At 40.5% G+C, this 72,089-nt stretch overlaps 1 protein-coding gene and 2 pseudogenes across 1 annotated transcript; 1 reads left to right on the top strand and 2 right to left on the bottom strand.

Annotated features, from left to right (window-relative positions):
- Positions 1–801: 801 nt before the first annotated feature.
- Positions 802–938, bottom strand: LOC148352922 (U2 spliceosomal RNA; annotated as a pseudogene).
- A 36,877-nt stretch (positions 939–37,815) lies between these two features.
- Positions 37,816–37,958, bottom strand: LOC148352921 (U2 spliceosomal RNA; annotated as a pseudogene).
- An 11,277-nt stretch (positions 37,959–49,235) lies between these two features.
- On the top strand, positions 49,236–70,146 carry igfbp5b (insulin-like growth factor binding protein 5b). Its single transcript, XM_088352370.1, has 4 exons — positions 49,236–49,872; positions 63,129–63,337; positions 63,406–63,525; positions 64,830–70,146. Exons 1-4 carry the CDS (start codon positions 49,539–49,541, stop codon positions 64,965–64,967), a joined length of 801 nt encoding a protein of 266 aa, XP_088208496.1. The 5' UTR covers positions 49,236–49,538; the 3' UTR covers positions 64,968–70,146.
- Positions 70,147–72,089: the final 1,943 nt, after the last annotated feature.

Genomic DNA, 72,089 nt, shown 5'->3' with positions numbered 1-72,089 from the left:
GTGTTTACAGAGAAGGCAGTGGACTATGTGATAGTAGTTTGTTTCAACTGTATTTCCACGTGAAATTCGGAGACATTACTCATAATGCATGATGAAAACTAATGCATTCTGATCTCATATGAAAGAATCATATTGTAAATAAAACACGACACCCGAAATTGTGTGCAGTAAACAAGCGCTTATGTCCAGAACGGTATTCTGACTATGCTCCTTTAGCGACTGGCCATGTACAGTAGATGTAAAAGCACGACTAGTTTAAGATAAAAACAGGGATGGGCTGAACCGTGATTTTCTGCACAGTTATCCTACTTTACAGTTTGTAGCGTGAAGATTTTATTTTTGCCAGCTCCCTTGGTAGATTAGTGCACTTCGTAAAGTAGCGATTTTGCAATGTTCGTGTTTTAACGCGAAAATACGATTTTCTATTGCATTTACGTCTAACTAAGATATCTCAATACATTTTGTTGCAAATACATGCGTGGTTGTGGAAAACTACTTACATTTGTGCGGTTCCTTCTCGGGCATGTTTGTTGATATTGAGAATTCGTAAAGCCTTCTGGGTAGTCACTTCGCTGCCAAGTGAGGTCGAGAGCCCCCTCGGTCTTGAAGTGGTTACGACATGGTTTGAGGGCACTTCTGCCTCGGTCTTGAGAGTATCGGGACACACCCCATTTTCACGTGAACGCGCAAACCGAGTGACTAGGGCACATAGCGAGTGAAAGTGCGAAGAATGGGACGCAGCCTTACTCTCAGCCAAAAGGCCAAGCTAAGTTCCTAGCCCTAAAACCTTGCTGCGATCATTGCAAATGCACCGTTCCCGGAGGTACTGCAATACCGGGCCGATGCGTGGAGTGGACAGAGCAAGCTCTTATTCCATCTCCGGATTGCAAAAATCAAAGATCATGGCAAATGGCCAAACGGCCAAACGGCCAAGCTAAGGACCTAGCACAAGGCCAAGATAAGGACTTAATATCAAAGCCTTGCTGATCTATCTTCTTTATTCATTATCGATCAGATCACAATACGCTACAAAGCTTAGGAGCCGAAATTCTTACTCTCAGCCAAAAGGCAAAGTTAAGGTCCTAGCAATAAAGCGTTGCTGCGATCATTGCGAATGCACCGAAAGATTTATTCAAAATGAAGAGAAACTATGCTGACGGGGATCCATGTTCACCCCTTTGACGTCACCCTCGGCATTCGCGCTGTTTATACGCGGAGAAAGGCGTTTGAGTGTCACACGCTTAACACGCTAATTTCACGTAATAACACCGCGATACAGGCGCAGAACATGCTATTACCATGCTCCACCCACGATTACCCGCTGAAATTTCCCGTCCTACCCATGTGTAACCACGCCCTGGCCGCGGCCAGAGCACGTCGTTCCGCGTCATTTCCGCGTCATTTCCTCGTGTTGACCACGTGTGCGGCACGCGGTTTAAACACGTGCTCAAACTTTTGAGCTGCTCAAAAGTTTTGAACGCGGCCAACCACGTGAAAATTTGCGACCGCGAGTAAAGCACAGCTCTATCTCGTCTATATGGCGGTCTCTAAACGTCCAACAGCGCCCAACGGCATCTGCTTCACGGCCAGAAACTTCTGGCCGCGGATCAGCCTCAATACGCTCGTGAAAGGCTGTGTACCCGCGCTCTGAAGAATTGAGCAGGGCAAAATTTATTTGCGCTGCCACCCGCGCACGAATTTCCGAACTCGTGTCGAGCACCGCTGTATTTCGTCTGAATGGCGAACTCAATGCGTCCTATAGCGTCCGCCTCAATGGCAGAAATTTCTGGCCGTGAATCAGCCGCAAATGTCTGTGTGACCGGCCCCTAAGATTGGCTAGACAACCTCTTACAATGCCTTTCTTTTTCTTCATGTTCGAAATCTTGTGTGCTTCGTAAGATCCTAATGGGTTGATGACACAAAACTGTATTTTTGTACTGTATTTACTCGCTATGTGTCCCAAGACTTGCAGTGATGCTAACAGGAAAAGCAAAAACATGGTGAACAGCGACTGTGTCTATAATTAAAAATAATGAGGTAATTCGAGAAAGAATCTTTTTGGGACATGACATTTGTAGCAAGTTGAAAGTTCAAAATTGAGTTTTGTTTTTTATCTCCCATCCTCATCTTCCGCTTCTGCATCCACCCACTTACTCCACTGTACCAGCTTAAGTCACGTCACACAAAAGGTAAATAAAATGTCCCTTTTATTTGTTTATATTCAAAATCATTATACACAAAAATGTAAGAATATTACTAAAAAGTAGAGTCGGACTTGAGAGTGTCATGATTAGCATCACCTGTGCCCGCTCATTAGGCGCCAGCCGCTGCGGGCTACCTGATTGGTTCCCTGTACCTTTTTAAGCTCAGTCCTTTCACTTTCCGGTTGTCAGGCTTTCAGCGAACCTCTGTTGTTAGAAGGCAAGCATTTTGACCCTGACTCCCGCCTGTCCTGTTTTTGCACCCGTTTTTCCACCCGTCCGTTCCTGATCTTCCCGTTTGTCTCCGGCGCCGACCTGTTTTTGATCCTGACCACGTTTGCTCTCCCGTCCCGGCTTACGACTCGTTTTTCATCCCGACCATGTTTTTGCTCTCCTGTCCCGGCTATCGACTTGTTTTTCGGTCCTTGACACCGCCATCTCCCGCTCCGGAAGATCCACTTCCGTATTCAGATCACGATCCGATTGCGTGAGCAGCTTGCTTCCCGCGTCCAGCGAGCACAGAATCGCAGGCGCTACCCTTCCTCTTTCTATCAATAAACTTGTGGTTAACGCTACGCATTTGGGTCCTGATTCAGTTCTGGTCGTGACAGAGGGGGTGATTGAATATTTTAATATGGCAGTAGGTGACTAAATATCAGGTATATTTTTCCTATCAGGCTGAAAATGTGATGTCATGTTAGGCTGTTATCAGTCTGCATCTTATACCCCAACACCGAAGAGGACATTTTCTTTGGATTTAGTGATTTTGAGTTAAACTAGTAGTTTGATAAGCATTTTCTTTATCTGAATAATTAATTGAGTAAAAGTAATTGAATGCTGTGTAGATCTTACACAAAGGAGAAAAAAAACGGCGAGAGAGAGAGAAGCCCGACCGATTCTACAGGTACCTGAATTTTAATTAATACACTAGAAATGAAATGGTCTGCATTTTCAAGTCAATGACTTCCCAAAGCGCTTTACAGTGTGCTTCACATTTCCCAATAGCGGCCATTAAGCCATGTAAGGCGCTAACCAGCTTATTGGGGGCATTAAGGGTTCAGTGTCTTACCCAAGGACACTTCGGCAAGTAACGCGGAGGAGCCGGGATTCGAACCTGCGATCTCATGATCTCAGACGAGCGCTCTACCTCCTGAGCTACTGCCCTAGATAAATAAATTAGTTCCCTTTTTTGGCTGTTTAAGCCTGCAGCTTGAAATCTGTTGCTACTTGTAAAAGTTTCGTCCTTAAACTTGTGCATGCGGCTTTTAATCAGGTGTGCTTTGTCGTCCAGAATTTACGGTTTTCTAATTCAAATTCTGCAGCACGGCGGCGCGGTGGTTATCGCGTGTGCGGCACAGTTCTGAGGTCTTGGGTTCAAATCAAGCTACCAACCTTCATGTGCGGAGTTTGCATGTTCTCCCTGTGTTTGCGTGGGTTTCCTACCACATTCCAAAAACATGCATGTCGGGTTAATTGGCCGGTCAAAATTGTCCCTAGGTGTGAATGAGCGAGCGAATTGTCTGTCATGTGTGCCCTGTGACTGGCTGGCAACCAGTTCAGGGTATCCCCTGCCCACTGCCCAGAGATGGCTGGAACTGGCTCCAGCACCCCCGCGACCATACTGAGGATAAGCGGTGCAGATGATGGATGGATGGGTGGATAATTCAAATTCTAACCACGCAAATGAGTGTAGGACAAGTCAACCGCGTTAGAGCGAGGTTTGACGTAACCCCATCACAAAATATTTTGCCCGCTGCGTTTGGACAACACGCCACGTGCTTCACCTTGATCTAATTATACACATTCGCACCTGGAAGTAAAAATGCCATAAAAACACCGAGCACAGCAGTTTTTCTTCAGCATCTGGAGGTTAATGACGTCCCAACAAAACTTCCCAGCAGGTTCTTATAAAATAGTTATGGTGCACTTACTTCAGCATGCCTATGCAAGGAGATCTTGTTTCTTTAGTGCCATGCCAGGATGCATCAACATCGTCGTCATCGTGAACGGAATCGAGGACAAAAACTCATCGAGACACTTTTTTCAATGTCAACACTGAACACCAAGGTTGACATATATAACCTTGATAGACTCTGGGCCGTAGTCCCAGATATACCTCAAATAAAAGGAGGTTTTATTGTTGGGCCAATTTAAGGTTATCTTTCAATCATGCAAACCTGGTGCGGTTTTGTGCCAAAAACAGGTGTTGAAAAAAATAACCACAGAGACTCTAAATCAAGGGTGGCGAACACGCATGCGGCTCTTGGCCAATAGGAATGCGGCTCTTTGCCTCATCATATTTTCTATATACTGTGGCTGGTTACCTTGGTTCATGTTTAGTTTTTTCTGTTTGTATTGAGGGTGGACACTTTCTTTGAAATCAACACAAGAACAATACTGTATTGTAAGGAGAGGAGTGTGTTATGGGAATTAATATGTTTTTAATTGTGTGTGTTTGTGTGTGTCTGTCTGTCACGGCAGGTCAGTGCGTGGTGTGGCTCTTTGACTCTCACAGTTAAACATTTCGGCTCTTTGTGTCAAACTTGTTCGCCACCCCTGCTCTAAATGACCAAACCGTACAGTTTTTCTTATCATGTTTTTACTGATTATGTCGTGCATACCAAGCAAGCTACAAAAATATATTTTCTTGGTTTTATAACCAAAAACCTTTGCCTTGGTAAATCCTCGAAACAGACTTAAAATCTGGAATGGCATCCCAAATGTGAGTATTCAAAAGATTTTTGACTTCTCTGGGCACCTCTTACCCCCAGCATTCCCCCCTGGCATCCACACGCTACCCCACTGCACCAGTTCAAGTTGCGTCAAACCTAGGGTAAATCATAACTCATTTTGTTCTTTACTTATATTTTTATTTAGAATACTATTCCATCATAGACACATGCATTACACATGTAGTTCGTATTTTCATGTTTATATCTGGGGTAACTGGGGTTCAGAGCTTCCTAGCATAGGTTTATACACCCCTCTATTCTGTACAGCTATTTCACATTGTGATTCTCATCTCAGAACGGTTTCATGTCATATCCCGGGGCTCAACTGTAAAGAGAGCCTTTCGTTGTATGTTGCACATAGAACTGGATTTCACCCCAACAAAGCAGAGAGAAGTATCAAGGGTTAACAGATACACTGAATACGTTGCGGTCCATTTGCTTTTTCGACAGCTTTACAAGATAAGACAACGCTAAATCTATCAGGGTGAGGAGTCGTTCTTGGAAGCGACGTGTTAAAACACGCCGGAATGCAATCTTTTCTCCTGGTTATAATAGCGAACCTAGATTGGGAGGGGAATTCAAGGCCAGGGTTTTCTACCTAACTGCTTTTTACGGGACTTGAAGACCGGGAAAGAAAGTTGAAAAAAGAGGAGGTGACTGAAAAGGTGACATCATGTTCATGTTCAGTTTAACTGAGCAGTGAGCGGAAGGGGGCAGTTACAAGTCTCACCAAATAGCTCTGTGGGAAGGATAGTGATTCAGATTCATTTAGAATGTAAACGTTCATCTCCAGTTCTGGGCTGGTGTAGTCATCTTAGGGGCAATGAAGCAGAATGGCAATACTTTCCGGGTAGAAATCGATCGACCTGCTAAAAGCTATTTTATTATCATAGAAAAACGACCCCGGACTCTCAAAATGCTAATATAATATAATATAATATAATATACATGTGAATGAGCGAGTTGTATGTCTCTGTGTGCCCTGCAACTGGATTCCAACTGGTTGAGGGTGTCCCCTGCCCACTGCCTCGAGGTCAACTGGGATGGGCACCAGCACCCCCGCAATTGCATTGACTATACCTAACCACATAGGTGTTTAGATCATCTCTATTGTGTTTGTCACGTAAGGTTTGGTTTGGTTCTTGTTTGGGCACTTTGTTAGCTGATTTTATATCACTTGGTTTTTTTTTTGTTTTGTTTGTATGTTGTAAGTTTTGGCCCCAAAGCACCCTCTGTGGCTTCTGTCCCGTTTATTCTGTGAAAAACACTCTCTCGGTTGGTTCTGTTTCTAGTTTTGGCAGTGAAGGACCCTTATTAGCTTCTGTCCCTGTTCCAGCGGAGAAAGCTCCTCAGCAGCTTCTGTACCAGGTTCAATTGGCGAAGGACCCTTGGCCAATTTGTCCCTGGCATTAACAGCAAAAGCTTATATTTTGTTTCGGTGTTGAAGGACCCTCCGCCGCCTCCGTCATTGGTTTTGGCGGCAAAAGACCCGTGGCTGTTTCTATCCCTGGTTTCGGTGGAAATGACACTTGGTCGCTTCTGTCCGCAGTTTTCACCGTAAATAACGCTCAGCAAATTATGACCCTAGATTTGGTGGTGAAGGACCCTTTGAACCTTTTTCCCTGACCCTCGACTGCTTCTGCTCTCAGTTTCAGCGGAAAAAGATCCTCGGCCAACCACACCTTCATTTTTGGATTGTCTAGTATCTTGCTCTTTGATGTCTGGATAATGCACACAATTTCCCAACTGTAGGGCGCTAACCCGCAGGTGAGTGGCTGGAGGGCACTCACCTCTGCCTAGTCTATCTCCTTGCCTGATATTCCAGCTCTTTTTTTATTGAATATATTGAATAGCAGAGGCTATTTTGTCACTGTCATTGTGACGACAGTGATTTTTCTTGTTTGAACATGTTGTTAGTTGATTTAAGACAACTCGTTTGTGACTTGGTCCTGGGTTTTGTTAGAAAACAGCATATCTTTTTAAGGAAACCTGCCTTTGTTCCTGCTTTCTAGCATATTGCTCCACCCTTAAACTGTGACACTGAGTTTTTGTAGCCTTGTTGCACTGTTGGCATCATCAAATCCCAAAGCAATTGTATTTTTGCAAGTCATAGCGTTAACATTGTAAGCAAAGAAGTCAATCCAGGTGAACAGAGGACAACATGGCTGGCTTAACATTCATTGTCAGTGTCCATGAAAGGCACTCACAATATGGACGGGAAGATGTTTTGATGGCTTGGAGGTGTGACATTCTTTGACGAGGATTAGTCTTGACAGTATCTCGCTGCACAAACAGAAAGCTCTGCTCGGTTGCCCAGGTGGAGGGATTGACATTTTCATGCAGTGTTTTGCCTTTGTCCATCTAGTAGAGGGCAAAAGCTCCTAAAATCAGAAGCTAAAGAATAGAATATTTCACCTCACCAAACAAGCACAGAGGACTGTTAAAAATTATGTTGACAATGTATGTTTTTATTCTTATTTTTGTACAATGTTTCTGCTAACGTCATTGCACCTCACAAGACACGACAGGCAGAGGAACCTGATTGGTTGACATAATTGAAATGAACTCAGGTGGACACAAAACCTGATGAAACTGATCTGAGGAAACTATGTAATGCATCAAAGATGCGTAAAGAATTGCCCTTCCCCCTATCCGGAGCTATCCAGACAGAAGAGCAGCTTCAGCAACAGACTGCTGTCACTGTCTTGTACCACGGACAGACTGAAGAGATCTTTTCTTCCTCATGCCATGAGGCTCTTTAACTCCACCCGGCAGAGTAAAGGTCCACATTAAACCACACCCCCTACATTGCATATTACCGAATTTTATTGCAATATGTATTCTGTGTAGCACTATCTAGATACTCTATATAACACGCTACAGTGGGTATTAGCACGTCACATTGGGTATTTGTATATTGTATTCTTTTTGCTTTATTATTGCATTGTTCTCAGTGCAGGGATGCTGCTGGAAATGTGAATTTCCCTGCGGAGATGAATAAAGTATCTATCTATCTATCTATCTATCTATCCGGTCACCTCTGCATTTCTCTACTACGGTTTCGCTATTAAGCCTAAGACGCGAACAAGTCGAAGAATCATTGACAATATGTATTGCACTGTTAAAGAGGTGTATGGGGCTCCCCTTATAACCCACCTGGATGGATCCAATCAACTCCGTTTTTCTCTGACCCCCAAATATACCCCTCTTCGGAGAAAAACAAAGCCTGTCACGCGAGCAAGTCTAAGAATCATTGACAATATGTATAGCACTCTCAGAGAGGTGTATAAAGCTGCACGCTTCCCCCAACCTGGATGGATCCAATCACTTCTATCTTGCTCTGACCACAAAAAAATACACCACTCTGGAGAAAAATAAAGTCTTTAACAAGAACAGTTCTAAGAATGGATGACTACTGTAAATTCCGGACTATAAGCCGCTACTTTTTTCCCAAACTTTCAACCCTGCGGCTTATTCAGTGATGCGGCCAATTTATGTAATTTTTCTAACGGCCGCCAGCGGCGCTCGAGTACAAAAGGTAAGATTTAGACTGCAACTTCTTACCTTGTGCACAAATTAAATTAGCGTAGACATGTCCTCATCATACAAATTGCAAAAAGAAAGGCACATGACGTTACTTTCAAGCTAAACACAATCGAACAGTCCGATAAAGAAGGAAACAGAGCTACCGCACGTAAACTTTACTTTGGGAGCGTGCTGCTAGCGTGTATTAGAATAAGGGAGCGTGGGACGAGGTCTACATGACAAAGTTTCTTTCCCATACTGAAGAAGGATGACGTCAGTACTAAGGAGTCCAGTGAGGACGGTTTACCGTGCTTAGTGCAAGTTCGATTTGTTTTTTTTAACAGCGCTGTTGACTGTGTTGCGAGTGTGTTTCTAGTAGCGTTTTGCTACCCTTCACACACACGGTTTGGGATGAAAGTTATAATATTATTATTAAAGCTTTGAAAACTCTCTCGGTGTACCGTCTTTCTTTGTAAATATGTGTAACCATGTATAATATGTATTTGCAACTGTATATTTTTGTAATGTATTTATTTTAGAAACTTATTCTGATGTTTTGCACAAGCAAATGAGAAAGAAGGGGCGGGGCAAACGCGGGCTGACGGGAAGTGGAGTAAAGGTGAGACCTGTTTGTGGACACGGCCGACAATAGTGGATATATATTTTTCCCATCCTTACCTTTGGAAATATACACTTTTTTCCTTGGATCACTTTCAACGGGTACCTGGACTCTGCAGGTCTGCATTAAATGTTAAGTACCGGTATCGTTTTCCGTTCATTTTGCCGGCTGTGTTTTTTGGACTGTATTGGGTATGGGTTGTGATTTTTGGACTGTGGACTTTAATGAAGGCAGTGGCAGTATCGTAGCCCATGAGGTTTAGGTTAGCACTGCTCGTTCTATGCGTTTATACTGTCATTGGCGTCGGTTTTAAGAGTATTGTTAATTATTAATTTTACAATTCTAACCATTTTAACATAGTTAGAAGTAAAGCAGCCGAGTCCTGCCATGGCCGGGCATTATACCGGCGGGCGGAGACGTAACTGCGTGAGATTCTTGCTCAAAGATGTTGTGGCAATTTCGGAGGGAATGTCAAGGATGGATTTTATTAAGAAGTTTGTTGAAAAGATTCTGAAGTTTAAAAAGGAGGAGGTACATGCTGTCATAAAAATGACTTCTGGCAAAGGCTTTGATGTGAGTTTTGAAACGGCAGCTCTTTATCAAGAGTTTTGGAATCGCTTTGAGGGAGTGAGGTCCCAGTTTTCTGGATTTACAGTGGAGAAGCTGACTGATAATGCTAACAAGATTGTCATTGTTAGAATGTTTAGTGAAATAATCAGTGCTGATGACGTCTGTTATTGGTTGAGTAGATACTGCTCAGTAAAAGGCCAGGCTATGAAGGTGAGGTGTGAGAAAGGCTATTGGACTGGTGCCTGGAGGGTACCAGTCCAACTACGGCAAGATCCTCAGGGCTTTCAGGGACTGAAACAAATCCCGTCGACTATATTCGTGGGGGAAAACCGTGGCTTTATCCACTATCAAGGGCAACCGAAACTCTGTCGCAAATGTGGTGAGCATGGGCATCTGGCTGAGGTATGTGATCGAATTTTTTTGTGGAAAGTGCAGAACAATTGGACATTCCTTTGAGGAATGTATCAATAGCAGAAAATGCAATCTCTGTGGAGAAACGAATCACCTCTTTAGAAACTGCCCGAATTCGTTTGCTAACAAATTGAAAGCTAGGAAGGCAGTTAACAAAGACAACAAAGACAATGAAATGATGTCAGACAACATAGATAATGAAATGAATAAATGTCACAAAGACAATGAAATGAATAAAGATAACAAAGACAATGAAATTAATAAAGTCATGGAAATACAAAATGAAAATGAACAAGAAATTAATGAAGTTATAGAAATACCCAATGAAGATGAACAGGAAATGAATAAAGTTATGGAAATACCCAATGAAATTGATCAAGAAATGCACAAAGAAATTGGACAAGACAAACAAATTGAAAAAACAGATGTACCTACCAAAACCCCTGGAGGAGAGACCAGAGAATCAAAATTGAAACAGGAAGAACCTGGAATTTCTAATTCGATTTCTCATAAAATACCTGAATTTGGACATGACAAACGAATAGAAAAAGCAACTGTCACTCCGAAAACACATATTAATCAGGAAGGGCCTGGAAGAGAGTCCAAATTAGCAAATTTGTTTGCTACGCCATTGCCGGGATTTGGAGAAGACAAACAAATCGAAAAGGCGAATGACTCTCCAAAAACCCATACGGGCACTGGAAAGAGGGGTAAAAGTAAGACAAAATTGGGAGTGGTGAAAAAACCAGAAACAAAGATAAGAGATTTAGAAGAAAGCCGATTGCCGGTGAATAAGCCCACAAGGGAACTGTATGAAGTTGAGACGGAGGAAGTCGGGGAGGGAAAAAATCTGACCCTTTGTGGGCAGGGAAGTAAGAGACCCCTTGATAGGTCCTCTGGCTCACCCCCTAACCCAGAAAAAAGGGGAAGACCTGGAATCACAGACAGAGAGTCAGAGGGTCCCAGAGTTTTCCCCGGTGAGTCTCAAAATGAGGTACTACTCTTAAGTGATGTGTCTGACACAGGTGACACTCTCGATGATCTCGATGATCACCAAAGAATGGACTCAGATCCCCCGGAACTAGTTTAAATACTTTAACAACAATTATGAACATTACATTCTCTACTATCAATGTGAGAAGTGTGAGATCAAAGGTTAAGGCTCACAGTGTTTTATCATTCTTAAAAACTATCAGAACAGATGTGTTTTTACTACAGGAATGCTGCATCCCCTTTCTAAAAAATTATAAACAGTGGGAAGAGATTTGGCCATATCCGTCATTATGGAGTGGCTCGAATGAAAACCGTAACGATGGGGTAGCCATTTTAATAAACAACCCTCAACTCATCATAAAGGGGAGTACTGTGATGAGAGACGGACGCGCAATCTTAGCAAGACTTTCTTATATAGGGAATGATTTTAACCTCATTAACATATACGGCCATGCCGACAGACAACTCAGGTACGAACTTTTAGAGGACACCCAGTCGCATATGCTAGGCCATCAACCACTAATCGTGGGAGGAGATTTTAATTGCATCCTAAGTAGGAAGGATAGAAAGAGGAACGATGAGGAGTTTAAAGTAGATAAAACATCAACTTTATTACAAGACATGTGCCGGACATTTAAACTGGTGGACTGTTTCAAATCCATACATCCAGGAGAGGAGGGCTTCACCTGGTTCAGTAGTGACAATGCCAGAGCCTCTCGAATAGACTACATATTTACGAGGGGTTTAGCACAGAGTGATGCAAGATTAATTCCAGTTTTTTTTTCGGATCACTTGCTACTGTCCTGCTCTTTCTCATTTCCTTCAGGTATGACTGTTGGGAAGGGTTTGTGGAAGTTAAACTGCTCCCTGCTGGAGGATGAGGCTCTAGCCGCACAATACAGGGAGCTGTATAAAGACTGGCAGACCCTTCAAGACTCGTATGATTCACGAGCACAATGGTGGGAAATGACAAAGAAACGAACACAGACCTTTTTTAAAAATGCAGGGAAAAACAAGAAACTTGTCGGGACTACAAAGAAGACTCCAACGCTATTTCATCCTAACAGAAAAGGGGATGGACTTTAATGATGAAATCAAAGAGACCAAACAAGAACTAAACGCTTTGGCGGAAATAAAGAGCAAAGGCATCATAATAAGAAGCAGAGAAAGAGAAAAAGAAGAAGGGGAAAAATGTACACGCTATTTTTAAAAAAAAATTATGGGCAAAAATGAGGGGCTTTTTAAACTTCAAAACGAAAACGGGCAAATAACAAAGGAAAGTAGTGAAATAACCAGATTGGTCGAAGACTACTACAAAAAATTATTTGAAAAGAAAGAAACATATGAGAATAAAATGGGGCATGTATTAGATCATATTTCAAGATCAGTGCGTCAAGACCCCTTTTTAACATCGGACTTTACGCAAGACCAACTGAATGATTGCATAAAGACTATGAAAAAAGGCAAATCACCCGGGGAGGACGGACTCAACCTCGAATTTTACCGGACTTTTTGGGATATTTTAGCACCAGATCTGTTAACTGTTTTTAACGAATTTTCCAGTCGAGACCATATGCCAGACAGTTTCAGAATAGGGATAGTTACTCTATTGCACAAAAAAGGAGACAAAATTGACTTAAAAAACTGGCGACCCATAACGCTTTTAAACGTGGACTGTAAAATTTTCAGCAAGCTTCTAGCAACACGAATGTCTGTTGTCTTGGGAGACTTGGTTGATCCAGACCAAACCTGTGCCATTGTGGGAAGGAAGATCAGCGACAGTCTCATGCTGATCCGTGACACCATTTGTTATGCAAGAGACAGAAACATGCGACTAGCGGTCCTAAACCTAGACTTTGAAAAAGCCTTTGATCGAGTCTCGCACCAATACCTCTTCAGGGTATTGCAAAAATGTGGTTTTCCCCAAAAATACATCAAGTGTGTAGGACTGCTATACCGAGACATCTACAGCAAATTCATGATTAACGGGAATTTATCGGAAGCAATCGAGATCAACTGCGGTGTACGTCAAGGTTGCCCTATGTCTCCCCTTCTCTATGTTCTTTGCATTGAACCTTTGGCACAAATGTTAAGAAAAGATAGATTTGTCGAAGGCATCAATATCCCAGGAAGTGGGGGACAAATTACCAAGTGTGTTTTGTACATGGATGATTTTAATATTTTATGTACTGACCGCGCATCTGTTGGAAGAGCCCTTGACTTGACTGACCTGTTTGGGAGGGCGTCTGGGTCAAGGCTAAATAGAGAAAAATCACAAGTGAAGTTTTATGGAATGTGGAAAGAGACAGAAAAGGCAGGACTCCCGCTGACGGTGTTAAAGACAGACCAGAAAATCCTAGAGATAAAATTCAATTCGGATGGAGGAGGCGAGACCAACTGGGATGACGTGACAAGGAAAGTTAAGCAAAAACTTGTTTTTTGGTCGCTAAGAAAACTGACAATAGAGGGGAAGGTCCCAATCATCAAAGCGATCATCCTCCCAATGCTTTTGTCAATCAGTTTAATTTTTATGCCTAAAAGAAACGTGCTGTTACAACTGGACCGAGCCATCTTTCGCTTTGTCTGGGGCTCAAAGTGGGAAAGGATAAAAAGAGATACAATGAAAAAGAAAAAGGAAAAAGGGGGGAAAGGAGTGCCTGACCTCCAGCTTTTCCTGGGAAGCAAATATGTCTCTCTCCACTTCCAAAACGCTGTGGGCCCACCCAACAACCCGAAAAGTCAAGCAATGACCCGATTTGGATGGGCTCATATTTACGGAAGCTAAAGCTTGTACCAAACAATCGTTTGATTCCAGTTTCATTTAACTTGCCACCAACACATCTCTTTATTCGGGATTTTTTGAAGAAGTTTGATTTGGAAACACAAGAATGTCACACTTTACAAAACCACAGGGCCCTTATTGCTATTGTGCAAGAGCGAGCAACAGTAAGCCCTGTGCGGGGGCTTGCGTTTGGCGAATCCACAACGGTTTGGAGCAACGTCAATCATCCCGCCCTCCTAAACAGACTACGAGACTTGTCATGGATGGTGGCTCATGAAGTTCTCCCAGTCAGAGCCGTAATGCACCACCGAGGAATGTCAGCGACTTCGACGTGCCCTCGACCTGGCTGTGGCGCCCAGGAGTTGGTGAGGCACCTTTTTTGTGAGTGCAGCGCTGCCCAGGTCTTGTGGACAATGGCCGAACAACTAGGAAAGTTCCCGGACTTGCCAGCAGGAGAGGTCCCTGATGCACAGTACGTGCTTTACGGGGTGAGTCGGTCGAGGAGGCCTCGGAACGACTTTGCCAGGGACTGGCTCACTCTCGCCGCCATCAAGGACGCCATCTGGACCTCCAGAAACCTGCTGGTATGGAGGTGCAGGCAGATCCCCCCCGTGGCTGTGCTCCAAATGGCTGCAGATACCATACAATCTGCGAGCGGCGGGCCTAGGACGCAGCCATAAAGAAGACTCGTCTGCACCCACCCGGAGGGGGGAGCCGGAGCTACACTGTGGGAGTCCCGGCAGCAACGGCCTGGGTTGTGGAACCCAGAAGGGAGAGGACCCACGCAGAAGGGAGAGGACCCACACAGAGGACTGGAAGAATGCTGCTTGGGAGGGTGGGATGGCAGAGCTATGCCCTTGCACAATAGTATTGCCTTTTACACGCTGGTTAACTACTGTTAAAAGAAAATAACTCTGAAATTGTTTAATTGATGTTGGAAATGTCAGGAAAAAATGTTAAAACGTCATATCGTCACGTCATATTGTCAGATATAAAAAAATTGTGAATATGCTTGATGGCTGTGTTTTGCTGCTGTTGGTGTCGGTGGATTTGTTCAGACCGAGGACAATCGACTTTGGCCTGGACGGATCTATTGACACTAACAAAGATGTTATATAATGAAATTGTGAGTATGTTTGATTGCTAATAAGATTTTCGAGAAGGTTTGTTCAAACCTCACTTTGTGTTTGCTGTTAAAACGTAATATTGGAATATAATATTGTGAATGTGCTTTATTGCTGTTGAGATTGTCATGATTGTTTTCTGTTTTTAGTGTCAATAAATTTGTTCAAACCAAAAAAAAAAAAAAAAAATTCGTGTTTGTGTTGCGTTTTTTCAATGTGGGCGCATGCGGCTAATATACAGGTGCGGCTTGTGTATGTACAAAATCGGTTATCCACCCAAAATGTGGTGGGTGCGGCTTGTAATCAGGTGCGCTCTATAGTCTGGAATTTACGGTATATGTTTAGCAGCATCAAAGTGGCATACAGAGCTGCTTTCTTCCCCCACCTAGATGGATCTGATCACCTCCATCTTTCTCTGACCACCAAGTATACCCCTTCTAGTAGAAAACTGAAACGTTGATTCAGTTTCAACATTGTATTGGACACCTTTAACGGATATTGCATCATATGCAAGTTTGTTATTTTGACAATTATAACTCACTGTTTTTCGTTGTGTTGACTTTAATGCACTGTTTACATCATTGTCGCTAAAGGCTAATCATGTTGCTGTTCTTTCATTTCCACAACCTCTAGTTAGATCTGCTTTTGTAACAGAGATTTTATAAAAAGAAAGGGCTCGGGAGAAGGCTTTTAGAACAGGTTGGAATTTCTTATCTGTCTGTCTCTCTCCTGTTTTCTTTGCAAGATCAAAATCCATTGATATCTATCTCCTTATTTTGAGTGTCTACCCAACAATAAACTTATCCAAAGAAAGACTGCGACAAGTACAAATCAAAAAAATATGACAATGTGCACAGTAACATCAAAGATTCATAAAGAGTTTCCTCTCTTTCCCACCTGGATGGATTTGTTCACTGACCAACAATCATATCACCCCTCCCTGCAGCGGAAAACAACGCCTATAACGAGAAAAAATTAAACATGGCCTGGGGGCGACCTCTAAAACCTGCAGGACTGCTTTCAACACAATTGCTGGGATGTGGTTAGAAATTATTCTTCATAAATATTTTTACGACATGTCTATTCTGGAGTCCAATGTCTAATCTTGTTGTGAACAATGTACGCTATGTTGTAATCGATGGTAATAAAGAGAATATTAAGCCGTGCAATCGGAGAGTGTAATACATAGAAAATGTATGTCATTCTTACATTCATGCATGAGGAAGCACCACAGTGACGCGGGCGGGTAAAATAAGCAAGTCCGGGGTTAATCTGAGTCGGCGTAACATGATACAAAGGGTTTACCAGCCTGACACGGACGCCTCCGGTTACATCGGACTGTCAAGCTCTCAGGAGAGGACGGTGTACAAGAATCCTCACGCTTTGAAAACTACTGAGCCGCCAACATTTCTGGACACAAAAGAGCACTTTAGTCCCTCAATCCTACAGCTTCTCCGTATTGTTTTAGCGCTTGACAAATAGGCAGCAAAGAAATTGTGTTTTTATTTCCTTGACGTCATGTAGACTTCTCTTGAGGAAAGTGCAAATAGTTTCCCTTCTGCTATTTAGCCGCGCTACATATACAAGTTTGTGCTGGAGCTGTAAAATTCCTTGCTAAATTTAGCTTGTGGTAAATGCATATTCAAACAAAAATGGTTGTCCTGAGGGTTGCTGGCTGTGCATTTAGTGACAGATTGTACAGTAAAGTAGCTTACAATCTTTCTGGTGACTGGAACTCTTCCAGTAGACCTGGCTGATATAGGGACACTAATACCAAAGTTCAGTATCAACTCAATTATCTGCACTGGTTTGAAATTGGATCAAAAATATGTGTTACTCATTCATTCTCCTGCACATTTAGCTGTTGGGATTGGCTCATTGGCTTGCCTTTGCAGTTTTCCTGGCCCTGGTTTTTACTTTCCGACTGCTTTACACCTGCCGGAGGCTGGCCTTAAACTTTTTGTATAGCCTAGCTTGAGGCGGAAAGCTACAGACTACATTTTACACAGGTTTCTGTAGCGCAACACTACCGCAAATCGTGTCCATCCTCACGTCTATGAGATAAGTGAAAACGTTATCGACTAAGACTTTCTGTCCAAAATGTTTGTCTCGAATAACTCAAGGTTCATGTTGAGTTCTCTCATGAATCAGTTTGTGAAATGGAGGTCACAAACTTGAATTGCTATATAGCGAGAGAAACTCATGGTAATTAGCTTCGATCCCCCAGGACCCCAGACAAAAACATTAAAATAACAAAATATGTAGTGTGTACTACTTGGACAGCCTGACAACTGTACCTGAGAGACGGGCACTGAAAAAGCTGCGGTCAATCATGGACAATTCATCACATCCACTACACAGCATCATCTCCAAACGGAAGAGCAGCTTCAGTGACAGACTGCTGTCACAGTCTTGTTCCATGAACATACTGAGGAGATCATTTCTTCCTCATGCCACGAGGCTCTTTAACTCTACCCGGGGGAGTAAAAGCCCACATCAAACCACAATGCAATGTGGGGACATTGCATATTACCCTATTTTTATTACGTGTGTATTTGATGTAGCACTATTTAAATACTCTTTATCAACATGTTACATTGGGTATTTATGTATTGTATTCATTTTACTTTATTATTGTTTTATTTTCAACACAAGCACAAGGATACTGCTGGAAGTGTGAATTTCCCTACGGGGATGAATAAAGTATCTATCTATCTATCTATCTATCTATCCATCCATCCATCTATCTATCTATGTATCTATTTATATGACCAATTAAAATTTTAAATAAGTATAAAGGCAAGGGAGCAGCGCAGCGACTGAGTGGTTTGCGCATCCGCGGCAAGGTTCTGAGGTCATGGGATTAAATCTAGCTACCAGCCTTCCAGTGCAGATTTTGCATGTTCTCCCCGTGCGTGCGTGGGTTTCCCACATTCCTAAAACATGCATGGCAGGTTAATTGGCCGGTCCAAATTGTCCCTAGATATAAATGAGCTAGTGAGTTGTCTGTCTTATGTGCCCTGCAACTGGCTAGCAACCAGTTCAGGGTGTCCCCTGCCTACTGCCCGAAGATAGCTGGAATGGACTCCAGCACCGGCGCTACCCTACTGAGGATAAGCGGTGCAGATAATTGATGCCTGGATAAATGCAAAGGTAAAATTTGAATTACCTTTGATATGACGTGATTTGAGCTGATCCAGTGGTTTGTGTGGGGATGCAGAGGGGAAGAGGTGGCGGTTTTCAATAAAAACTGATTTTAAATCTTTCACTTGCAAGGATTGTCATGCCTTCATTTCCTTCATCTCTCATCTCATCTCATCAGCTACACCGCTTATCCTCAGTAGGGTCGCGGGGGTGCTGGAGCCCATCCCAGCTATCATCGGGCAGTGGGCAGGGGACACCCTGAACTGGTTGCCAGCCAATCGCAGATGAGAGATGAGATGAGAAGATTTCCTTATAGAAACTAATTTATTGTGAATGTAACATCTCAAATGGACAACAAAATTAAAAAGTTCCATCCCGATGGTGCAAGATAATTTACAATAAGATAAAATTCCCCTGTGCAAAATAATTTTAAGTTAAGGGTAATGGTATAAACAAATAATATTAAAATAATATAGTAATAATTATAATAATGACATTATTTAACAATTGTCGAATGGTTCAGTCGCACAATCTAATCAGAGTAGTGATTTGTTTGCCCTCTTTGGATTTAGGTTTGTTTCCATGGTTATCATCTTTTTGCTTCTTCCTTGGGACATATAGCAAAAAATACAGTTTTTTTAAATTAAACACACTAAATTTTGAACTAAGTGAAGAGAGAGAAAGGCATGAAGGGAGGGAGTTCAGGTAAAAGCATATCAGCATTTTCATGACGCCGTGACACAAACCTATAGCAAACTTTGACAAATACCAAACAGGCATTTTAGCGACATAACTCTACAAAAGCATGAAGAACACAAAGTTTTTGGGCACGCAAAAAAAGTTGTTGTTGAAGTCATATAGTAGGGAATATCTTGTTACACACTGTAAAATAAAACTGTCATAAGGTGGGGTCCCCGTATCCTGAAGGTCTACGATATCATATCTGGCTTGAAATCGGACCAGAAATATGTAAGCACACTTGTGCCGATCCATGCTAATTCACCTTTAGCTCAGTCACCAAATTCTTCTCTTCAAATTTTAAACTCAGTTCGAGCCAACATTTTGGGGGAATTGTGCCAAGATCAAGTCAGGATGTGAATTTTGTAAACAGCATGACGTCCTTGCTGTAGCAAAAAAAAAGACGGGCCCTGAGTTCAGCGTCAGCTTTTATTGAAACGCAAACTGAATTCTTTGCACCCAAACAACACGTTTAAGGGCAAGAAAAAGTCACGTTGATTTAAATGCTTTACAGTGCCGAGTCGTGCGTCAAAAAGGCCCGCTTGACATTTATGTACACCGCACGACAAACGACATTCGGGTCATTAAAGCGTCTCTCTCCCTGCTCTCTTTTCAAACACTCCTACAAAAGATTCACGGGCCCAAATAGCAAAAACCCGACCGCAAGCCACACTGACAATCGCAAATGCCAGAACAATGGAGTCAGGTTTTTGTGTGGGGCTGCCGGTGTGGCAATGTGGAACCAAGCCGCAGGAATGAATAAGACCTGAAGGTCAGAAAAGATTCTTCCCAGTGGGGGGGTGCAAAATAGTCAGTCCCTTAAAAAGTAAAGGACTGCGTTGAACTAGAGCGTTACTGTTCAACTTGCTTGACAGGTTCTTACTTGTTCTACGTTGGACAAAATGTCTGTTTAAGTGGAATGATAGTAGACAATAGGAACGTTTTTTCCAATCGGAGTAGAGCAAATTATTAGTCTAATTTCTGAGATTACGATCTGGTAGTGGGTTGATTCTCAGTTTCAGTTGCTTTGTTGTTAATAACACAGACGCTTCCCTACATACGATTGTTCGTAAGTTGAATTTGTTCGTAAGTTGCTCCAGTGCTATATTTTGTATGAAATGTATGTTTAAGGTTTATATACAGTAAGTATATTTAAGGCTGCTCGGTGGCCTTGGGGGTATGGCGCCTGCCCCGAGACTTGGAGGTTGTGGTTCAAGCCTCGGCCGAGTCATACCTAAGACTTAAACATTGGTACCCGTTGCCTCCCTGCTTGGCGTTTAGCATTAGGGGTTGGAATTGGGGGGTTTGGTCGCCTATTGACTCCCGACAACTCAGTTGGGTTGAGCGAGGGGGCTAGGAATCCCCTTCTCTGAATCAATCTCCCAAAAAGAGTCAGAAATGACTCTAGCCACCTCCCACTAGGGGGATATGGCTGTGGTATATTATATATATATACAGTGGAACCTCGGTTCTCGACCATAATCCGTTCCATTTCTTTGTACGAAAACCGATTTGTACGATCACCGAAGTCGTTTTTTTCCCATTAAAAGTAATGTAAAATTGTTTTCATCCGTTCCAACACCCTAAATGTTTACCACGAAAGTAAACATGAAGCTAACCCAGGCTAATCGTACGTTCGCGTTAGCGTAATCTTCTGTACGAAAGATTACGCTAACATGAACGTGTAAAAATTAAAAAATCAGGTCGTTTACACGTCATTTAGCACCCGGGTCTCCACAACAAGTGGTGAGCGGTTAAAGGATAAAGAAAAGAATTATGAGTAGGATTTCTTACCTTGGCGGTTGTCTGCAGAAGCCATGCTGTATTCCTGAAAGAAGGGAAACTCACACACCTTCTTCATATTTTGCTATTATTTCTTTCTTAAATGCAATAGTTGTACGCACTTCTCCTCTTTTTTCACCTGTAGCAACTTTGCTGCTTGCACCGACCTTCTTCCGAGGCATAATTAGGAGTTAAAACACTCCATTCACCGCTTTTGAAAAACGAAAGCAGAGAAAGAGTGCGCGTTGCCGTGACAACAGTTCTTCACGAGGGGGGGGCAATCTACACTCGTACGCCGCTCAGCATCGCCCCTAGCGTACCGCCGTTCGAACTCTAATTTTTTTGACAAAAAAAGCGAAGCAAGAATTTCTCGAAATTTTGGGTCGAGAACCGATTTGTTCGAACTGAGAGGCGTTCGAAAACCGAGGTTCCACTGTGTATATATATATATATATATATATATATATATATATATATATATATATATATATATATATATATATATATAAATATAAGTAACCCCCATTGTTTTGGACTATTAAACATTTAATAAGATAATATGCTCTATAACGTTACAAAGCAGGCTGAATGATAAAGCATAGTACTGAAAATCTGTCTTATTCCACTTTCATTTCAAAAAGAAACGGCTCTTCTCTACTTTACCCTTTACACCAACCATATTGAATGGATGCACGAGATATTAAACAGTAAAAATGTCAACGTTCTTAGTGTGCTAGAGATACAGTACAGTGTGTAGACACACGAACGAGGAAGTAGAAGTCGGATTTCTTCTTCGGGGTGGATGCTAGGTGACCTCTCACAGCGCCAAGCGGCTGAAAAAAACACTACAGTAATGTCTTCTACTCGGAAAAAGGTGCACACATTACAAAATCTAACTTACAGCAATCTCTGGATATATTTGAACATCCCGAAAAAATTCGTATCTACCGTTTTGCGTAAGTTGAATGTTCGTAAGTAGGGGAGCGTCTGTATCAAAAAAAAGGTGTACGTGACCTCCAAACAGGAAAGAGTTTTCAAGGTTGAGGCTACTGATTGGCTCCTTTTTTCCCAACTTTCTGCAACTGCCGTTTTTCATTTAGTCAAGATCAACATCCCTGTTCATAGAAACTGCTCAAATTGTCTTTTGGATGTCTTTTTAAAGATGCATTTTGATGATTCACTTTCCAAGTAATTTTTCAGTCTTTTTGGACAGTATTAGATTTCTTGGATGAGTCATTAAAGACGCCTTTTCATTATTCACTATTTAACCACTTTTGAATGGGTTTTAGACGACTTTTGGACGCATTTTAGATATTTCTCTTTATTTTTGACCTTGCAACCAATTAATATGTCTTTCTGATGTTTTATTTCATTATTTTTTACTTTTCAATCAATGAATGCATTTGTTGGAGGACAACCTGTCGTCTCTTAAATGTATTTTGGACATCTTTTTAAAGATTTCTTAAGATTTTTCACTTTTTATGTGAAAGTAAAGGACTACCTGGGAACTAGAACGACAACTGAAACTAAATTGGATTAAACATCTGTTTTAGTAGAGAAATTGAAGACATTTTAATCATAGTGCAGTATTCCCCTCCATTTTTTGCAGTTTATCAGTTCCACAAGAACCTGTATTAAGTGAATTTTCACAAACTGAGAATATGTACAATAGCTTAACATAAGGAATCTGTCTCCTTGTATACATTATATCCGAGATATTATGATTCCGAAAAGCACTGGGACTTGTACAGAGTCGAACTATTCGGGCAAACTCCGGCTTTCTCACTAAAAATAAAATGCCTCATGTGCAAAAGTTGATTTTCTGCTACAGTCCATTATAGTGGACAACAGAGTTGTATCCATAGATATGTAGTTTAAGTCTACACAATTGGGTAGCAATGTACGAAAACAACCTGCAAACAGACAGAACGCAGTAATAGGAAAAGATGTTCAACCAATTAAAACATCTTTTGGATGGCAAACCTGCCGTCTTTTAGATGTATATTCGATGTCCTTTAATTTTCAATTATTTTACCAATTAATATGTCTTTTGGATGGATAACTGCAGACTTTTAGACATCTTAGGACATATTTTTATAGACATATTTTCATTATTCACTATTCAACTAACTAGAAAGTATTTTGGCGGTATTAGACATCGTTAAACTTATTTTAAAAGGTGTCTGTTTTTTTTTCACTTTATAAAAATGTAAAATAACTTTTGGACAGCAACCCTGGTGTATTTTAAACAATGTTCTTTCATTGTTCAACCAACTAATGCATACTTTGGTTGGTTGTAGACTCCTATTAGACATGTTTTCATTATTCCCTTTTTTTATATGAGTATGGTTCGAAACTGATCAATGACAAGAAATATGGTTAAAATGTTTTTATACATAAACAAGCAAGTTGATTTGTATAAAGAGCCTCTTGTAAAGGCTTTAATGTTTAATATTCTTTCAATATGAAATGCTTTTAAAAATTGTAAATGATCATGTTTATTGTGATTTCTTTCATCGTGTCTCGTTGTCGCAATATTTTTTGGGCTGAGAAAATCGCATCAGAAGATCAAGTATGCGCAAGCTTGACTAGCCACTCGGGAATTCCACGTCCGCACTCGTTTATTGCGAAAGTCCAATGTGAATTTATCGGCAATATCGAACGTCCTTCTTCTCACGCCGTGATTTGCAGTCTTCTCGTCAACCAGTTTTTCTGCTGTGTATTAAGTACAAGGGCTAAAGTACGTTACTCCTCCAAACCTCCTACAAACGTTTATTATTGGACATATATCGTAAAGATGTTGCTAAAATATTTTCCGGGGAACAGGCCAAGGTCTGCGCTCAGATAGCACCTGCAACCTGCACTTATTTTTTGGAACATACGAATCACTTTACAAGTTCGGAGTAGGAATGTTAAAAAAAGGCCTTGAAAGTTCAGATCCATCAATTCCTCGCATGAACATTCTATCGAATGTGTCAGGCAAAATAAATTGATACGGGGCAGGGGAGATCGTGAAATTTTAGTGCAAACACATGAGCAGGGAACTCCTCGTTTCTTTCCTACCGAGAAGTCTTGGGGAAAATAATTTGTTTAACGGGTCTCGACGGGTGTCGTTTATGGAGACGACCTCCTCGTAGTTTTGGAGCAAGACAATTTGACCAATCATTGTGAAAGAACTCTTCAATTTTCCATTTGAATCTAGTTGCCAACAATATGTGTCAACAATTAAGGTCCTATCAATTGTGCTGCAACAACGAATCGACAAAATTGATTAAAAACGATTATTAAAAGGGTTGGCAACCAATTAGATCATCGATTTGTTGTATCACATGATTTATGAGCCACCTAGAATGTTAAATCAATGCAAATTAAAGTGCACACCATTTCATTGTGACGCTGGGAATTGTAGTACCGCTTTGGTCCGGCAGCGGGCGCCAAGACAGTTTTTATAAAAAGCTAGGGTAATTTTTTTATATATATTGCATTTTGCATCATTTACAAACAAAATTGTCATGGAAGTAGTCGTAGTGTTTGACTGTTTCATCACGATAAAAAGTTAACAATTTTCAAGGGAACAGACAGAAATACAGAGAAAAACCATCAGAAAATACTATGAGTATGAAAAAATAAAAGTAGAAAGACAAAAAATATTGACATGTTTAACTTTACCCAAGGGGCAAATTCTTGGGCATAAAGTACATAATTTTCATAATGGCAATGTTAATCATATTCCGAAATATCACCCCCACAATCGTCTATCTTTCCAAAATTTAAATATTTGAATAAATAGGAGGGGAACTGGAAATCCGATTCATCGATTATGAAATAAATTGTTTGTTGCAGCCCTAATTTAAATACAATAGAAACCCTCAGGATATGGCAGTCCCACATAACGACATTTTCACTTAACTGGAATAAAATGGGTTTTTTTAAAGTTCAAAATCCAGTGTTAAAAACTTGAATTTGTTTCACTGCAGAGATCAAGACTTCGTGATGCTAAATGAAGAAGCAAAAACATGATAACGATAGAAATGAATTTAGAGGTCATAAAGAAGGCAGAGCTACCATAACCTGCGCAAGAATAATCCCAAAATGAATCAAAACGATTCAGAAAAATGTAATGATTGTTTTTAAACTGTTTTCAAAAAACTCGTCAAAAAATGTTAGGTAAAACTGAAAAATACATTCCATAAAATAAAGCAAAATAAATCATAAAAACATTACAATGATTGTGAAAAAGAAAGACAAAAAATACATTCCAAAAAAGGGTATTCTCAAAAATCCTGAAAAATGAAAAAATAATTCTCAAAAAAAATTAACATTTTTTTTTTCTTTTTACAAATTAAAATTTTGGGGGAGATAAATGCCAAAAAGCATATGAGAGAAAAAAACAAAACAAAAAAAAAAAACCTTATAGTTATTCTCGAAAAACTCAAATACAAAATAACAACATGTAAAATTATTCTGAAAAACTGGCCCAAAAGTATTCTCAAAAAACAGAAAACAAAATCTTCCCCCCAAAAAATGTTTTGGATGACTAACACATAAAAAAGGATTTTAAAAAAAACGGTCCAAAAATATTTTCAGAAAAACTGAAAAATAAATATTTTGAATGACAAAAAATATTTTTTTTAAATCTCATTCAAATTCTTATGAAAAACACGGCAAAAAAATATGTAAAACACAAAAACAAAAACAAAAAAATCTTGAATACTTTTAAAACACGTAAAAATGATTCAAAAATAGTTTAATAAATACTAGAAAAAAAACTAGTTTCAATTTTAATCTGCCGCGTCTACCGGCGACCCTACTCAGCCAGATGCAGTTGTGTTGCACCAAAGGTAAATCAACTGTATAGATTTATTCATATGCACATATACATATTGCACGTAAGTGGTACTTACTATATACTTTTTCAGTTATTATCTGTTAAACAATTCTATCTGACATACTGTGGGTCCTAAAGGCATTAGCATTGGTTTGTTTCCCCGCTATAAGGCAATTTCACCTTACAATCCCCACCTTTAGAACCGATTCATGTCATAACCCGGGCTTTACTGTTAGACTTTGGAATAAGTCATCAGGTTTATGTTGCCACAACTCGGCATCACCAAGCTAATACGGGCCCCAACAACCGTTTCTTTTTCAGTGTTTGAATAATCGGAGCGCTGTTCCCTGGGATGTAATCCTCCAGCAAACATTTGAGGAGTACGGCCGACTTGATTCCAACAACCGTGACACCGAACAAAGAATCAGATAAGACCGAGACGATTAGCCTGTCGCGTTCCCGCACGTTTCACCATTATCTCACATTGCATCTCTAACGCTGCACATTAGTTTGTCTACAAAAAACTAGCCATTTTGTTTTTATAGGATTTGGATACGACAACACCTTCGATGATGTTTTCACATTAGGGTGTGGAATAAGATGTTTTGTCGGCCTCGAAATGATGGCGTTTTCCTCATTATACCACATCAACAACAGTTGATTTAATTTGACAAGCCTTAATTAGTCTTTCGAGCCAGAATACTTATTAATAGCGTCCCCAGCTTGAGATATTTCCATGTTAGAAAGTGAAATATAATTATTTAGTCCCGTCGTTATGGCAATTCCACCACCACATCAACAATAAATTATTATGCATGGACAAAAACCTGCAAAATTCAAACTTTGCGGTGTTGGTGCCTGTTTAAAACTGGTTGATGTTGGTAAAATGCTAGTCTGCTATCGGTTTGTGCCCTGGTGTCATGAAGATGCTGACATTCTACTGGCTGAACTACCTCCTTCATTCAGTTCAGAAACGAATGTAAAAAACTTCAATTTGTTCAGCTAGGATCACAAGACTTGCAGTTGTGCTAAAGGGAAAAGAAAGATGATAACAATAGAGACGAAGCTTGCAATTACTAAGAAATAAAAAGAAGGGTGCATTGTTACCCTCGCTAAGCAATACAGCGATAACCCATCAATGATCATAACCATTATTATGAAAAACGTGGAATCTTCTAAGGACAGAAAAACGTTTTGAAAAGCAGTTTAAATTTGAATTCCCCCCTGCAGCCATACACTAACTCAGCTGTACCAGCTCAAGACACCCCAAAAAAAAAATCTAAATGACATTAAATATTTCTTTTCAATTTTTTTAAAGGTATCAAATACACTTATATTACATATAAGTAGAACTTCGGTTTAAGGACGTAGTAATTAGACATTAAGATGGCGGCGCCCTGTTCGGCTGCGGCTACATCGGCTCGCTACAGTTTTTTACACTTCGGTCATAAAACCCAGTCTTCGACTCAGTTTTGACGGCGAACAAAGTCAACTCAAACCGCAGATTAATATACGATCGCAGTTTTTTTGCTGGATATGCGATCATCCAGAAATCAAGCACTTGGTGCCACGGCCACTCGGGAGTGTTTACTTAGCCTCGGACTGCTACGTCAACAAGACCCAGCGGCCTACAAAGCAGCGAAGCAGAGTGGCAAGAGAGCGGTGTGACCGGAGGAGGAAGCGAGGTTGTCGGGCCGGGCTAACCGCTAGGTTAAAGGCTAAACCCTTCAAAACGCCTCTCCCATCCATTTTCCTCTCCAACGTTCGCTCTCTGGACAATAAACTGGACCATTTACAACTGGAACTAACATCAAACCGCGAGATGACGAACTGCTGCGCTATAATTCTGACGAAGACATGGTTAAACTTATCTATCCCGGCTGACGCTCAAGGAAACTGTGCGGGTCAGATGTATCGACATTTCGTTCTGTATACAGGTGTACACGAATGACAATAAAGTATATCTTAATCTGAATCTGAATCTGAATTATCCCTTGTCCTACGTGTGTTCATTGAATTTCAGAGGCTGGAAACAAACTTTTTTTTAATGGCAGAATATTCCATCATTGTGATATAAACAAAGGCTACATTATGGCAATAATGTGTAAATGACATTTGAACCAAGATTTTCATACTTTTTCTGAGGCGTTGCAAAATTGATGTTGAAATTCTGGGTTGTATTCCATTGTTCAATCAATTTCCATATCAGCCATTTAAACAGCTAGCTGTTGTTGCGTAGTGGGCGTTTGACTTAATGACATGAGGCGCTGTTGTGATTAGCACTACAATATCAAGATACGGGTAAAGTTAATAAACTTCTTTGTATAGTTCAGTCTTCACTTCCTATTTTTGTCATTTTTAATCTTTTTATCTGAGGTACTGGGGGTTCTGATGCATTTTGGTTTGGTTTGTTTTCCTCGCCGTATGACAATATCACTTTGCGATACCAATGTCTGAAATGATTCATATCTTATCCAGAGACTCTGCTGTAATAAATACATTTTCCAAACAGTCATTCGTTACTGGTCCGTCCTCGTCCATTTCTTTTTATTTAAATCCAGCCGCCAGTTTGTCGTCATCTGCGGACCGGAACAACATTAGTTATGCGTGCTACTATTGTTTCCCATACGTTAAGTAACCGAAGTGGAGACATGGCAAGATTGAATAAGCTGCAGTTACTGACAGCGTCTTCTTGCGCTAGTTTCCAGTTTCCTACTTAAAGTAGCGAGGACTTGAAAGGGGACACCTCCACAAAAGTCCTTGGTCAAGAAAAGACAAAAAACAAAATGTTCCCAGTCTGGAAGGTTGATTTCCTGATATCGTATAGCAATTTATATAATCATATATTTGGCTGAGTCCGATGTATACTTTTCTCTTCAAACCTGACACTCGGTCTTCCCTTCCCCCACGTTGCAGCGCTCCACTTTTTGACTGTTCTCCACATCAGACTAAGGGTTGGGTCTGGACACCATTTGATGGATTTAGCAAATGGAAATAACTTCTAGTCCGGGGTTGAGAGATCTTGGGAAAAACTGTGATTCTGTTTACATGGTTTAATTATAAATCAATTTTCTGGCACTAAAGAATCATGCTTCAACGGAAACAACTAACATAAGTAGTGCAAGAAGACACCAACACTAGCTTCTGTGTATCGATGTCTTCACTTCAGTTACTTTAAGTATGAAAGACAATTATAGTTTGTGAAGTTAACATTGTTCTGGTCAGGAGATGATGGCAGACTAGTACGTGGCTTAAAATACTGACGAATGAACAAGGACGGACCATTGACTCGTGAAAGACCATTAAGGAAACGTATTGATGAAAGTAGAGCCCCAGGATACAACATCAATTTATTCTGAGGTGGTGTTTGTAACTTGAATTTGATGTATATAAGGGACCAGAAGCCTATCTAACCACTTTTTCTAAAAATAGCCCTGATTGTTGACAGGTAAAGTGCCTTTGTCTTTCTTGATAATAGCAAGATTCAATTCAATAGTTATCTGTTTTTTTCTTCTTCCCTTAAGCATCACTAAAAATCTTACAAATCATAGCTAAATTCAATCGTGTTCCTTGAGATTCTGTTGTAAAAATAAATAAAATTATAAAAATATAAAAAAACAGTATCTGACGATGTAATTATGTATGCTGATTTAATTTTAATATCGACTTAAGCATTAATGCTACCAAACAAAGCATATTTTTCTATTATATTTTCAATTCTTGTTTATTTGCTACGTATTTATTTATGAAGCAGGCGAATGACATGGGAGAAAGGCATTGTGGGAGGTTATATAGCCAATAGCATAATGGCATCTTCATTAATCAAAAGTACAGGTAACTTGTCATACACCCTAACACCAAACGATTTTGGGCACAAGAAATAACTTCTTCATGTCGTAAAGTAAGGAAAATGGCATAAATAGGGACTGAAAAAACCTTTATTCCACACCATAGAGTGAAGACGTTGTCAGGTGGGGTCGCCTTATCACGGAGTACTCATTTTAAATGTTGCTAATTTATTTTCTCTTTTGACAGGAACTTGCTTGATTTGTCACTTTTCTTGCAACATATTAATTCATAAAGCAATCAAACAATGTGGGAGAAAGGCATTGTCGGAGGTCATTCAGCTAATAGCATAGTAGCATTTTCATGATGCCTTGACGCAAAGCAATAGCAGACCAACATTTCATATAACGTGGACCAAAAGCAGACAAGCATCTTAGAGATGTAAGTCGTCATACGTTTTAATTTGTCGTTGATACCGTATAGTGGGAAAAATGCCGTAATGAGAGGCTGAAGAAACATTCCGCGGTGTAAAGTGACGATGTCGTAACGCGGGGTCACCTTATTTCGGGGTCTACTTTTCTTTAATCTAAAAGTTTTCTCGTTTGCCAAGAACTTAATTAAAAACTTTTTGTAATTTGAAATCGTATCAAGGCATTCGATCCTTATCGACGAGTGTTAATCTTTCATTGACAACAAAGCCAAAACAGAAAACCATCCTCATTAAAACGGCGTGCATCCATATTAGCAAGAAGCGATACACTGTAGATTGTATCAAGAATGTTCTTTATCTAAATCCTAAATTAATCTGCAGGAGATGCCTGTCCAATGGAAAATGTGAGAAGTGGCACACTGTGTTCCAGACTGTTTGTAGACGGCGAGTATCCCTGGCACGATGCTGAATACGGCACAATACCGCATCCATCATCGACCGCCTCCGGCGCCAGAAAACCCCCAGTACCCAAATGTGATGTCATCCGCTAAATAATCCGTGACTGGGGTGTCAAAAGCTTCCTTAGCCCTGTTCTTTTGTGCTGTACTCTAACTCCGCCACAAGAACCACATGAGAAACTGAAGATTGATTATGAAGACATGATGGAATTCACTGAACGAACACAAGACAATACACCATGTCTCAGGATCTTGCACTCCTTTTCCAGACAGGGACAATCTGAAGGGAGTGGCTGAAGAGCTCCGACCTATGCCTGTTAAGGGTTCACACCTGCACCTTATTTTTGAATATGCCTGCATCAATTTCTGCTTTCCCACATACTTGGTACACACCCTAATCTTGACAGAATGACTGGACTATCTAAGGACCCAGTAGGACGTTTCAAAATCTCTGTTTCAGATACCTTCCTCTGCTGTCCCAGGTTTTGACGGAAAAAGACCTTCGGTAACTTGTGTAATTTGAAATTGTATCACAGCATTCGATCCCCCTGACCTGCCCCCTTTTTGATGTCTGGAAGCGAAGGACCCTCAGCTGCCCCATGTCCCTTTTAGAAAGCAAAGGACCTGGGGATATTTCTATGCCCGAAAAGGATCTTTAGCTGTTTCTGTCCCCAGTTTTGGTTGTGAAGCACTCTCGGTTGCCAAAGTCCCTGTTCCAGTAGAAAAAGACTATCAGCTACAAGCCTTCATGCTTCCTTCTGCCCTTTACTTGGGAATTTTGATTTTAGACCATCCAGCATCTGGCCCATTAACTTCAGGATCTGGCACAGCAATCTAAGGAGAGTGGCTTAGAGAGCACCCACCTGCGCCTTGTCAGTGTCCACACCTACATCTCATTATTCCAGATCCTTATGAATGGTTTTATAATTGACTGCACATTTAGTTGTTTTGATCCAACCTTTTTGTTTTTAGTTATCGTTTCATACTTTGTTCTTATTTTAAACATTGACCCTTTTTACCAACATGCCTGATTCGGTTTTTGTTTCCCTAAATATTGGTTCAATCCACTCTGGCCGATAAGTGCAAATAGGACCCCAGGTGCAGGAACAGGAGACATAAGATGGCCTACAAAGCAGTTTAATGAATTAAATCAAAGAACAAAATAACAAAACAAAAACCAAACCTGGACAATGAAATAGAGGGAAGCTGCTGGTGACAGATTCCAACCAAGACTGAGGGAAAATTGAAGATGTAAACATACACAAACTGACAAGACATCAAGGAGGACCTGATTGGTTGACATGAGGATGGACACAAAATTTGACAAATCAGCAAACACAGAATCAAATCCATCAAAGATGCGTAAAGAGGTGACCCATCCCACACCTGGATGTCTCCAACCACCTCTGTCTTTCTCTGACTATCAAATATACCCCACTCGGGAGGAAAAAAAAGCCTATGACAATAACAATTCTATAAATCGATGACAATGTGTATCGCTATATTAAAAATGTGTACAGAGCTAGCCCTCCACCCCCACCTGGATGGGTCAGATCACCTCAGTATTTCTTTGACACCGAAGTCTGTGACAAGAACAATTGAAACATGGCCTGGCGGCGCTCTCCACAGCTGCAAGACTGCTTTCTACCAAGTTGTCGTTTGAGGTACTCCAGCTGACTTCCTGGTCCAGGTGATTTGCTAGCGCTGTTGGTAACATGAGCCGAGTTGGCTCCTTGACGCGAAATAACAAAGGATTGAGTGTACGGGTCAGTGTGAAATTTCAGCACAGGTAAAAAGGAGCTAACGAATATGTTACGATCGCCTCGTGCCCACACCCAGTCCAATATTCAGAAGGGAAGTACTTGATGACCTTTTGGAATTATATAAAGGAAACCATTTTGATTTTCTGGGTAGATGCTTGTTGGGCAGTGAGGCCAGAATCCGTGAAGAGCTAAGCCCAACCAGCACCAGTAGTTTTTGGATGTTTGATTTCAGAAGAGATTTAGTCCAAAAATACATCTACATTTGATGAAATATTAATTCTTGTGTTTACCTCTGTCAATTGAGCCTAGATTTAGTCCTTACTAAAATGTATTGTACTCTTTCACTTTAACATCACAGACAAATTTTGTAAGGTTGTTTTTTTGGTGGCAGCACGGCGGCTGAGTGGGATCAAATCCAGCTACTAGCCCTCTTCTGGGGAGTTTGTATGTTCTCCCCGTGCTTGCGGGGGTTTCCTCCGGGTACTCAAGTTTCCTCCCACATTCCAAAAACAAACATGTCATGTTGATTAGCCTGTCCAAGATTGGCCCTAGGCGTGACAGAGTGAGTTGTCCCTGTGTGCCCTGCGACCGGCTGGCAAGTGGTTCAGGGTGTCCCCTGCCCACTGCCCGAAGATAGCTGTGATGGGCTCTAGCACCCCTGCAACCGTACTGAGGATAAGCAGTGTAGATAATGGATGGATAGATGTTTTTTTTTTGTTTATCTATAATTGTGGGATTACATTTTCTTTTCAGTCTAATTTGAATGCCAGAGCGGCCCATGAATTTCTGGGCTGTGTTAATGATTGTTTTTTACTTAATCTTACGATTATTACCGAATCTTACTGCAATATGTATTCTGTGTAGCACTATTTAGTTACTCTATATAACACGCTACAGTGGGCATTTGCACGTCACACTGGGTATTTGTATATTGTATTTTTTTGGCTTTATTATTGTACTGTTCTCAGCTCAGGGATGCTGCTGGAAATGTGAATTTCCCTTCGGGGATAAATAAAGTATCTATCTATCTATCTATCTATCTATCTATCTATCTATCTATCTATCTATCTATCTATCTATCTATCTATCTATCTATCTATCTATCTATCTATCTATCTATCTATCTATCTATCTATCTATCTATCTATCTAATCTATAACATTGGAATTGAGTTTATTTTCTCTGTACAATGGTTTTTGGACAGAGCACAGCCTATGGTTTTCTGGACTATGTTGATCACTCTCTGTAAAGTGTAGTTTTTGGTCAATCTAAAACTAATCTGACTAATCTCTAGTCTTGGAATTGAGTTTTGATTTTGTCCTCATAGGGTTGATGGACAGAAAGCAGACAATGGTTTTCTGAGCTGTGTTGATGACTTTTTTAGATTTGGCTTTCGGTTAATCTATAGTCTTGGAATTGAGTTTCGATTTAGTTCCAATTGGGCTGTTTGGGAGAGAGCAGACAAATATTTTCTGGGCTTTGTTGATGACTGTAAGGTTATCTTGTTTGGGACTGTATTTTTTGTTCATAATAGAGTTTTTTGTACCCACTTAAATATATTACACATTTTGAGGCATTTTATAACCCAACGTCCAGGGAAAAAAAACAAGGAATTTTTCTAAGAACTGTCGAGGGACTTTCTAAACATGTGCCGCTGATTTTTTAAATTCATTTTATTGTTTAGATCTGGCATCTACTTATAGAATCCCTGCATCAAAACTGTAAAGCCGTCCACACGCCACATAAATGAAAGATTATGCAAAAAAAGCACTGAGAGTTTAACTTATGATTAATTGCCCAACTTGACGTTGCGGTTTGAGGCCGTGGCGAAGGCAAGCCGCTTTCATTTTGCAGCTGCTTGCTTTCGGCCAATCATGCGAGCCGCTTTCATTTTGCAGCTGCTTGCTTTCAGCCAATCATGCGAGCTGTCAAACTGACCACATACCCCTTTGCCCAAAATAGAATTTGCACTAAGTAAACTGATTTTTCATAGACTATTCCTAGATTGTTTTTGATTTTCCTTTTCCTGCAAATATTTTAGTAACCCTACTCCTAAAATACTTTTCCAGTTTTGGTAAGCAATATTTTTTGAGTGATCAATCTTTGCACGAACACAGTAATAAACTACCAAAAAACCTTGAGTATAATGCAGACCCAAAATTATTTTTTAGTAAAAACAAAAAAAATAGTGCCCTGCACGGGAATAAATGCGCTAGCATAGGTTTAAATCCCCCGCTAAATGGCAAGATCACTTTAGGACCCCCATCTAAGAACCGATTAATGTCATATCCCGGGGGTCTGGATGACATTTCTGTCCGGAACAACATAAACACATCGGAGCGTGAACTTTCGACCAAGCTGTGTTAGAATTTGTCGTCTTTACATCTGCGATACACAAACACTCGTTGCCCACACAAATTGCGGCATGCATAACAACATACGGCGAGGTGTTGTTTTGCAAGCTTCATCTGCCGACACGCTCTGCAAATAATCTTGGAAGCCGACAGTGACACGGCAAATGAGGACGCCAGCAAAGTTTTGCCTCGTTGGATGTAAATTTCCAATACAGATTCTTCAGTCTTTCATTATATTGTGCTTGAAAATATTTAAAAAAACTCTGTCTTTAACACTTCTCTCAACTAATTCTCCCTTCTCTCTATGCCTCATAGGTTCCAGTCAAATGGCTAACATGAGTTGCTATGGATAAACAGTGGGAAAAGTATAATACTGTATGCCTGAATTACAAAACTCAGTGACGTTTGCTTGCATGAGCAGCCGTGGGAGGCAAGTGACACTGAATAACAAAGCAGGGGCAGCTTACAACAAAAAGAGTGGTGAGCAGCGAGCCATAGCCTGCTGCCAAGTGGCTAACACGATTAGCTGGAGAAGGAAACAGTGGAGAAAAAAAAGAGAAAGATGCCTAAATGATGGAACCCGGACTCACCTGTGTCTGGTAACTGTCCTAAAAGTCCTAAAAGTCCTAAAAGCTTCACCTGGACCAGCTAGCCTCTGTCGTAGCAAGATGGCCACCAAATATGTTAGCTTCTTAAAGTTGTGTAGCATCATTAAACATTTCTAAACCTTGAGTCCTGTTTATCAGATAGTAAGGGTGGTCTTGGTTAATATTTGAATTGATAGTGTCTTATTTCAAGAAACCAAACGAGTTTACACTAAGGAGGGGTCACTAAATCATACACACTGGGGCCCTAAATTCCTACCAAGATCACATTTGTGACAACACAATGACATTTTCACCAAAAAAAGAAACTTGCGAAATCATTTTCGACTGACACTCTGTTCTAAAACTCATTTTGAAATTGACTTTGCGGGTTCAACAGGGTGACTCACTAAATGCCTTTCCAAGATCACAAAAAACTGAAGAAAGAGTGAATAAATCTGCCTTATTTTACTTTCTTTGATGACAGTGTTTCCATGACGACACGGTCATCAACAGCTAAAATCTCAGCGGGTTTGGATTATGGCGATGACTGTAACGCGAGACTCAAATAGTCCGTATTTTGACTTTGAAGGTATGCAGCCCGTTACAGCTGGCATAAAAACAGAATTTGACAAAAAGAACATGATGCCAACAGTGGTGGTGGCAGAGTGATGGTCAGGGGCTGCGTTGCTGCCTCAGGACCAGGACAACTTGCTTTGGTTGATGGAATAATGAATTCTGGTGTTTACCAAAAGATCCTGAAGTAAAACGTCCGGCCATCAGTGTGTGCCCTCAGACTCAAGCGATCTTGGCTAATGCAGCAGGACAACGATCAGAAACACACCAGCAAGTCTATGTCTGAATGGCTAAAAAAAAAAAATTGGGTTCTGGAGTGGCCAAGTCAAAGTAGATTTAAATCCAATTGAGATGCTGTGGTGTGACCTTGAATGGGCAGTTTATGCTCGAAAACCCTCAAATATGGCAGATTTTAACCAAATTTGCAAAGAAGAGTGGGTGGTGAAGGACGCATTACCAATTACTGTCAATGTTTTAATTCTGTTATCGCTGCCAAAGGTGGCCCAACTCACTACTAGGTCCAGGAGGCAATTCTTTTTTTACATAAGGCCAGAGTTTTTTTTATGGGCAAATAAATCAAATCCACATTTCAAAAGTGCATTTTCTATTTCCTTGGGTTGTCTCCGAGTGATATTACAATTGGTTTAATGATCTGAAACCTTTGTGAGTTATAAATATGCAAAAAAAAACACTGAAATCAGGTAGGGGGCAAATCTTTTTTCATGGCACGGTATAGCCCGGTCACGTATTCCTAAACAACAGCAGTCCAAACACGTGCAACAAATCCCGCTGAATCGTGGGAGGAAGAAGCGTTGGCCCCGGTTTCGTTTTTGCGGCTAAACATTTATGCGCTTTCTAGCATTTGCCAACCCTGGCTTTTGTTGTACACAGTTGGAGGTTTTTTATTTGTATTTATTACAACATCAAGTTTGCAAATCACTTGGACCCCGACCGATTTTTGATGATTTTCTGACTTTCTGTCTGAATGATGTAGAATGGAGGTTCAAATTTGTAAAAAAACAATACAATGTAGTACAGTAGAAGCCCCAGGATAAAACATGAATATGTTTTGAGGCGGGAATTGCAAGTTGAATTGTCGTCTGGCGCAGAACCCTAAAACTTAACCCTGCCCTGTAACGCTTAACCTTACTCTGACCCCTAACCTAATCTCACATGTGTCAAACTCATAACTTGTAGGACAAATTTTTATTTTTCATTTCGTGTGGCATGTGAGATAATGCTGAGTGAAGCAAGTGAGAAAACTAAGGCACAATGACTTTTAACGTTTAAATATGTCCACTGAAAGTATCCACTGTAGCTGTATTTGCTGACTACCATTGTTCAACCATAGAACATTGAGAAAACCCAGCCTGATGTTATTTTATTGAAAATAAAAGTCACGGACACGCTGTTTAGGGCCAACCACAAAATACAAAATTTTTAAAATTGCAACTTAGTGTCTTTGCAGGAGTTTAAAAGAAGGTTTAGTTTCCTTCTATAATAGATATGAAATCCATGAGAAAGGTTCCCATTTTCATCCAGAATATTTCAAAACAAGTAAAAACATTTACATAATTAAAACAATCATTTAAATGAGTGCCTGCGATTGGCTGGCAACCAGTTCAGGGTGTCCCCTGCCCACTGTCTGATGATTGCTGGGATGGGCTCCAGCACCCCCGTGACCCTACTGAGGATAAGCGGTGAAGCTAATGAGATGAGATGAGTGTTTGGTGGTTATTTCGTCATTTTTTCAGTCTGCAGGCAAATTAAATAAACTGTAGTGGAAATTTGTTATTTTTTCATTCAAATGCACAAGAGAATAATAAATCTTACTGAAAGAAAAAAAAGGGGTTTTTTTAAGGGTTATTGATCTATCTTCGTTATTCATTATCCATTAGATAGATAGATAGATAGATAGATAGATAGATACTTTATTCATCCCCGAAGGGAAATTCACTTTTCCAGCAGCATCCCTAAGCTGAGAACAATCGAAAATAACTGAGAACAATCGAAAATAACACGGGAGCTGCTGGAGTGGCTGCCATTCGTGACGGCGCCGTAGAAACGATTCAATTTGAATCATGTACAAACAAACAAACAATTGAATCATGTACAAGAAACGATTCAATCTGAATCATGTACAAACAAACAAACAATTGAATCATGTACAACAAACAAACAAAATATTCATGTTTCAATAAGTGGAGTGTTAATAAAATGGGGGGAAAATAATTTCTGATACTGATATAACCAGGTAAAACTAATTTTAAGTTACCTGTCCAAATGAATGTTGTGCCATCTCACCTATCCGTTATCGGTCAGTTCATAATACGCTACAAAGCCTAGGAGCCGGGACACTTACTCTCAGCCAAAAGGCCAAGCTAAGGTCCTAGCCTAAAGCTTTGCTGCAATCATTGCGAATGCACCGTTCCCGGAGGTACTGCAATACCGGGCCGATGCGTGGAGTGGACAGAACAAGCTCTTATTCCATCTCCGGAATGCAAAAATCAAAGGCCAAGCTAAGGACCTAGCATCAAAGCAAAAGGCCAAGGCTCAATTATGATGAACTATACGGCCAAGCTAAGGACCTAGCATCAAGACTAAGGTCCTAGCGTTAAATGAGAAAAATAAATAAAATAATTATTTATCATCAATTGTGAGCCTGACAAAAAAAATCTCCAAGAACTAAGTAAGAGGTGCCAAATTAAAGTAAAGTAAAGAGAAAACTACTTTTGCCGTTCCCTTCCTTTTGGCGGGCATTGTTTTGGAATTTATGTTTTGTATGAATTGTCTGAAAGTTATGAGCTGTTACTTTGCAGGTATATCTTAGTCGACAGGCCTTGTGGGTATTATCGTTTTTGGTTCAAGTACTCTTTTGACCCATTTATATTTAGACGCTCAGAGATTTTAAGTTCTCGTTGGCCACATAAAATGAGTGGCGAGCCACATATACCATAAAGTAATTTTGTGAATTTGTGTATAATGTGCACCTCTATTTTTTTTTTTATCTCTACTGGCCAATCAGTTTTACTTTTTCTCAGCTCAAACTAAGCATTTTAAGTGAAAAACATAGAATACGTACAGCCGTGATTATAATTATTTATTGACTACTATGAACACAATACCCACATAAAATCACAATGTATTCCTTTATTGTCCTTCAAAGTCAATTTAGTCATCAGACACCAAAGCGTGGTTTCATTTGTCGTGCTTTTTGGACTTTTAAAAAAGACTTTTTGTTTCTCCATCTTCTAAGATTTTTCGACCTGAAATAGTGTGATAACGATAAGTCACTCCAGCATTGGTGCTCAGCAATATTTTAAAACTGATCTATCTTTGCAAAATATACCAAAAACCTTGTGTAAAACACGCACCCAAACTTGACTTCTTTTGCCAGAAGAAATAGCCATACTGGAAACACAAACCCATACCTGCGATCCAGTTTTTAACGACGGATTTCTGGCGGTGTCCGGCTCGGAATCCAAGCCAAGCATTGCTGGGTTGTATCAAGCCTCTGGCGCTGGAAACGTCCACTTTAGGAGTTGTCTGAATCTGGAAAATTGCAGGGTCACTGGTTGCGTCCGCAAGCTTCTTGGTTTGACGTGCTGGAAATAGAATGCGTAAAATTGTTCCCCTGGGGACGCCGGCGTAATCTGCAATTGAACGTTTCGGACTCCCCCAAAGTCCAATAAACGCGTGGAGCAGATCTTTGGAAAGCGGCCATGCGCTGAGCAAACAATGAGAGAGCACGTTTATGTGAGGCCCATGCCAAGATTGTTATCTTCTGGAAGAGGATTGGCTTGCCTTGGGCCTTATTCTACTCATCAGGGCAAATCTGAAATCCGTGGGACAAGACTATGGTCTTGCACAGTTCGAGGTGTCTCCCTATGATAAGACCCGAATCAAATGATCTGGACTGTTATCAGGTTTTTGTTTCCTTTGAAACAGGTGTGGCTCAAGGCCAGAAACCAGCACGTGATGGTCTTTAATGATTTTTCGATTATTTTGCCCACTATTGAGTTCTCTAGCCACTCATATTAGCCACCTGGCTGCAGTCAATGGCTTGCCGCAAGCTATTTATATTGCTAGCTGCTACTACTTTGCTAAGTTCTAAGATACAGGCATCTTTCACCTTTGTTCCACTGTTTTCTTGTCTAGCCACTCATATTAGACATCTGCTGCAGGCTATGGCTCGCTGCTAGCTGCTATTGTTATTGTTAGCAGCTTCTGCTTTATCCATCAGTTTCACTTGCCTTCCACTGCTGAGTTCTGCGATCCAGGCATCGATAGACAGATGACACAAGAAACATTCCCACATATGGACCCGTGTTGAGAACAACGCCGTTAGGTAACAGCGTTATTTTTTTGGTAACTGGGTAATCTAACTATTTTTCCAGTCGAATGTGGTGCGTCACTTGGCTGCAGTTTTCCGCTCTCCCCCAAGTTGTTTATGTCAAGTCTTTTCAGATCCTCACCATTTAAAACGGCAACGACCATATAGTTAGAAAGTGATAACCAATATAGTCTAATGCAAAGAGAGAAAAGGTGAATGAGGTCTAATATCCAAAAAATGTGAGCGTTCTCCCCGTGCTTGCGTGGGTTTCCTCCGGGCACTCCGGTTTCCTCCCACGTTCCAAAAACATGCCTGTCAGGTAAATTGGCCGGTCAAAATTGTCCCTAGGTGTGAATGAGCGAGCGAGTTGTCTGTCCCTGTGTGCCCTGCGATTGGCTGGCAACCAGTTCAGGGTGTCCCCTGCCCACTGCCCGATGATTGCTGGGATGGGCTCCAGCACCCTCGCGACCCTACTGAGGATAAGCGGTGTAGCTAATGAGATGAGATGAGGTGAGCCCTGTATATGTCAGCACCCTGACTCGTGTATTTTTCGTTAACGAAACGTCTCCATGAGCCGGCTCTTTAAAATGAACGAAGACAGCCGGCTCCCCACCAATCAACAGCTCTTAGACGCCGTTTTCCCTCGTGTGTTAGGTCAATATACATTTTGGGGGGATTCCATGCTGTTGACTTTAAATTTGTTGAGCATAAAAAAATTAAAATTGTTTTTGTATTTTATTGTTTTGTAGATTTATAAATATTCTAATTATACTTCCTGTGTTTTAGTGTTACTGTGTTTATGTGAAAGGAGGAGTTTATTCTTTTTTCTTCTTTTATCTCACTTTTTCCTTTTGTTATTGTATTTTTCTTTTGTGTCCTTTTTTCTTTATTTTTTTATCCCTTTTTAAGTCATTATGTGCATTATGTTATACAATAATTGGTAATGTAGGGGTTAAAGCAATAAAAACAACTTGAAGAGCTGAGCTGGCTCTCTCAAGTGAGCAGATTCGGAAAAAAACCTTCTCTAAAAATAGTCGCAATTCCGCACTCACCAGAGTGTTTTATATTTGTAAAGAAAATGTCGAAATAGTTGACATACAACTTATTTTTAAAGTAATGGAAATTGTTACTTTCCCTGGTAACTTGTTAATCTTACTATAGAGTTACTTTTTGGAAGACAGAGTATGTAACTACAACTAAATAATTAAAAGGACAGTATGTAATATTTAGTCAGTGGTACAAAAAAGCTTTCATTCAGTAAAAAAAACAACAACAAAAACATTGATTTGAATACGAAGAAAAAATACATAAACTCCCATACCAATGTTAATTTTCATAAGAAATTCAACAGCCAAGACATTTTTTTTTTAACTTCGTGTAATACATAGGTGGAAGTCGCCAACCTTGTTTGTCCCGGGTCTTATTGCTACAGGCACCCAAAGCGACTAAATATCGCTGTGTTTGGTAAAGCTCCCAATTAATATGCAAAATAGAGGTACTACCATGAAAAAATATCTTGGGTTTTCGTTCAAAGCATGGAGTCGCTGCACCGGTAAGAGTATTATGTGTTTGTCTTTTGAAGAAAAGAATATGCCACTTTGTTTTGTTCAACTTTTGTTTTCAGCATTGTTTTCCAAATTACTACTGCTAGCCGTGTTATCAGCTTCGTCAGAATATAATCATAGATTCAGCAAACACACCTAAGCCTACAACGAGGGAAAAAAAAATAATAGCCATATATAAACACTAGAAAAAATTCATGAATGACATGTTTGCACTTTCAACCAAAACGTAAGTTTGTTTACGAATTTGACAACATTGTAAACTTAGTGTTTTAATTTGGGGATCACGGAAAACCAAATTGTTTGATATGATGTCAAATGGTTCTAAAAATCTGCATCAGGGTGAAGACTTTCTGATGATTTGCTAGCCAAAAACACAATTTTCTTGAGTGGTCACACACAACAACAGCGTTTTTCTGTTAAAAATTCAACTGGTCTAAATGTACAACGCTCACTTTCTCTAGGGATGAATAAGTACTGAATGTGTAGCAAAGATGGTAAACTTACTTCAACAATTGAGAGAATACTGGAAGTCGTGTGTGACATTAGGCTAGTATGCTGGAAAGCATCCCGACAAGGCTAGGCTAACAAGGCTGGCCTGGTAAATGGAGGAAAGGGCTACTGTTTGGTCACCAAACTCTCCGAGGTTATTTCTTCTTCCTTCTGGTTTGTAGGACTCATTTCCGATCGCACTACAGAGGCTCCCGTAATTACGAACATTCGAGTTACGAAAAACGGTAGATACGAACATTTTTTTGGGGATGTCAAAAAATATCCGGACATTGCTGTAAGTTAGATTTTGTACTGTGCACCTTTTTCTGAGTACAGGACATTACTGTAATGGTTCTTTCCGCCGCTACCGGCATGTGACGCTGTGAGAGCTCACTCAGCATCCACCCCAACAAAGAAATCCGGCTTCCTCTTCCCAGTTCGTGTTTAAACATACTGTACTGTATCTCCAGCACGCTAACTTTGACATTTTCATTGTTTATTATCTCGTACATCCATTCAATATGGTTGGTGCAAAGTGTAAAGAAGAGACGAGCCGTTACCTTTGAAAAGAAAGTGAAATAAGAAAGTATGATGCGGTTGAGAAAATGGGTGGATGGCTTTTTTTTTGGCCACTTTCTACCCTGGAGGAGGAAGTCGCCAAACTCTTGAAACTCAGCTTCCAAAAGTAAGTTAAACTTAACTTTATTTATTTTATTTTTATTTTTTTAGTACAAAACAATACAGGTTACTCATACAAGTCCTAAACAGACTTATATAAACCTTCAACATATATCCTTTACAAAATATAGCACTGAAGCAACTTACGAACATATTCAACTTACAAACGATCGTCCGGAAACTATCTCGTTTGTAAGTAGGGCAGCATCTGTATACGATAGAGTGACACCTAGTGGTCAAATATGAAATTATGTGCCTTTAAGGCAATGCGCCCAACATCGATATGGACAGAACAAAAACGAAAGTGCCCTGACGACGAGACAGTGAAATACGGCACACTAACTATTTTAAACATGTTACCTAGTGTTTACTATGTTTGTGTACTGTAATGCTAAATCTGTTTCACCCTAGTCATCCTAAAAGGGGGATTACCACTTGTGCGGCCACTTCTCAAGGTTTCTCTTTTTCCTCACGCTGAGGTTTTGAGTTGTTCCTTGCCCGCATGTTAGTTTAAGATCAGGTAATTGTGTCATTGTAATCCCGTGCAGTCCTTTGAGACATTTTTTTGTGATTAAGGGCTATATAAAGTGTGACTTGACTTGACTTGACTTAACTGAACAAAAAATGAAAGGAAGACTTTGAAGGATATGTTGAAACAGTAATTCTAACTGAAAATAAACCAGAAAGAAACCCAATGCAGAATATGTTGGTACACTAACTAGCTTTTGCCAAACCCATCGTAAGCAGCAAGATAACACAAGATATGTTGGGATATTAATTATTTCTAACAGAACAAAACATGAAAACAACACAGGACATATACCCACAAGTTGATTCAACTATAACAGGAATGCCAGTCAAATATGGAGATAGAAAAATGTCATTAAAAATGTCAAACTGCTGGACGCAACCAAAGGAAAGCTTTCTGGTTATTACCGACACGTGTCTCGGTAGCAGCTTCGATTTATTTTTAATCGCCGACCCTCGCTGGAGGGGGAAAAAAGCTAAAAACAAACACCGCAGCGTCTATTTTTGGACTGAGGGGAATTGCTGGGGGGTTTGATCCAATACACGCACGTTGTTCGCTTCACGCTAAGCCTGCGGAACAGCTGGACGCAACACGAGCTAAGTTAGGCCAGATGGGGCTCAAGACAGCGCCCTCCGGCGGACAAGGATAGAATTGCGAGTGGGGGATCACGGGGGGAGATACTGGGGGAGGGGGCAACAAGTGATGAAGTGATGGACTGGCGCAAGCTGAGATGGATAGAACAGCCTTGAGTTTGTCAGGCCAAGGTGGGGTCATTCTTTATGGGGTGGGGGCAAGGGCAGCACTCGCAGAAACAATGATCCCCTTATTGAAGATGCAGCATAAGTGTCCGTCCAAAAAAATAAAAAGAATAAAAGAATTCTTTCTTACGAACTCTAAATGATTCAGAATATAAAGATCCGGATCTAGTACTGCGCTGTATTTTCATGTTCTGTGATGGTGCTTTCAGTTTCTCTCCTGATTGGCCTTCTGCGTCATGTGCCAAATTTGGTATTTTATAGTTTCCATGTGTGTGTATTTATATGTTCTGCATCTGTTTTATGTTTTGTTTAGTTAGAACTAGTTGGAAGTTCCAGCATTACAGGTATATTTGTTTGTTTGTACATGATTCAGATTGAATCGTTTCTTGTACATGATTCAATTGTTTGTTTGTTTGTACATGATTCAAATTGAATCGTTTCTCCAGCGCCGTCACGAATGGCAGCCACTCCAGCAGCTCCCGTGTTATTTTCGATTGTTCTCAGTTATTTTCGATTGTTCTCAGCTTAGGGATGCTGCTGGAAAAGTGAATTTCCCTTCGGGGATGAATAAAGTATCTATCTATCTATCTATCTATCTATTGGTCTCTTGGCCCTTTCGTATTCATGTCTACCTGAGTGAATATTTCTTGAGTTTATGTTTTGTTTGGTTGGTGTTTCAATATGTGTCAAGGGTCGTCTTCTAACTTTTACTTCTTTTGGACCTATTTAATATTGTGACATACAATATCTTGTCTTCTCTTCTTTAATGTTTTTATTCATCATGTTCTGTTTAATTGCGAGAATGGTTCTCGTGGTTGTCTCGTGGTTGTTCATGTTTTTTACAGTTAGAACTCGTTTAAATTACAACATGTACTGGTTGTCTTCCATTCATATTAGTTTTTTTGTGCATAAGTTTGTGTTCCAAAATGTTCTGTGCTGTCTCACTTTCACTTTTTAGTTCTGTTAGTGTTTAAATATATGTCTTCCATCATCTTTCTTTCCCTTTTTCTTGTTTTGGAGCTATTTAAAATTATGAAATATCCTGGGTTATATTTCTTTAGGTTTTTGTTCACTTACAATTAGTTAGTGATGTTATGATCTTGTTATATCCTGCCCATGTGTGGAAATATTTCGTGTGTTCATGTTTACTTCTGTTAGAACTTGATGATATTCCATCATATCCTGCTTTGTCTTGCGCACCTTTACTCTTCTAACATTAAAATAATCATGACATAGTCACATTGATCAAAAATGTTTTCTTGGTAAAGCAAATTGACTCACTACTAACAACCCAAGCTCAATTGCTTTACTATTTGAGGTGGACCTGTAAAAAAAAATCACCTTTAAATAATAGTAATGTATAGAATGGGCAGAAGAAAGGAGATGGAGATTATTTACTCACGACCCAGGCTACATTGCTTTACTGTCTGATGTGTAGCTGTTGAAAGGAGTAAATATAAATAAGCATGATGTATCATATGGATGAAAAAAGCAAAAAAATGTGATGAACAGCATACGAACGACCCAGGCTAAATTGCTTTACTATTTCACCCACTAAAAAGAGTGCTTCAATATAGGTATGACATATATGGATTATAAAACAGCAAAAAAAATGAGGAAGCCCTTCTACAGACAACCCAGGCTAAATTACTTTAATATCTCAGGTGGACCTATAGAAATAACTGCCTCAAAAACAATCATGACACATTGTCCTATAATCATAAAGTTTCTCAAAATAGTCATGACGTATAAACTGGATAAAAAAATGTCAGAAAGAATGTGATAAAGACTCTATTAACAATCCAGGCCAATCGCTTCACTTAGCTCTGAAAAGACCACAAAAATGCAAACAAAGGAGATAAAATTTACCTTTTTCGTTTTCTAAAAGCCACAATTGAGGAAGTTTTATCGTGTCTCCAACGCATGGAACAAATATTTTTTAAAATGTGATAAAGATTTGCTACAAAGGCCAAGGCTAAATTGCTTCGGTATCTAACATCGACCTAAAATAAAAGTGCCTCAAATTATTCATAACATATCATATGGATAAAATATGGGGGAAAAAATGTGACGAAGACTCTCTACTAAACACCCAGTCTAAGCTGCTTCATTATCTGACGTGTAGTTGCAAAAAGGGGCACATAAGAATAATCAAGATGTACCAAAAGTATTAAAAAAGCAGCAAAACATTAGAGGAAGATTCTCTACTAACGACCCAGGCTTTAGCATTTAACATCGACCTATAATGAATAGTGCCTCAAAACATTCATGACATATCAAAGGGATAAAAAATGGCAAAGAAAATGTGAACAAGGCTAAATTGCTTTATTATCTAATATCAACCTATTATTAGGAGTGCCATAAAATACATATCATATTATATGCATAAAAATGGCAAAGATGTGACAAAGACTCTACTAACCCAGGCTAAATTGCTTTACTGTCTGACATGGAACTGTAAAAAGGAGAACATTAAGTAATAATGACATATAATTTGGATAAGAAATTGGTAAACAACAGGCATGAAAATGGGTCAGGGCTTAAAAATGTGAGAAGGGTGTGTAGGAAATACTGTATTTGTACGCACACACCTAATGTTTAATTAAAAATCTGTGGAAAAATGTGTTTGACATTTTTTTCATCTCAAATTAATGTCACGAAGCGGGGAACAGGAAATAAGGACCCATTTGCGTAGACTAACTCACAATTTATTGGGGGAGGATGAAGAGGGTGCGCACACTCGATCCGGAGATCGATAGACGCGGAGTGGATTAGAAATCCAAACAGAAGAAAAGTTGTCAAAAACGGATTGGACCAAAAACAAAACAGGATCAAACGCAGGCAGATTTACGGACTAGGCATGTCTCAGACTTAAACAGAACTTGAAGAAATCTCACAGAAGTCTCACCAAAGTTTAACAGGTATAACAAACGATCCAGCAACGCACCTTGCCAAGGAACGCGTTTAAATACTGTCAAGAAGCAATCAGTCAATGCAAGTCAGCCGGTGTCCATGGGCGGGGCCAGCTGGGCGCCATGGCAACCGCGCCAGACATGACAGAGTCCCCCCCTCAAGGGACAGCCCCCGAGGTCCCCAAAAAACCCAAATACATCGTCCTCTAGAATGGTCCGATGCTCCCGAAGAGGGCGGCCCCACTCCAGCCTCGCAGGAACGGGGAGAGGCAGGTTCGGCAGGAGGACGAGTCGGAGCGGCGGGCGGACGAACCGGACTGGTAAGCAGACGAAACGGAGTGGCGAGCAGACGAGTCGGACTCAGACAGGTCGGGCGTTGCAGAAGAGTCGAACGGGAGAGTCGAAGAGTCGGAATGGCAGGCAGACGAATCAGAGTGGCGAGCAGACGAGTCGGACCGGCGGGTAGAAGAATCAGACAGGCGGACGGGTATATCAGGCAAGCAGGCGGGAACGTCAGAGAGATCGGTCGTTGCAGGAGAGTCGAACGGGCGAGTCGAATAGTCGGAATGGCAAGCAGAAGAATCGGAAGAGTTGGGCTGGCGATCATCGGAGTCGGGCTGGCGATCAACGGAATCAGGCTGGCGATCAGCGGAGTCGGGCTGGCGATCAGCGGAGTCGGACTGGCGATCAGCGGAGTCGGACTGGCGATCAGCAGAGTCGGACTGGCGATCAGCGGAGTCAGACTGGCGAGCAGGGGAGTCGGACAGGCGAGCAGGGGAGTCGGACAGGCGAACAGGGGAGTCATACAGGCCAGCAGGGGAGTCAGACAGGCAAGCAGGGGAGTCAGACAGGCGAGCTGGTGAATCAGGCAGGCGGACTGGTGAATCAGGCAGGCAGACAGGCCGACAGACAGGCATGGCAGCCGAACATCGGGACAGGTGGGCAGATGGACGTCGAGACAGGTGGACGGACGGATCTCGAGACCGGTGGGAAGGCAGGCGGACGGGCGGACGTCCAGACAGGCTGGCGTTGAGGTCGACGGGGACCTCGGACAGCTCGGCGCCAAGACTTTCCGGAGACCCCATTCGAGGCACTCAATTGCCGCGGCGGGCAGGGCCGTGGTTCGAGTGGGCAGGAAAGGTGACGACGCGGCCGGAGAAGGGGCCCCGGGAGGCGGGGCCGTTGCCGACAGAAGCTCATTCAGCTGACGCGACATGAACTCCACTGAGCTAAGTGCTCCATCTGGCGTCATATGCTCCGTTGAGTTTGCTCGACCTGCAGTTGAAGGCCGGTGACATCACTGGGCTTCCGTCTGATCCAACTGCTGGAGAGCGTAGGGAGTGTCTAGCTTTCCGAAATTTGCGCTAGTGTGAGCATCCGCTGGGTCCAAAACTTTCTGGATCGTTCTGTCACGGAGCAGAGCGGGGAACAGGAAATAAGGACCCATTCGCGTCGACGAACTCACAATTTATTGGGGGAGGATGAGCAGGGTGTGCACACTCGATCCGAGGATCGATGGTCGCGGAGTGGATTTGAAATCCAAACTAAAGAAAAGTTGTCCAAAACGGATCTGACCAAAAACAAAACAGGATCAAACGCAGGCAGATTTACAGACTAGGCATTTCTCAGAATTAAACAGAACTTGCAGAAATCTCACCAAAGTTTAACAGGTATAACAAACGATCCAGCAACGCACCCTTCAAAGGAACGCGTTTAAATACTGTCAAGAAGCAATTAGTCAATGCGAGTCAGCCGGTGTCCATGGCAACAGCGCCAGACATGACAACTAAGCATTAAAAGTCATAATTGAAACCATTTATTGGAACACAATACCAACAATGTATTTATTTCATGTCCTTTAAAGTCCGATTCATTAACAGATACACCAAAAAGTTGTTTCCCTCGTCGTGCTTTTTGCATTTATTTATATCTTTCAGAATGAAATTCCGTTTTCTCCATTGTTTAACATTCATCTCTGGTACCGTGAATAAATAGTATGATAATTAAATCAAAACCAATGCACGTTGCACACGAACGAATATAGTACTCCAGCCCGTGCAAACTGGGAAATCTAACCCCAGCCCAAAACATTTTCTCCTTGGATTTAGACAATTCACATAGGTCATCCTTTTTTACTTTAAAATGGTGAATTTCTGCTAATGGTGCGAGTTTTTCATGCCTAAAAATAATAGGAAAAATCCAGGCGTAATTGCTTTCATATCTGAGTTAGAAAAGAAAAGAGTCAGGACATATCTCGTGGATGACAAAATGGCGAAAAAAGATTGAGAGGACTCTGCTGACAGCACTGGCTAAATTGCTTCACTGGGCTTTGAAAAGACCAGGAAAAAAAGATAAAAAAAAAGGAGATAAAAGTATCTTTTTTTCTAAGAGTCACGCTTGAGTCATCTGTGTGTTGCTAATAAATAAGAGAGCGAGGGAGGAAGTTTTGGCAGGTCTCCAAGGCGTGGAACAAGTGCGCCTCCCTCCCCCTTTTCTCCCCCTTCCTCAACCCTCCCCTTCGTATTCATACTTGGGGGGCTGGCGCACTTTTAAAAGCCCGAGCAAGCTCGCAACTTGCTCAGTGCACTCCCAAGCTTCAGCCGCAGAAGGGAACAAGACTTTTGAGGAGTTTGGATTTTTGCTATTGCGCACGCAAAAACGTTCAAACTTTTTGCGCACATTTCTTCTTGGAGCAGGTTGCGCCCAATTAAGGCTGCTTTTTGCTCCCCTTTGAATAAGATAGCAAAGGACTGCTCGGATCAAGACTTGAGCTTTTAAGACTGGATTATCTGATTGGGGCATTGTGCTTCATTAGAGCGCTCCACTTTTCCCCCCTCCCCTTCATCCTCGCCCCCCTCCTCAGTTCTTTTTGCGATGATGTGGTGGACTTTGTTGCTGACTTTGTGGTGGGGTCTCGGCGGGGTGTGCCGGGCTTCGTACGTTCCTTGCGAGGCGTGCGATGAGAAGGCCATGTCCATGTGTCCCCCCATCCCAAGCGGATGCCAACTGGTGAAGGAACCCGGCTGCGGATGCTGCCTGACGTGCGCTCTGAGCGAGGGCCAAGCGTGCGGCGTATACACCGGGACGTGCGCACAGGGGCTGCGATGCCTACCCCGCAGTGGTGAGGAGAAGCCCCTGCACGCCCTCCTGCACGGACGCGGAGCCTGCAGCAACCAGAAGGGATACAAGCCCCCGCACCCGCCCCCAGGTGAGACACCGATGACAGGGAACCAGGGAGCCGTGGTGCGGTCAACCCTCGTTTACCGCGGCAGCTGCGTTACAAGGGAAACAGTCAATTAGAAACCTTTACAGGGTTTCTACATCTTTGTCATGGCCAAATTTAAGCACTTTTTAAGGACTTTCAAAGCCAATTTTTCCAATTTCTTCCATTCTATTAATAGAAGGAATCCAGTGTGAATCATGTATTTTGCAGATCCACAAATATACACATGCAATTTTTCATCTTGCATGTGCATTTATCAAGACATTTATTTTTTAGATCTTGAGTAAATCGCAAACATGTCTGTGGATCTGAACAATAAATGTGCAAAAATGTTTCAGATAAATGTCTCCCATATAGGTGTCGGGTATAAATGACAGCAATATTACATTAATTTATATTACTCTTTTTTTTCAAATGTTATTTACTTACATTTTCAGTTGCAGGAAGTCATTTCCGTTACAATTTACCACTGGGGACCCTCATTTCTTTTATGGTCTATAATAAATATCCATAATTGATGCGTAATCCTTGCACTAATACACATTTCATAGTGGCCTCTTAGGCGCAACACGTAGGAGGCAAAGACACTTAATCGGACAATGCCATACAAACTAACACCAGCTGCCGTTAACCACAAGGGAAGAAGAAACGCAATGGCATGCAAACTACAAGAGAGCAATGTTGGCATCATTTTTAAGTAGACTTGTTGCGAACATGGAAACAGTTTCAAGCATTTAAATGCACTTCACCCCAAATTCAAGCACTTTTTAAACCCAATATTAAAATTAAAGCAATTTCAAGGAATTCAAACACCCATACAAACACTGCGGGGAACCGCAGTACGGTCAACCCTTGTTTACTGCAGGAGCTGTGTTCCAAGAGAAATCCGCCAAGTAGAAACCTTTAATGTACCATTTTAAATCCTCTTTTCTACACTAAAACCAAATAACAACACCCTTCTACCCTCAATGCTGCAAACAACTTAGATGGGAATGTACAATAATGACCAGGGATGATTCAGTTCTGATTTTTTTTTGTGTGTGATTTTCATTCACTATAAATTGTCTTTTATACTATTACTGTTCACTTATCGCATTATCTTAAAACGTGGTATTTTATCTTGTAAATGTTTTTGCACAAGCAGCATGGCACTTTTGTTATGCATTGTACTTGTTACAATGATTATAAATTATATTCTATTATATTTTACTTATTTAAATTTAGAATTTATTAGAGAAAATTGTAGAAAAGTAGGAATTGTTTTATATTGCTGCCCAACTTTCAAATGGTGCATTTGAGATTTTGAATAAGAATTTATATACAAAAAAAAGGAATCAGTATTATATAGTGCACAGGAAACGAGCAAGAACATGTACAGGGTCAAAGCAAAGACAACATAGCATACATGCCAAACCCTTTAATATTAAGAAGCAGTAGATCTGATCACACTCTATTTTAGACAAAAAAAAGTCAAGTCAAGTCATTTTTATTTGTATAGCCCTTAATCACAAAGAGTCTCAAAGGGCTTCACAGGTTATTACACAATTTTTTCAGACTATTATTACACCATCCCCTGATCTGGAACCAACATGAGGGCAAGGAAAAACTCAAAAACCTCAACATGAGGAAAATGAAGAAACCTTGAGAAGGGACCGCACATGTGGCATCCCCCTTTCAGGATTACCAGACAGCAAAGGATGCTGCAATCACAAATAATACAGAGAAATAAAACATGTATTTGTTTAAAAACCAGAAGCGTCTAACTTTTACCAAAATGGAAATCTAATGCAATTGTAGGAGCAGTGTATTCATGTAATTTTTTGAGAGGAGAAACATTAATTCTAAGCCCCAAAGCGGTAGTGTTGGCAGGTATGTACATGAGGAAATACCAGAGGACATTTGGGAGTAGAGTGGCACCAAAACAACATATTTTTATTAATAGCACTTTATTTACCGATACATTTATAGGCATTATATTTTCACCAATTTCGTTTGACAGGAAGGACAATTAAGCTTGAAGGGCCACAAGTGGCCTACGGACTATAGTTTGCCTACAGATGGTCTATTTACCAGAGTAAATGCTCTCAAGTCAAGTCAAATCAAGTCATGTTTATTTGCATAGCCCTTTATTACAAAAAGTCTCAAAGTGCTCCACAGACCACCAATACACCATCCCCTCATCTGAAACCTCAGCATGAGGAAAATGAAGAAACCTTGAGAAGGACAAAGACGAAAAACTGAAAAGAGGAGAAAAAGAAGAAAGCTGCAGAAAATCTACTTTCACCAAAAGCAGAGGGTCTCAAACTTAGGACCCACAAGCTGCAACTCGCACGGACCCAGTATTTTGGGTGTAAGTGGCTAAATTTAGCAGCTAGCCGGCGAAAATAATATTAAGGCAAGTAAAAGATTGCAACAGCAGTTGCAACAATAGAGGCAAGCCATAGCCTGCAGCCAAGTGCCTGGCATAAGTTACTAGAGAAGGAAACAGTGGGATGGACATGCAAAAAGCCTGTATCACAGAACTCAGATGAGGATGGCGAGTGACACAGGACAATCAAAAACATCAACAGCTGTGATCGAGCTATTATACAACCCACGTTGTGAGTCTGGCGACCTTTCCCAGCCTCTTCAGTGTCCCTCACGTTTATTGTGGTGACACGGGAAGCAGAAACAAAGCAACTCCCAGCTGGGAACGCTTCGGGCTGCCGTTTCAGAGCCGTATAGCCCCGGCGTCAGATTACGGCTAAATCGGTTGACAGCAAGCGAGGCACAAAAGGCAGGGAGGCCAGTTGGGCTTTAAATCACGGCCAGGCATTTTCTGCAGGCATTTATGAAGAGTCGCGGCGGCTCCGGCACTCCCGGAGGGTTAGCTGCTTGTCAGCGAGGAGATAAATAGTTGCTAACGTTTTGGGCCCCTCTGAGCACTCTAATAACACTCGAGAACCCAACAGTTGGGTTGATTTGACCCATATTTCTAAGGAAGACTAATCTAATTGAGTATAATTGAATCGTTTTTATTGTGATAGATAACAACGCAGTGAAACCTTTTATGCAATGAGATAAAACATGGCACTCCAGGCTAAAACATGTAGGAAATATTTCTAAGTGAAAACAATATAAAAGACTGTCAGGATAAACACCGTATTGATTTTTGTATAACGCACATAAATTTAACCTAAAGAACTCAAAGTTTGGTTTGACAAGATTTTCACACCATGTTACCGTGCAATGATTGATAAGTCGAAATATATAACTAAAATCGCTAAATCCTAACCACTCGATAATCAGCGCTATAGATGACATATGAACAGGGATCGGATTGTATTTTGTTATCACACTATTTTAAGTCAAAGTACCAGAGACTAATGTTGAAAACTTGTCCTGAAAGATACAATTAAAAAGAGCACGACGAGGGAAACAACTTTTGGTGTATCTGATGATGAATCAGATTTAGAAGGGCACTAAATAAATACATTCTATATCGAATGAGTTGTCTGTCCCTGTGTGCCCTGCGATTGGCTGGCAACCAGTTCAGGGTGTCGCCTGCCCACTGCCCGATGATTGCTGGGATGGGCTCCAGCCCCCCCGCGACCCTACTGAGGATAAGCGGTACGGCTAATGAGATGAGATGAGATGAGATATATTGCATTGTTATTATGTTCATAGTTTACATTGTCGAAAAATGATTGTAATCATGTACGGACACATGTATTCAATGTTTGTCACTAAGCTCCAAAAAAGTGAAACAAAATAAAATTTTAACTCATTCAGTACCAGACGTTTCTCTCAAATAGGAAGAGCCGGTGCTAGCCAATTTTTGCCATTTTTAGTCATTATTGCAGGCCTACAGAAACTTGAGTTCTGTAGCTATATAGATATAGGACAAGGAAACAATCATTGTCGACAAAAATGTATGTTTCTAGCTTTTACCATTGTATAGTAAACAAAAGTGGAACATTGCCAAGTTTATTGAAAACGTCTGTTTCCAAGAAAACTGAAAAATACAGATTTTTGTGGAAGGATGCATTTCAAGCACAACTTTCACTTTTTGTTTCATAAAACGATGGGGCGCGTTACACACGAGGCCCCGTTATACATAAATGAATACAGTAATTTTTGTACGAATATGCAGTATGTGCAATAAAAGATGTATATTTCACCGTACCCATTTTTTCTTGCAATTATCATCATTAAATCAACCTCATGCTATTTTTAACAAAATATTTAAATCATCCGATCATTCAACGAATCGTTTCAATAATCGGTGACTAGTGGACTATTAAAATATTCGTTAGTTGCAGCCCTAGTGCGTCGCTCTACATTTTCCATGCATCTCACTTAGAGCACCCAGACCGTGCCGGTGCAAGATTAGTGTGCAGCACAAGATTAGCGTGCAGCTGCAGATCCCTCACAGGTACTAAAGTTACGGAAAAAGGTCTTGGGGTTGAAGTTAGAGTGCGTGACCTGCCCGGCGAAAAAAAACATAGCGTGCCAAAGTGGTACATACATTTTGTCAGGGATATTGCAGATATCGAATTACGTTGTCAACGCGCTGACATACGAGCCGAGCTGAGCTGTCACTGCTTAGCGAACCGTCTCTTGCACTTGCACGACTCGTCAGAATGAGCTTCACTGAAAGTTTTGTACAGTACTACCCTGGGATACAACTTTAATCTGTTATAAGATCGGGATCGCAAATGCCATGTAGCGGGGAAAGAAACCTATGGCAATTATCTTCCAACCCTCAGTTGGCCAGGTAAAACAATAAATAAGTAAATTAAAAGTCATACTTAGGTTTAATATAGATGGAAATGATCATATAACAAGATAAATATAAAGGAAAAATTAAAATTGAGCTACCTTTAGCGTGACATAACAAGCTGGTCAAGTAGAATAGCAGGCGGATGCAGACAAGGTAGTAGATCTTGATGGTGGATTAAAAAAACAAATATTAAAACTTTCACTTGTAAGTAATATCATATCCTAAGAATATTCCCCTGCCAAAATGCTTCCTTATTTTTAAAAATAGTTGTGATCATTGATTGGTTACATCATGTATGTAATTAGTAGCAATTTGTTTGCCTTCACCGTACTTTCTGATAATTGCAGGCTTTGTTTCCATGGTTAAGTTTTTTGCTTCTCCTTTTAGCATCACTGCAAGGATCTTTTGCGTGCACAGTACAAAAAAATAATTCCGCACCGCCAACTCGCAAAGTCAATATGAAGCACACAAGATTCTGCACTAAAAGAAGACAAAAGCATTGTGGGAGGTAATTCAGCTAATAGAATATTTGCATTTTTATGATGCAAACCAATAGCAGACCAGCATATCGTATGACATTCACCAATACCACCAGGCGTCTTAAAGACATGACTTGTCACTAAGAAAAACTGGTAACGCCAGTATAAACCTGTCATATAAGTGAAACAAGATAAAGCATGTTCAGATAGATAATATGTACAAGGTGGTGCTTGTAAACAGGCTTCCAAGCAGGGCAGAAAACAGCCCATGACTTTCCATGCTGTGTTGATGACTCTTTGTAAGGCTCTACTGTCTGCAGCTTCCAACATACTACACCATGACGCCATATGCCAGTAGCTGTTGGCGGCAATGTCCTCCAGACTCGGCAGAGAGGAGTCTGTGATTTTATGGGTTGTGTTGATGACTCTCTATAAAGTTCTCCTGTCTGTTGCCATACACTTAGCATACCACACCATGATGCCGTTTACCCCTATGCTTTCTAATAAAAAGGGTGGCATTCTAACTGATCAAAAAATTATCCGACTAAATTAACAAGAACATCTGTCAAGATGTCACCGAGACTTAATCTAAAGAAAACGAAGACTAAGACAGTTAAGTATTAACAACGATCTGAAACAAAGACTTTGATAGTTCAACACCAAGTCCAGATAACCACCATACCTGACAAAAATATTCACATATTAAAAGAACAAACAGGATTGTATTTCAAGTCACAACCAGTATTTATCAAAATACCTTGTATCCCTAGAGTTTAGACCAAGACCAGATCAAACAGTCCTCCAAATTTAACTCTAAAAAACTTGTCTTGGACCAGAACACTTTGATCCATAAATGATTTGTCACTTTCGCCCAATGGGTCAAACCGAAGCCGGCCAAGAATTTGTGTTCCATTCCTGATAAGCGAAATGGCTCGTCACCTTTGCCGATACTAGTTTAACAGTATCTTTGTCGCCTTGTGTGCACTTGTCCAAGTCCCACGCATCCTCCAGCACCATGTCAGATATTTTTACTAGCTTCTTGTTAAACAGGAGACCAAAATACTGGATATGGTTTGCTATTATAATGAATCCTTGATACTGAATTGGAGCAGCATACTATAGAGCAGGGCTGGGCAAACATTTTGAGCGGCGGGATGCATTCTGTGTGATCGTTATGATTTTGAAAGGACATAGTGTAATAGTTGACCACTAGATGTTTTGGCAGGCCGGATTCAAACGTTTAATGGGCCGTCTGCGCATGCATGCTATAGAGTGTATCAAAGCTCTCGCTACGATAGTCCTTCATCCTTAACAAACAGCCCCTCTACCCTCAAATCTTTAGGGCTTATCTTAAATAAGACAGAATTCACAAAAAGATGCTCTCTTTGGGTTAGTTACACCACAAGTAGGTTATTGTGAGGACTTTGCCAAGCCTCGACAACCTTGCTTGTGCACGAACCTGGTTATATTTATCTGAGAAGGAAACAGGCCGAGGCGCAAAAAGTCCAGACGCTCTGAACCGGACAGATATGCCGTCTGCAGGCCTACCGCCAACTCTGGTCCAAATAAGATTTGGCTATTTTTGGGGGGCCTGCAGTGAGAAAACAGGTTGGAAGGGTGCGATTGGACAAGGTAGTCCCCTCCAGTGGCAAAATACATACTGAAGAACAGCAACAAGGACATCAACCACAACCAGAGTGCCCAAAAGAAGCACACGCAAGCATGGGGAGAACATGCAAACTCCACACAGGAGGTTCGATCACATGACCTCACAACTGTGCCGCACAAGCGCTAACCACTGCTGGGACTAACACGTTACAAATGAACGCAATCCTGGAACGCAATTACTTTTCTTGGTGGCAAGTACTGTAAAGCATTAAAAAATTAGTATAATCATATTTTACTGTTATTATCACATGGAAGTTACTGTGTTACTTATTTAATGGTGATATTAAACTATATTGTTCTTTGATTGATTATTTTACATGCAACCCTCGATCCGCCAGAAAAAATACACGAGGGCATGTTAGAGCAGCACGGTGGCGCAGTGGTTAGGGCGTGTGCGGCACAGTTCTGAGGTCATGAGATCAAACCTCCTGTGTGGAGTTTGCATGTTCTCCTCGTGCTTGCGTGGGTTTCCTCCGGGCACTCCGGTTCCCTCCCACATTCCAAAAACATGCATTTCAGGTGAATTGGCCGGTCTAAATTGTCCCTAGGTGTGAATGAGCGAGCGAATTGTCTGTCCCTGTGTGCCCTGCGACTGGCTGGCAACAGGTTCAGGGTGTCCCCTGCCCACTGTCCGAAGATTGCTGGGATGGGCTCCAGCACCCCCGCTACCCTACTGAGGATAAGCGGTGCAGATACTGGATGGATGGATAGATGGAGGGCATGTTAATAGTCACCTAAAAAGTACAACTGAATTCAGTGATGGTGTCGCCATTTTAGGCGCAGAGTACAAGGACGCAGAAATTCTCCTCTCACAGATAATTTTCTTACCATATATCTGCACCCAAGCCAGGTTTACAACTATAAACAAGGGGGCGTGGTTTAAACTGGATCAACAGACCCAAAAAACTCAATGGGACAAATGTAACCAATTATTGTACTGTAATCAATGACTGATTTTGCCAGTAGCGGCAAAAAAAACGTACTGGAGAAAGGATACGGGTCGGAGTGAGGGGACAGGGGGACTTTGGGGTTTGGGGTGGGGAAGGCCATTACCGGAATGAGGTCTTTGGCTACTGCACAGCTATCTCTGTGAAATGAATCTGGCAACTCATGACTTGGCTGGCTTTGTGTTTGGATGTGTCCTTGTGTCTCTCCCTCCTAGACTACAGAGCTACGACTTGCTAAATATAAACAAACATTCTATGTGTCCAACTTCCACTGCTGTTTTGCACCTAGAGGCTGTCCCCAAAAAGTGTAGACACATTTTAGCAGCTAGTAACTCCATTATTTATTCTTTATTATAGAATTCAAGCGAGGTATGGCAGCCAGACTTGATTTTGAGGAAAGGAATTGTATTATAAAATGCTACTGGAAGTATAAAAATGTAGAAGTGCAAAAAAATTGTAGGAGGGATTTTAACACAGAAGCACCAATCAGAGTAAGCATCACTCGGATTAAAAATATGTTTGAAGACCTCATACATCAAAAATGCCCACAAAATAAGAAAGACTCCTGGGAATGTTTCTACGAAGTTCAAGAAAGTATTTGCAGAAAGCTAGTTGTGAGATGGGCATTTCCAAATTATCTATCAATTGCTCATAAAACGTCATTGGAGAAGTTACATTCCAAGGTTGGTCCATGCACTTATTGCCTACCCAAAAGACTTTTTTTCAAATTCTTTGAAATATTTCCAGTAATATTTCTTTCATTGCAGGGATATCCGACGTGTACAGTTTCATCAACTTCAAACTTATTTGAGTGATAGTAACTTCTGGTGGTGCTTCTTTTTAAACTCCCTTTAAAATTGTCTTTGCACTTCTACTGTGTTTTGTACTTCCAGTTGCTTTTTAGAATATATTTGCTTTCTTCAAAGTCAAGTCTGGTTGCCATCACTCGGTCAATGGGTTCAGTCTTAAAGGGAAGAATAAATAATTGAGCAGTTGCTCAAACATGTATACATTTTTCAGAAGACCCTGTATATCTAGTGGATGGTTCCTTGAGCTATATGAAAAGTAAAATCTAGTACACGAGTGGGCAAACCTTTGGGGTGGCGGGCAGCATTGGGTTAAGGGGTTGGTCCTGGGGACCTATCTATTTGTTTTTCCATTTATGAATAAATATACATGCAGAAAACTTACAAGTTATATTATAAACATGGAAAAATCACAACACTGTTACGATCTGGCACGCCGCGTGTCCCTGGAGGGTACCAACCGGGTATGGAGCAAGAAAAACCTGAGCCTATGACCCTATATAATGACTGTTTGACAGTACAAGGCGTCGGGTCATTATTACCATTGCCATCCTGTTTTTCAACTAATGGTGGTTGTCATTTCCACCCTGTTTGCCACCACCGTGTAAGAATTGTTTTTATTTCTAGCTCAAACATCCATCCATCCATCCATTATCTGCACTGCTTATCCTCAGTAGGGCCGCGGGGGTGCCGGAGCCCATCCCAGCTATCTCCGGGCAGTGGGTAGGGGACACACTGAATTGGTTGCCAGCCAGTCGCAGAGCCTAGTTCAAACAGTTGTGTTCTATTTGACTATTTATTTGTTTGTTTGTTCTTTCCATCTGCTTTCCTTCACTTGGGTCCACCCTGTAAAACCTTACTACAGCAGTAATACTAAAAAACTGAATATCAAGTTTGGTGCTTAAAATAGGGACATCATGTTACTTTGATTTAATTGTGAGTGTTTCAAAACCAATTTAATGAGACTATCCTATCAAAAACAAATAGAAAATAACTATAACACATAGTCATCTGCCTGTATGATTATTCATAAACAAGAAAAAATGGGATCGCCACTCATAGTTTACACAACCCCGACTTAAAGGGTCCATGCAACACTCCACTTATTGAAACATGAATATTTTGTTTGTTTGTTTGTTTGTACATGATTCAATTGTTTGTTTGTTTGTACATGATTCAAATTGAATCTTTTCTTCCGGCGCCGTCACGAATGGCAGCCACTCCAGCAGCTCCCGTGTTATTTTCGATTGTTCTCGATTGTTCTCAGCTCAGGGATGCTGCTGGAAATGTGAATTTCCCTTCGGGGATGAACAAAGTATCTATCTATCTATCTAAACTCAGCCAAGGACTGGACAGAGGCCAAGTCAAGCAAGTCATGTGCTTCTCCTACCAATTACACAAAGCCATGCTGCCTGATGTCCTCCAATTCGTTACGACAGTTAAAGTAATCTGTGGCATATTGTATGTTTAAATAAAATGCTTAATAATAAGCCACGTTCTTGCGCATCAATCGTCCAAACTACCTTTGGGGGTTTACGTTTTAAGGAAAGCCCAAAATGTAAAAGAAATAATGATAATAATTTGGAAGAATAAGAAAACAATGTATTGACTATGTTTACATGCAAGGGATAGTCTGACTGGTATCATAATTCCAATTTCTGGAGCAATCGGAATCATTCACATAAAAAGGGGGTATACATGGTGTTTGTGAGTATTCCAAAACATGGACTTGCGCTACATATACATGGACACAACTGTGGCATTTTCGCTGTGGAGGCAGAAAATAAAAGATAAATATCCTAGAGATACACATTAGGCATTTTAGCGAATAAACCGGCGTTTGTTTTTTTCGTACTACAAGTCCTACAATGCTTTGGGGCATAAAAATATCCCGGATGAGGGGGAAAAGCAATCAGATAACTCAAATGTTAACACACACAAGTCATCCTATAATGAAAGGAGTAACCCTACCATTGCAATCCGAATAATCGCAGTTACAGTAAAACCTTCATCGGATTGTTGTGCGAGTTTAAATGACTGTACCTAACTGGAATACTGGTAATAGATTGTTTCCGGTTATATAATCAGATTACTCTAAGGTGTATACATGCACAAGTAATCAGAAAATTAAATGACTAACCCAGGGATTGCAGTGGCACAACTCGTTCAATGCAGGTTCACATAACCCATTGACAGCAATCTATGATTTTAATCCGTGAGGAAAATACGCTAGAAGAACTGAGTCTCAGGGCCAGTGTCCGATAACATACATGTTGGATTAATTTTGAAGGCTGTGACAATGATTACAAGATAAAAAAAAACGGGCTTTATTTTGTGTATTGTAAAATGATTTCTCATCTTGATTAGAATTCTTGTTGATAAGTCAATTGAATGTTCTGAAGTCTGCTTTTGGCTTGGCAGGAAGTGAGTTTTTGTACAGTATTGTGCAAAGAAATGTTTACCGCAATCAAAACGTTTCCTGCTTTGTTTTCTGTACGCCAGGAGAACAATCAAATGCTTAGAGCACAAAATAAACAGAGGATGCGAGTTTGTTCCGCTGAGAAAAACATCTTTGTGGAACACAAACGTTTCAAGTAAATGGTCCATGTTTGTATTTTGTAGGAGATTATCAAATAAATACCAATTGCCCTTTTGCTGCACCGTACCAATTTCGGTCTGAGGTCTCATCCCGCATCTAAATTTGGCTTCCTAATGAGCCCCACTGACGGACAAAACCTGTTCTTGGTTTAGCCGTTACCACAGAGCAATTACTGGGTGCAACCAGGCAATGTGATATCATCAGATAGTGCAGGGACACCGCACCACGTGTTGGAAGTTTTTCTTTTGGAAATGTTTTTTTTTTTTACAAGGGACTTCTGCAAGAAAGAAATGCTCAGAAACGACAGGACGTAGAGTTTTGCTAGTTTGCAAATTTTTGATACAAACACAGGGACAAGCAAGACTTGTCGACAAGACCAATACGTTGGAGATTTCCACCTAAACACGACCAAGACTAGTGCCTGACTGACACCACTGTATGTGACAAAAAATACTATTATATTATATTCCACTGGACATTTTTTTGCAAACACAGTCACCTTGAGCATTGTCCAAATGATTTAATTGGCTCAACTTAAGATAGTTTGCGCTGTAGTGTTAGCATTTAAATATTAGCCAAAGCCCGCCTAGCAGTTAACAAAAACTTTGGAAACAAACTGAATGTCACACACAAAGTATGTGTTTACAAATTAAAACTGCTAAACTGTAGATGGTTAGGTCTGTAGTATGGCACGTGAACATTAGCCAATGTCTGGCTAGTGGCTAACAAAACTATCAGGGACCAACGGACTGAATGTCACATACAAAGAATGTGTTGATGGATTAAAACAGCTCAAACGTAGTAAATTATCTTTAGTGTTAGCATGTACAGTAAAGTTCGGCTAGCGGAAAACAAAAACTTCAGGGACGAATTAAAAGTGACACGCAGAGTATGTGGTAAAGAAATCAAAACGGCTCAACTGTAGAAAGTCATCATTATGACTTTAACTAAAGTCTGTCTAGCAGATAACAAAAACTTCAGGAAAAGCCAAATTGAAACTCATGCGCAAAGTATGTGTTTCCGATTTAAAATGGCTCAACTATAGTAAGTTAGCTCTGTAGTGTTAACATGTACACATCAGCCAAAAGCTGGCTAGCAGCGGAGAAAAAATCCTGGGAGGAACGAAATGACTCACAAACAAGACACATGTTTACGAATTGAAACAGCTTAACGGTAATAAGTTATCTCTGTTGTGTTAGTTTGTAAACATTAGCCCACTTCCAGCTGATGTGGTACAAAAACCTCAGGAACGAAAAGACTTAATGTCACACCCAAAATAAGTGTTTACAAACAAAAACGCTCAACTGTAGTAACTTAGTTCTGTAGTGTTAGCATTTAAACATTAGTTGAAGTTCAGCAAGCAGCTAACAAAAACGTGGAATGAGAAGGACACACTTTTGAGGAAATTTGGCAAAGTTCCCGTTTTGACCACCGCCTCTTTCTCATGTGCAAAATGTCAAACAAGTTCAAATCGTTTTGCACCAACTCAACCCCAAATTAAATCCAACTTTATACGGCTCACCACACTTTAAACGTGACGGAATCACAGCACTGTTCTTTGGGTGCTCTTTTGTCCACGTTTTATTTTTCCTTTTGACTATTTTTGTCATCTTTGACTATTTTTGCTATCAATCGTTCTATCTATCTATCCTGGTCATATCCTTCGAGAGGAGTGCCCGACAGCAAGACAAACACAAACACAAAAACAAAGAAAAGGAAAAAGTAGCAAAAAACACCAAAAATTGACAATGGCAAAACAAAATGCCCAAACACCCTAACAAGTTAAGCACCTCGGCACCCAAGTTTCGTCCCTGCAGATGAAACGGGACACAAGAAAGCGGCCATGTCACTCAGAAACATTTGCAGTGTGGAAAATTCGGTGCATCCCTACAAACAATAATTTGTTCCCGCACGTTTTCAGAGACAATTTGGCATTAAAACTGGTCACATGACATTACATTTCTGGTTGTCCCCTTTTAGAGTCTCGTGAACACGACGACACAGCCGCGGCAGATATTCCGGAAGAGATCCAGCCGGCTAAGGTTCCTATCCTGACCAAAGATATCGTCAACAGTAAAAAGGTGCACGCCATGCGCAAGGAACTCAAGAGGAAGCTCGGCAAGCAGCGCTCCATGGGCTCCCCCATGGACTACTCACCTCTAGCTGTTGACAAACATGAGCCCGAATTTGTGAGTAGACAAAAGATTCCACAATGCGGTTTGAAGTCCTAAATGTCCGCCTTGTTGTCTTCGAAAAGGGGCCGTGCCGCAGAAAACTGGACGGCATCATTCAGGGAATGAAAGACACTTCTCGCGTCATGGCGCTCTCTTTGTACCTCCCCAACTGTGACAGAAAAGGATTCTTCAAACGTAAACAGGTCAGTTTTGCTCTTTTGCTAAGGTCAGCGCTGTATTAAAATTCTTTCAAAACTCATCCGTTGTGGTGGAAAAACAGAGAAAGGTCCTACCAACCAATCTACATACTCGACGTACAGTAGACGCCAGGATACGACATGAATCGGTTCTGAGATGTATGTCAATGAAAAACGACATTTCATTTACTTTTGTTGTGACGTAAGCGGTTGAGTGGGGTAGCCGGTAAAAGCCGGCGGATTAAAATTAAAACTGATTTTAAATCTTTCACTTTGCGAGGATTATCATGCCCTTAGAATATTTCCCTGCTCGAATTGCCTTCTATTTTTTTTAATTATTGATTAGTTACATATATATTACGTGACGAAGGTATTGAGGGTAACTTCTTCATATTTCCAGATGATCTTAAGTTTCATTCCCATGGTGGTCATCGTTTTGCTTCTCCCTGTCGCATCACTCCAAGGACACATAAAAATGTTCTTGCTTTAATAATTATAATCATAACCCTGATCATGGATTTGCTATGGTCATGCATCTTCGGGAGGGTAGCTATGCGTGTGCCTTTTTTTTTTTTTTTAATCATCGCAAGCGTTGTTTCCATTTTTTTCTTTTAGCATCACAGCAAGGTTTGAGAACCATAGCTAAAGAAATTCAAGCACGTTGAATGATATTCTACAATATTCTACATTCAAATATCTATCCATCTATCCATCCATCTATCCATCCGTCTATCTTTCTGTCTATCTATCTATCTATCTATCTATCTATCTATCTATCTATCTATCTATCTATCTATCTATCTATCTATCTATCTATCTATCTATCTATCTATCTATCTATCTATCTATCTATCTATCTATCTATCTATCTATCTATCTATCTATCTATCTATCTATCTATCTATCTATCTATCTATCTATCTATCTATCTATCTATCTATCGAGAGAGAGAGAGAGAGAGACAGAGAGAGAGAGACAGAGAGAGAGAAAGATGTCTTGAACAAATGAATTCCTGTATTCTGGCTCAAAGGACTAAGTAATGGTTGTAAAATTTAGATGAGTGGAAAAAAAATCTTTCTTCATGCAGTATAGTATTAAAGAGGCATAATAAGGGGGAGAAATTACATCTTGACTTGACTTGGTACAGCGAAAAGGTCGTAAGGTGCGAATGCTGTATTCCCAGGGATCTATTGTACACATGTACCCACAATTTGATGGTTAAATGTTAAAAACACCGTTCTAGCTCCTGAACTTTTCTGTTCAAGAACCCAAACTTTTCTAAATGACGTGTTACATTTATGTCTCCCCAGTGCAAGCCATCCCGCGGTCGCAAACGAGGCATTTGCTGGTGCGTGGACAAGTATGGCGTACAACTCCCCGGGACGGACTACAGCGGTGGAGACATCCAGTGCAAAGATCTAGAAAGCATTATCAACAACAACGAGTAAAAGACAGTAATACAGGGACTGCTTCAAGACGCCACCACCTGAATCGTCCCCACGTCCCCGGACTGAGGTCCATCAACGCCCCCATCCCAAATCATAGCTCCCATTTCATCTCTGAAGGGCCACAAACTCCCCCTCCTGTTAGGTTTGATTCTAAGGACTGGTAGAAATGTTCATGGGTAGCTATGACCCGGGTACAAAAAACACAGAGAGCGACCTCGATTTCTAATTAAATATACGAGACATGAAACGTGACAATTACAAAGCAGATATTAAACATGGGTCAATTTGACCCGAGACATCGCAAAAGGGTTGAGATTTGTTCAAAATGTAAAGAAATGTGTATAGTTCTTGTCTTATAGCTGACCGAGCACTTGTCTCCAAATGAGGGGACCCGAAGACCCGAAATAGACACGACTAGCACGATAGTGGAAGGGGACAGGACACCGGGACATCGACCAGACACTTTGACAAATTCGCAAAGACAGAGACCTCAAAACCTGTCTGGAGAGGTGGTTTGAATTTAAAAGGAATGAAACAAAACATTTGCCTAGAAAGTGGAAGGGTCAATTTGATTCCGGGATCAGGATTCAAATTTGATTGGATAATCGAGAGGCTACCCACCCAAGATCCAGAGTTTGGTTATATTTTGTGCAAAATCTGGTCTCCTGAATTTTAGACATGATTTAGTCCAAAAATAGGCATCTAAAATTTGGTAATAGACAAAATTTAGTCAAATAATACTCATTGTTGTTTTTATTTCATCCAATGTGTTCTAATTTTTTTTCTTAATAGGACACATTTTAATTATTATTTTACAGAACCCAGGTGTCTTTCAGACATCTTTCCAACCAGTTTTGGACAGTTGGGATCACTCGTCCCCCCAGCACTGAAAGTCTTAGGACGTTGGATTTGGAGCTAAATGTGGTATGGTTTTTCGGTCTTGGGACTCATAGCAAAAACTAGAAAGTTTGCTACACAAGATTTTATCATCGTCAATCTGGTCTGGTTTTAGACCAAATTTAGTCTAAAACGTCCAAAATTTGGTAGTGGAGCAAATTCAGTCCAAAAAAAAAAATACTCATTGTTGAGTATAATATTATGTACAATAAGGTCCCAACTTAGTCCTCAATAAGACCTCTTTTGCTCTTATTCTTTTCAACCACATTAAGACTTTTGGACAAAAGAGTTTTGGGCTAAACCTGCTGTGGTCCATTTTAGACATGATTTAGTCCAAAAATTGACATCTAAAAATTGGTAGTGAACCAAATCTAATTCAAAGAAACTCCCTGTGTTTGCCTGGTCTCAATTCAGTCAACTTTTACTTTCAATCAAATAAAGGTGTCTTTTGGGCGTTGGATTTTTGAGGTAGATCTGGTCTGCTCTGTTGGTCCAAAAAATGACATCTAAAATTTGGCAGTTTACCAAATTTAGTCTAAAAATACTTGTTGTTTTTGCTTTTACCTGGTCCAAATTTAGTCCTCAATAAGACGTCTTTTCAACGTTTTGCTAGGTGGGTATAATGTGAGTTTTTTTTTGTCGTTTTACATATGCTTTTCGGTCCTGCAGAGGCGCCACTCCCTGCTAAATTATATCTACTCAATCAATTCGATTTAAAAACAAAAAGATTTCAGTTTCAGTTCGAATGAGATATTAACAATGCCGATGGTGAACATGAGGTGCTTTGATCATGTAGCTAGTTAGCTTTGCCAACTGTGCCTATTTTCAACGGAGCTGCCAAGCAGAGGCGCCGACCTAGCCCGTTTTAAAAAGTTATATTTCGCATGAGGCGGGAGTGGCGCTTGTTCACGATGGTGTTGCGTCTGTGAGGCATAGTTTTATTTTGTGCTTTTTCATTTGCCTTCAGTGAAAAATATTTTTGGGCTAGCCGTGTTTTAACCCCCACCTCCACCCAACCCCACTTTAGTGTAATTTTGTGGAAATACCAACGTGATGTCAACGTTTTTGTATGGCAAGAACAAGTTATACATGCAAAAAGTATTTGTGAGCTCAAAATAGTAAAGTTTTCGAAATGAGTAAAGTAAGCACCCAGGATACGACATTAAAAGAGTTGGATTCTTTATTCGCATTCTTATTTTCAATCGCTGACATTGTCAGCAAAGGTAACGAGTGTGCCCTCTTTGTATTTTTTTACGCCATGCTTTAATTCTGTGGTTATCGGGTTTTTGCTACTCCCTTTGGCATCATTGCAATTATTGAGACCCTAAGCTAAAAATTAAACTTTAATACACAAGATAATATATTGAAACAAGAGAAAAATGGAGTAATCTAGAAGGGACTTTAGCTAATAGCATACGGGCAACTTCTTGAAGAAAAATATTCGCAGATCAGCATCTTTATAACATCGACCAATAGAAGACAGGCATCTTAGAGATGTAATTTGTCATACACCAACACGGCAAAGTTTGAATTTTGTTTTGGGGAAAGCAAAATGATTTGTTGTTGATGTTGTCTACTGGGGAAAATCCAGTATCGAGGGCCAAGAAAAAATTGTATTCCACACTGCAACGTGAAAATAACATAAGAGAGGGATAACACGTTGTCGTCAACTGGTTAGGAAAATGCCGTAACAAGGGGCCAATAAAACATCGTGATTCACATTTTACTGTGAAAATATTGCAAGATGATCGCAATGTTGATGATGTAAAATGGCTGGAAAATGTCATAACGAGTGGTTGTTAAGACATTGTAGTCCACTTCAAAACGTGGACATTTTGCAAAGTGGGGACCCCACATTGTCAATGTCATTTGGTGGGAAAAACCCTGTGACAAGGGGCCGATAGAACAAAATATCGTAAAGTGGTGACACCGTGTTGTTGATGTCAAATGGTTGGGAATATGCCGTAACGAAAGGCCGAAAAAACATCGTATTACGCATGGTAACATGAAAACATTGTACGCTAGGGACGCCATAACCCGGGGGGTTACTGTATGTTTGAAGATAGGCCTGAAAAAGGTTTGTTTGTTGTCAAAAACGGTGACTCCACGTTGGTAACTTCTTTGAAAGTGAGTTGGAGTTTTTTTTTTCTTTTGGGAAAGCAGCATGCAAACACAATTGGCGTAATTTTGAAAAGTCTTTCTCCGCTGTCTTTGATTTCAACCCTTCCCTCCCCAGTGCCTTCCTATACGGAAATACGTTTAAACGGTGAAATGGACAACACGCTGTTGACCTTGACTTTCAGACAAAGAAAAACACTTGACACGAGGTCAAGTCGGACGTTCAGTTCCACGTTTTTGATGTGTGACAAGTGATAAGCTAAGCTACATGTGAGCTTGTTTTGTTTTTGCTGTTGTTGGTGTTGTTTTGAATGCCAATGTTTGTTATCGCTTTAGTGGGGAACCGTCGGAGGAGCATCACTTCCTTCTCCACTAACAAATCAAACTGCAACAGTGACTACGTTTAAATGCAGGCAATAATCCGACCGGAAAGGAAATGTACTATAGTCCTTGAGCAATCCAATGTAATCGTTTACGTGCTAGGAGACAAATGAATAACCCAGTATATGATTTGGGGTGCAAGAGTTAGTTTAAAACATTTTTCAATGCATCTTTTGGGGGCCAATTTTAAAAAAGTAAACACCACACCAGTTATTTTTGGACAAAATTTGGTCTACATGAGCTGGGCTTAACACAATCCAATTCTCAATGTCAATGTTGACGGTAAATCATGTCTAAAACTGACCAGATGTAGGCCAAGATTTAAAGTATAAAATAAGTTTTTATTTTGTTGAAAATTAAAATTGACAAAACGTCTTTTTCAAGACGTCGAATAAACTTCTTTTAGGGGGCTGCATTTGAAAAATGGAAATGGAAACGGCCAACGCCTATTTTTTGACTAAATTCTGTGCATGTTGGAAGGGCTTAGCCCAACTAATTCTAGATGTACATTTTGGGACTAAATAAATCAGACCAGATTTTACCAAAAGGATAGATTTACAAATACCCCGGATGAGGTATGGATAACAGTTGAATTGCTTGAAAGCGTATATGTGAATTAAATATCTAAAAATAAAAGGATAAACTCAACCATTGCACCCAAAATACTCACAGTCGGACTAATACTTTTTTGCATTTTCACATAATCGGTACACTGCCAGTATTAACTTTTCAATCAGATTACTCGAATGCATGCATGAGTAATCGGAAAATGAAAGGACCAATCCAACCTTTGCGATCAAAGAACTCAGTCCAACACCTTCATCGGATTATTGTGCACATTTACATAATAGGAATACAAAGAATGTTCGGATTACTGCCTGCATATGACGGACCCAGTGACTGCATATTCGTGCAGGAAAAATTCAGGTTAATATATAATGGCCTATCTATCCCCATTTTGTTTTTTTGCTCATTTAAACAGCCTTTTATATTTTGTGTTTTGACGATTGCATGTAAAAGTCGTCGTAGCAAAAATGCTACCACTTGTGAATACTGTATGTAAAATGTTGTGGCACTGCCCGGATCCCAGCACCCGATACCGATCGTATCTCACACTTATTTCAAGCAACCACTATTAACACAGCTCTGTGGTGCTACAAAGAAGTCGGCGGAACGAAAACGAGACATTTTTTGTTGAGAGGACCTCCGCCACAAACGTTCTTGCCGGCTTGCACAGACACAAGAATAATGCTGGAGTGGTTGTGGGGCTTATATTTGTGGGGGTGGGGGTGATGTGGGTTTGGAGCTTTGTGGGGAGCTATCACCTTGTACAGTGGGCATTTTTGGGGGCCTCGCCACTCAGCCTTTCAGACAGCATATCATTAGCTTCACGTTAGCAAGGCAGTATGACGGGAGGCGAGGAAATCGAAAGAAGCAACAATCCTGCATTGACATCAGTAACGGTTGAAGTTTGGAGAAATGGTCACAAGTTTCTCCGGCGTTCCTTGGCCTCCCGATTTGGTTTTGTAACTCACATTTCATACTTGGGTAGTACAGTAACTTTTTCATAATATGTTTAACACAGTACGATCGGTTCTCATCGATTCAGTGGACGAAAGGTTGGAATTGAAAAGTTTGAATAAATACGAATAAGTCCAGTTATTCAAGCAAATTATCACTGTGTAATATTTATAAACTTGTAATTTATATGTACTATTGTAACCTTTGTCCTTTTTTTTGTAATGGCAAAGCATTTATTTAAATAAAGTTATGTATTCCAGTACAGAGTCACAATGTTTTTCACTCTCACACCGCATCCTCAAATGCCACAAAGTTTTTACTCTACCCTTAAACATCAATGGAATGCACTGGACCCATATCTAATAAATACAGTACATAAAATCCAGTATTGTTTCGCTGACAGGCAAAGTCTTTACGAAGTACACCAGATTCTTAACTGTAGAAAAAGAAAGTCATTGTGGGAGGCAGTTTAGCCAATAGCATATCCGTATTTTTATGATGCCATAACACAAACTAATAGTGTACCAGCATTTTATAAGACGTCGACCCCAAGCGTAACTCATCAAACGCGCCAACACCGCAAAGTTTTAATTAAGCAAAGGAGATAATTTGTTGTTGACGTCATATAGTGATGTTGGCAAGCTGTTTGGATTTATTTTCATTTTGTTTCTGTTGCATTTTATGTTAGTTTTGCCAGCCATCAAAGAGATTAAAGCCAGGAGAGAAAGCTTACCACGTGTTGTGAGTGTAGCCGTTTCCTACGAATTGTAGCTACAGGTCATCCATTTCATTGGCATTGGTAACTAGCCACTGTAAAGAGAGGCTGAAAAATCATCTCATTCTACACCGTAAAGTGAAAGGGTGGTAAGGTGGGGACACCGTATCGCTGGGATCTTCTGTATCTAGTTCAACAAACACAACTAACTCTACCTAAAGCAAAAAACATTTGGGGGTCGGACAAAATGTTTTAGTACTCTAGTAAAGTTGGATCAACCCACTAAACAAACCAAAGTGTAATCATGGCATAAAAAAGACAAGTCAAATAACAACAAATGACACACAAACAGGGCCCGGTAATTTTGCGAGTTGTCCTCTAACCTTAAGTTTTGGGATGATTTTATAACACAATTACATTTAATTTAAAAAAATAAACTGAAAGCCACTAGTAGGAGTTTTGAAACTTCAAAATTGAGGTCAACTTAAAAGGATAAAATCAGAGTGGTTGTGTTAAAGACCCGAGTAAGACAATAAACGCTATACAAATAAACATGACTAGACTTGACATTTGCAAAAATAAAAAATAAAAAGAAAAATAAATTAAAAAAAACTAAAAATCTAAATAGCCCAACTCCAAAAATAAATTACCGTTAAAATGGATGACAATCTCAGTTTGAAAGAGTGCTAATAAGCAGCCCGAGATTGTCTTCAAATGCACAATTTAGGATCGATTCATCCCTGCAGTAAGCGCTGTGTAATCTCCTCGGCTGGAGCTGATAAACCTCTTAGACTTGAGTCTGAGACATCGGGGCTTGCCCGTGAGGATATCATGCAGGACGTGACTCGCCCGGGGCACCGATTCACCCGTTTGCTGCACTGTATAGTCAAGAAAAAATTGCATGGCAACCAGGAAGTTATTAAACTTCAAGGGGTCTGCAATCAAACCATGCAGACCTGTAGCCTGGAGGACTCTCGTGGCACAACTGTTAAACCAAAGACACTGTGATGATGAATTGTTGTGTCCTGATTTAGGAGCATCTCTTGTTCTTCTAGATCTAATTCTGTTCCACTTTGAATTTTTTTTTTAAAAAGTCACATTTTAGTCAAACTAAACAAAAACAATGACATGCCTTACTACTCACTCAGCAAACTAAATCATCAAAATCACACATAACATACAAAAAAAGACAGGAAAACCTTACAGTCATCAACACAGCCCAGAAAATCATGGATAAAGAGGAGGGGGAGACGGTGAGGGCTGATTAAAATTGAATCCAATTTTAAGCCTGGATGCAAGTATTAGCATCCCTTTAGAAGATTTCCTTCCAATAATTGCCTCCCTATTTTCTATTGGTTACGGCCAATTACCATAGTTTGTGTGCCTTCTTCAAATTTCTTTATCATCAGAAGCATTTTTTTAATGATTATCAGGTTTTAGCTTCTCCATTTAGCATCTCTGCAAGCCTTGAGACCCCAAAAATACAATAT

Source organism: Urocampus carinirostris, chromosome 14 (assembly GCF_059441175.1).
Source record: "Urocampus carinirostris isolate Australia breed hairy pipefish chromosome 14, RoL_Ucar_1.0, whole genome shotgun sequence".
Taxonomy (NCBI): domain Eukaryota; kingdom Metazoa; phylum Chordata; class Actinopteri; order Syngnathiformes; family Syngnathidae; genus Urocampus; species Urocampus carinirostris.
Note: the sequence above shows the minus strand (reverse complement) of the source record. Positions and strands in the feature narration are given on the sequence as shown.

What these genes read in the sequence shown, in the direction of transcription:
- igfbp5b (XM_088352370.1), top strand. Translation starts at nt 49,539, where the DNA reads ATGATGTGGTGGACTTTGTTGCTGACTTTGTGGTGGGGTCTCGGCGGG. An exon ending in GCCCCCGCACCCGCCCCCAG is followed by an intron (nt 49,873 to 63,128) that starts GTGAGACACCGA and finishes GTCCCCTTTTAG; the next exon opens with AGTCTCGTGAACACGACGAC. An exon ending in GATTCTTCAAACGTAAACAG is followed by an intron (nt 63,526 to 64,829) that starts GTCAGTTTTGCT and finishes ATGTCTCCCCAG; the next exon opens with TGCAAGCCATCCCGCGGTCG.